Raw genomic sequence first — 72089 nt, forward strand, 5'->3', positions numbered from 1 at the left:
GGAACTTTAAGTGCTGCAGCATCTTCAGGACGAAGGAGTTTACACTTATTTGTGGTTTCTCAGTAACAAGACAAAAATTTTGTCTTATTAAATTGATGAGAGAGAATAAACGAGGCTGGTGAAGGAACAAGGGTTTATCTGCTGTAATGTGTTTCAGCTCCAAAGTTTAGAAACCGAGAACATTCAGAACATTATAGTGAAACTCAGGAGATAAACACCACTGAAGAGTTAATGAAGGTGATTAATGGTGTTAAAAAATGGAATGTTTACATTTGTTTTTCCTTCTTTTCCCAACCAAAGAAACACCTGAAGAGACTTTACAGCACAGCTATCTATCTGCCAGAAGTGAGTGATTTTATTTCAGTACATTTTATTTAGAAAGATTAAACCAAAGATTTTGTTCTGCTCTCTGCAGTAATGTTCAGTTTCTTCCTCACACACTACTAGAATAGGTTTAAAGTGTTAAGTGTGGAGCATCATTAGATCTATGACAGTGTTTAACGTTCGTTTTCTTTTCCTCTTAAGAAACACCTGAGGAAGATTTAAATGCATGGATGACTGGTGAGTGCTGAGTTTAGAAAACTACAGAAACCTCTCAAATATTCCAGTGAAAATACACAATAATGGACAATAATCACTTTTCTGTTTTTCCTTTTCTCTCTAGATGATGCAGGAGTGACTCGTCCTGGACCTCAGATCATCCTCCTTTCTCTTCTTGCATGTTCATGTGTCCTTCACTTCTGAGTAGAAGCATCAAAGGAGCAGCGAAAATTACAGACACCTGGACATTAGAATATTCATTAATAGTTCAAATCTAATATTATATAAACTAATATAATTTATCATTTTTATTATTACATTATACAAATTTCAGCTTACGTTGCTGCTTACTGATGATTAACAGAGCGTAACCTGTGATAATGCACTGGCACTGGAGACTCCTTCCACATACATGAATGTAAAATGTAATGAACTGTTACTATAGAAACAATATTTATAAGAAGGAGCACTTTAATGATATCTGTGATACAAATTTATATAGTTTTTAAATATTATCCAAATTTGGAGCTTCTGTAATTTAGGTTAATGGAAAAAAATGTTAAATGTGATCACACACTACAACAACTACCTCATAAGCTTCCTTTTAAACAGTTGTTTAAAGTAAAAGAAAAAAAAGTAAAAAAAAAAAAAAAAGAAAAGCAAAACACCAGTTTCAAAGCTATAGTATAAGAAATTCAAATTCCAAGTCAAGAAGCTTTTATTGTCATTTGAACTCTGTTGCATTAGACAGTGAAATGCGACAACGTTCTACAGTATAATGGAGTCAAATAGAACAAAGACAGAGTTAAGGACTTAATTTAGTCCTAGAAACAAAGTGTACAGTATCTGAGCAACGTGGTGTAAACAATGAGACAAAAACATATTAGAAATGAAATGAATAATGTGTTTAATTTTATTTGTATTAAAAAACTTTTTCTATCTACTTTTATATTTTTGTTAATAATATAATCATATTTATTTTACTTTTCATCTTCTGATAGAATTTATGTTAATAATTCATCTTCACACTTCACATAACCAACACCATGAGACTCATATCATATGATTTCTAAACAAATTCCCATGAATTAAGAAGTCAGTGATTTTTCATTGTATTTTATAGATATCACTTAATATACAACTGTATATAAAATAAAAAAAATGAGTATATACACATTAAATAAGTAGAACTGTACCTTGGTGTATACAGTCATGGCCAAATTTGTTGGCACCCCTGAAATTTTTCCTGAAAATGTAGTATTTTCGGTGAACCAGTCACCATAATTACACACAGTTATTACTGTTTAACTGCAATAATAAACAGTAACAAAGAATTTTAAACAACGTGCAATAAAATTTTTAAAAACGTGCTATATTACCTGTGTGCAATATGTCTGTTAGCGTAACTACTGTACTTACTCATGCTCTCTTTTTTCTTCTTTGTATTTATACATTGTGTTGTGTTTATACTGTATATTATATTATGTCTCTATTATTTTATATTTGCATTTCTTTCTCTTTGCTGCTTATCTTTATCTTATTTCTCACAGAAAAGTATTGTGATTAAACATGTTTTGCTATACACATGTATCTTTCCTTTGTGTGTATTGAAACAACACAAAAAAATAGAGGAAAAAGCAAATTTGACATAATTTCACACAAAACTACAAAAATGGGCCAGACAAAATTATTGGCACAATTTCAAAATTGTGGATAAATAAGTTTGATTCAAGCATATGATGCTCCTTTAAACTCACCTGGGGCAAGTAACAGGTGTGGGCAATATAAAAATCACACCTGAAAGCAGATAAAAAGGAGAGAAGTTGGCAAGAAGAACAGAAAAAGGAGAAGAGAACTGTCTGAGGACTTGAGAACAAAAATTGTGTAAAGATCTTAAGGTTAAAAGTCCATCTCCAGAGATCTAGATGTTCCTTTGTCCACAGTGCGCAACATGATCAAGAAGTTTGCAACCCGTGGCCCTGTCGCTAATCTCCCTGGACGTGGACGAAAGAGAAAAATTGATGAAAGGTTGTGATGCAGGATAGTCCGGATGGTGGATAAGCAGCCCCAAACAAGTTCCAAAGAAATTCAAGCTGTCCTGCAGGCTCAGGGTGCATCGGAGTCAGCAGAAACTATCCGTCAACATTTGAATAAAATGAAACGCTACTGTATGCCAGGAGACCCAGCAGGACCCCACTGCTGACACAGAGACATAAAAACGTACGTGAGTAAGCCAAAATCCTTCTGGGAAAATGTCTTGTGGACAGATGAGACCAAGATAGAGCTTTTTGGTAAAGCACATCATTCCACTGTTTACCGAAAATGGAATGAAAAGAACAAAGTACCTACAGTCAAATATGATGGAGGTTCAAAGATGTTTTGGGGTTGTTTAGGTGCCGCTGGCCCTGGGTTCCTTGACTGTGTGCAAGGAATCAAGAAATCTGAGGATTAGCAAAGGATTTTTGGTCACAATGTAGTGCCCAGTGACAGAACGCTGTGTTTGCGTCTGAGACAATGGGTCTTCCAGCAGGACAATGAACCTAAACATGCTTCAAAAAGCACCAAGAAATGGATGGCAACAAAGCGCTGGAGAGTTCTGAGGTGGCCAGCAATGAGTCCAAATCTAAATCCCATTGAAAACCTGTGGAGAGATCTTACAATTGCTGTTGGGAAAAGGCGCCCTTTCAATATGAGAGACCTGGAGCTGTTAGCAAAGTAAGAGTGGTCCAAAATTCCGGGTGAGCGATGTAAGAAGCTTATTGATAGTTATAGGAAGCGATTGCTTTCAGTTATTTTTTCCAAAGGGTGTGCAACCAAATATTAAGAGTGCTATTTTTGGAGTTTTGTGTGAAATCCCTCACACAAAACTCCATAATTGCAATACTTTTCTGTGAGAAATGCTTCATTTTCTGGAAAATTTCAGGGGTGCCAACAATTTTAGCACCCCATATACCTTTAATATAATGTCACAGAATGAAGTGAAGATCACTGGTGATCAGACCAGTATAGAGCACAGAGAGGAGAGAAGGAGTTTTTTTCACATCTAAATCACAGCACAGTAAAATAAATAAATAAATAAATTTGACATATCCTAGAAAAATACTGAAAAATAGAGAAAAATATCATGAACAACATCAGACATCAGTTAAGAGGAGCGACTCAATCGTCAGGCTGAGAGGAGAGTTGATTCCTGAATCATAATTTTATAACCTCATTAAACACACTGCTTAGTATTCAGAAGCATGTAGATATTAATTAGTTAAAGTGAAATGTGAACCTGTTTCTATCTCCTGTAGGTGGATTTGACTTTTTTTTTTTCAACTAAATGTTAAAATGCACATTCAAGTGTTTTTATAAAAAAGAGAAAATGTGTGAAATGTGATTTAACAACAACATTAAATAACATATTTTTAACAAATAAGAATTTGCATTGCTTTCTGCTCCCAGGGGCCACATCATAACTAACCCTGCGCTCTGACCCCAACATCCTAACACACTTGGATGAAAAGAATTTTACTGTACTGTAATGAACATCATTACATTTATTAAATATTAGAAATAGAATGCTAAAGATATAAGAAGGTAAAGATATAAACTCATGGTACATGCATTTACCTCAAATTAGTTTATCATTTATAAATTTGTTGAACAAAATCTAGCTGTATTTCTGAATATGATTTCCGTAAATACTGTAATGGTGGTGATGGAATTTTAAACACATTAAAATTATTCTACCTCTCGTGTCCCTCCAGGTTTGTGTCCTTCAGAAGAAGCATCAGAGAAGTTTATTTCATTTTATTACATAATAATAATAATAATAATAATAATAATAATAATAATAATAATAATAATAATAATAATCTGTTAGTCTCATACTTATTTCCTAAGGCACATGAATTTCTGCAGGAACCTGAATTAATGCCTTAAATCAGTGGTCTTCACTATTTTTTTCATGTGAGCCACACTGATAGGACAAAGTCAATATGAGAGTCACTTTCACCGCAAAGTATGCCAAGTTATTCAGTCTTAAATATCTTATCTGCTTAAATCCAATGTACAATACTGCAATACAATAATTACTCGAGTTGTGGATGACGCAATGCTCCCCATCAGTTACCTCTTTTGTCACTGTCACATTGCTTTGTTGCTGTTCATTTTGTCTGATAAGAAATCGATCTATTTTTTAGTCCGTGTGTGTTCAGTAAACACAAGTTGTTAACTAGCATGAAACACAAACTAGCTTCTGGCCGCCAAAAACTGGCTATTGTGCAGAAAGCAGTGAGTCAGTGACGAGTCAAATAATATATATAAATATATATTATTATTTGTAATAGAGCACATTCGTTTTTCTGTGCTTCCCTGATTGTTTTTAATGTTATTTAAATGAAAAATAAATTTTAACCACATGATCATGTCATCGTATTATTTACTGCCATGCGAGCCACATATTAAAGCTTGGCGAGCCGCAGGAGGCTCACGAGCCGCGCAATGAGTAACACTGCATTAAATGATTATTTTTAAGCCACTTTGAATCACTGCTTCATCAATACTGACTTTCATTAACATTTTGTGTTAAAAATACAGTTTCAGAAACAAATACATTCTGGAGCTTTTAAGTGGACACTTCAAGATTTAGGTTGAAAATGGAGAAGAAACATCAGTCTCACTGAATTGTAAGGAAGCAAAAAAACACTTAACACAAATCCACTACATCAGGTGTAGCACTCATGTGTTCACTCATGTCTCTGCAATAATATACTACACAAAGGTGATGTCATTTATGGCTATGAATTGTATTAATTTACCAAACATGAGCATAAATCAAGCATTCATGTGTAATGGACTGTAACGAGGAGGAGGAAGGAGCATGAGGATAATAAAAGAATGCTTTTACCTCCAACAAGGGAACGTTTTAGTAAAACATGCCGATGTATAAATACGTTAAATAAGTTAGAATTATTATAAATCTTTCTGGATAATTGAAAAACTGCAGTTTCACCAGACGCAAGATGACAATTTTAAATCCATGAATTCATAATGAATTTTCTTTTAATAGATTTTATCAATAAATCAAAACTGGAAGGTTACATTTGCAGCATTGAGTGAACGGTAGAGAAACGTGTGCTATAGCAGGCTGATATTAGCAGCGTATTTGTAGAAAATGAATACCGCATTTATACACAAATAAAAAGTCAAACACTTCTGAGAATAAAATCCCTCAGACAAATAAAGAAAATAACATTTATTCTTTATTACAGCTTTCAAACAAAAATGTACAATTCTGTAGCAGCTCTCATACAGAAATAATGCTGGTGGGTATCAATATATTCTGAAAAATATAAAAAACATCATGAGCATAGAAAAAAAAACAACAATCAAAACCAGCTTTCAGATAAAAAGGATGTCAGGCAGTAAATCTGCAGAGAGAAGAGTCAAAATGGACCTTTTGTAAATGGACTGCAGTTATCCACTCTGTGAGGGCAGTAAGTCTCTGTGTTTAACTGCAGAACTGTTCAACTGTTTCCAGCATAATGATGTTACAGATAAAAGATCCATAAGCAGCTCTCATACAAAACATAAGAAACAGACCACAAATGTCATACTGATGTACTGATGCCTGGCAGTGCAAATGTGCTTACTGTAGCTAGCAAGTGCTTATGTATAAAATATTACATTCATATCCACATTGTAATGCATATAATAAACAGTTCTAATAATCTAATAAACAGTTCTAATAATCTAATAAACAGTTCTAATAATCTAATAAACAGTTCTAATAATCTAATAAACAGTTCTAATAATCTAATAAACAGTTCCCAACAACGTTACCATTTTTCTGTCTAAGCTAAATTGCATAAGCGCAAGAGAATTATTGATCAAAAGTTTGGATAAAAATAAAAACCTTTTGAATTCTCAAAATCTATATAATAGAATATTGTTTCCATAGAAACCATTCATTCACTCTTCACAGTCACATGTATGGAAGGAGACACCAGTGCCTAGTGATGTGTGGTGAAGTTGGCGGCTGGTGAGAGACTCAATCACTCTGGGCCTTTTTACACCCGGTCACTTCACGTGTTGTCTCTGATCCGATATCTATCTGATTTGTTAAAACTGTTCCATTTACATTAGGCCACATAAATGCGTCTCAGCGAATCGGATATCGATCCGATCTTTCTACTCCCGCCCAAAATGCTAATATATTTTACCTCATTTCCAGGATAATTGAAATGGAACACGCTTTGGTGTATGAGGTTTTCAGAAAGCGATCAAAAAGAAGACGGAAAAACTTGTTACAGCGGTTATGTTACAAAAAACCAACCCTGCGTGTCGTCCATGCTATCAGCATGAAAAAAAATTTCAGCATAAAAAAATTAAGTTTGTTATATGTACTTATATTGGTGAGTTGATAACTCATTTTAATAAGTCTTTCAAAATTAAAATAAAGAATACATTTAACTTTAACTGTCTTTAACTTAATTATATATCGATTTTGAATAAATACTTTTACCTTCACGTAACAAAAGAAAAATATTAAGTTGGTGAAACTTGTATATCTAGTGAGCATCCTTTAAAAGCTGAGTAAAGGCTGAATTTGCCTGGACTTGTTTTGCTGCCGGAGCGGGACAACTAGGAGCAGGAGAAACAGGAAAATCGAGGCTATATAGGTAAGTTAATATTATTGCTTTGTTTTAATATCAGGAGCTACCAACTGTATACACAAAAAATCGGATTGGAGTTTCCCGAGTCAATAACTCCTGAGCTAAACGCTGTTACTACACAAATAACACCTCTTTTATCGTAGTAATGTAGAGACGCAGCTACAACCGCGTTTTCCCTCAAAATCAGCTTTCTACCACGGTGGACAAAATACATATGAACCTAAATATGAAAGAAAATGAATATGCGGCCAACTTTACATAAGTAAATCGTGGTTGTCACACACTAAACTGAAAAGACAGTTTGACCTAAGCTAAATCATCGATTCTAAAGTTAATAGATGTTTAGCTAGCTAGTGTGTTCAAAATAGACTTTATGTTTTGTTTTACAGTGGCAGCTGAATGATGTTAATTGACATCGAACATGTTTAGTGTCGTATGAATTTAAAGTTTACACTGGGTTGATTAAGACTTACACATACATACATACATACACATACATCAATACATACATACTGTACATAAACCTGTAACAAGTTAAATAGTTAAATAATAAGCAAGTTAATTTAAGCACACTACCTAACAATGTGTTTGCGCACCCTTTTCATCTGCTGTGCTGATGCTTACGTTTTCACATTTGATCCATCTTTATCCTTGTAAACCTTTAGCTTTTTGTAAATTTCCTATTACACCATTTGAGTTTTTTTTTTCTTTCATATACAATCTGCTGCATTATGTTTGTTAGTTAGGCAGCTGACATTTCTTTACGTTTGCAATTTTTCATGTTTAGTCAGTAGGCCAACTTAAACACAATTTGAAAAGATTCATTAGTCAGCAACACTTAAGACTACATTTTTTTTAAATACAACGTATAATTCGTTTATAATATTCTTTATAAGGTTTTACTGTCAAATCATAAGTTTAAAAGATCTGAATTTTTCTTGCAGTATATCCTAAGATTTAACTCCTGTGTCCATTAATGTCCTGTTTCTTTTTACAGGATGCTTCTGTGGAAAGGAGGATAGAGACTGCTATACATTCCTTAATAGTATATCTTGGAGAAAAGGAGGAAGATCTCTTTAAAGAGCACTTGGTATGTAAATCAGACACTTACACTCAAATACATTGTACTTTGTATTACTCATTTTTAAATATGACTTAAAACACTGACCTACTTAGGATGATGTGGATAATGATGTAATGAAGATTGGCATAGCTAGAGGTGCCACAGATTTTGACCCAGCAAGCACCAGTATTATTATTGAAGGAATGGAAGTTCTGCAAGACCTGGATGTATCCAGAGCCTGTGCCCTGCTAATGGGGCTGATATATGCTCTCAACCTCAGCTACACAAAGGACCTAAAAAATACTTTTGAGGTGTTTCAGAAAATAATTATTGAGCTGGATGGTGTGAAAGCTAGCCGAAGGTAATGTCTTTAAAAAATAAACCGTTGTCTTTCTGAAATGATTCATGTAAAAGTTTTGTTGTGCATACACATACAGTAATTCTGACAATTTTTTACATTAAGGTTAGTGTTGTATTTGTTTGAGATTTTATGGGGGCTGTAGTTTATGTGATGAAGGTAAAATTTAATACTTTGCAATAATATAAAAAAGGAAGAAAACCTTTAGTTTCAGATAGGTGGACCCAATAATCTGGCAATTGTGTCTGTTGTTGGAATTCATTTTTCACGTTCCCTGTGATTTATTATTATTATTTTAGCTTATTTTTTTTCTGAAACGTACCTAAAAGGTTACCAAGAAAAAATACTTGATTCTTTACTTGACATTACTTGAAAAATACTTTAGTCCTGGATAATTATCTTTTTGTATTGTAAAAAACTTTTTGGACATAAGTTGACATTGATTTTCTAATAAACCAGTTTCATCATAAAACTGGAACTGCTGTTATTTCTCCTGACTGAAGTGAAATAAGTTACTTATACTCAAAAAAATGAAGGTAACAATTTGCATGGTCATATCTAAGTAGAATGGAATCAAAATAAAGAAGTTAGAATAGCTTAAATTATGTAATTTGACCACTTAATATCACCAAAACTTTAAAATTAAAATTAAGTTGTTTCAACTTAATTAAGCTCTTAGAGGTGAAGTCAAATCATGTTGGTTGTACTAAACAAATTGTGTTAGTCTAACTATAAAAGGTTCATGATATCTACTTAATAATGACGAAGTTAACATTACTTAAAAAGATGCATGCAAATTGTTACCTTAATTTTTTTAAGTTGAGCCATTGTGTTATTTTTTAGAGTGTGATAAAGAGGACTTGTATGGCAGATGCTTCGCAAACAGATAAAAAACCTCTTGCAAAACCTTTTTAACAGAAATCATATCAACAAAGTGTTAATTTAGTGGTTCTTAAATATTATTTTTAGCTCAGTCAGCTCCTGTTGTGTGATCTAGTCAGAAGAGCTGGATGAGTAAAGAGATGAAGGACAAGACCGTGACCAGTAGATGAGGACACTTCATTCCTGGATCAGCTGGAGAGAGAAACACACACACACACACACACACACACACGTGTACAATTTCATTGATTTGTGGATTTAATGCTAAGATCTTTTGGTAGTTTATGGGTCAGGGGATCAAACCCCAGCACTGTGAAGCTGCCTCTGCTTGGATCACTGTATCACAGCTGACTCTGCACTCAAAGGTGGGTAGTAACGAGTTACATTTACTTGAGTAATTTTTTAAAAAAAATTATACTTCTAGGAGTAGTTTGAAATCACTAAACTTTTTACTTTTACTTGTGTAGATTTGTGAAGAAGAAACTGTACTCTTACTCCGTACATTAGGCTACAATGAGCTCGTTACTTTTCTTTTTACCTCTTTGGTATTCTACATCAATTTTAATGGTTTATTTTGACAGATAGAGAAACTTCCGCTAAGGCTCTACCACGTGACTGTGTTTCACCAATCAAACGTAGTTGTGCAGTCTCGTCACGTGACCATACTCAATCTCAGCGGCGGGACGTGTTAGTTAGCAACACAGTAGTTTTGTCGAGTTTTTTTATGTGCTCAACTTTACTCAGCGCCGCAAGAGCCGACAAACAGATGACGTCAGACGTGTCGTTTCTTGCAGCGCCGAACACACATATTTAAAGGGATAGTTCACTCAAAATGAAAATTCTGTCATCATTTACTCACTCTCATGTTGTTACAAACCTGTGTAAATCTCTTTGTTCTGATGAACATGAAGGAAGATATTTTGAGAAACAAAAACAGCTTTACAACCAGAAGCTTTAGCTTCCCTGAAACTAAGGAAAGTTCTAGAGGCTTCCTGAAATTAATTAAAGGAGTAGAGATGTATTTCATTATTATTGCCCTTTCATCAAGGCATCAAATGTGCAACAATCACAACACAAAAGAAATTAAATGTGTGTGTGTGTGTGTGTGTGTGTGTGTGTGTGTGTGTGTGTTTCCTTCTGTTGTTCTGTCAATGGAGACACACACACAGTTTATGAGAATTTATGGGCTGCCTCGTTATAGTTCTGCCTGGTAAAAAAAAAGTATAAAGGTTTGGAAATTTGTGTTACTTGTGCATATTTATTTTTTATTTATTAAGTACTTGAATTTACCTGAATTATTTTAATTTAAACTATTTTGTAATAAATTAATTTTCATTTATTTTATTGATTGGATGAGCCATAATTTGCCTAAAGATTATTTTGTATTTTTGTCTGTCTGATTGTTGCCGTGTTAAAAAATAAATCAGACGTTACTCAACAGTTACTCAGTACTTGAGTAGTTTTTTCACCAAGTACTTTTTTACTCTTATTCAAGTAATTATTTGGATGTCTACTTTTTCTTGAGGTCATATTATTCTGAAGTAACAGTACTTTTACTTGAGTACAATTTTTGGCTACTCTACAGTACACACCTCTCTGTCTGCACTTTTATATACACTCTGGATGAAGGCCTGTGCCAGATGTCATAAAAATAACAGTGATACTCAAACCTCATTCTAAATAACACAATTTATTATTAGGGAAGAAAATAAAACTGATTTACAGCTAAGGGACACACAATGCTGACAGTGACTCACCTGAAGGAGTTGGAGTAATATTTCTGTTTTTTTCTGTAGGAGGGGGCTCTAAAAGAAATAAACATTATTAATATCTCGGCACATTTATAAATCCTCTGTATGAGCACTTCTTACTTCACTGATTTACGGCGTGTGTTATGTGTAAGTCAAAGTCTCTGATATAATTCCCAGTTTTAACTTTAACAGACTTTATTAACTTACAGATACATCACCATTCTGTCAGATCTTTGCAATGGTGCATGTTAATAAATGCTATAACTTAAATTTTGACCATATATGGGATAATTAAAAATAACCAAGTGAATATGGTGTTTAATTAAAAGCACTGAAATTGTATTAAAAGGTAAATAAACTGTACAAACGAGCAAGAAAATCATTTCAGTTCCTGCAGCTGAGGGGAGAAATGTTTGTGTAATGAAAATGCTTGTGATTTAAAGTTGTTAGATGGAGTCTACATGTGTGTGGAGAAACAGAGGTAGAGAAATGATCAGGTGTTTTGTGTTCTGCTGCCTGCATCTAACATGAAGAGCTTTAGATGTGTAGTGCAGAAGTCACTAGGACTGGAAAACATGCATACTGTCAAATTCATCCTTATTTTTTGTTAAACAGTGAGATTTTCCAGTCATTCCTTTGTTTTCTGATGTGTGTAATGATCAGTGTGTGTTCTACTGACAATAACTCACTCACCATCGACTGAGAGATGAACTTTGCTGATCAGGTTTAGTTTATGTTTTTCAGATCTCTTTACCCTGTTTGATCCCCTGGTGCCTCTCACTATATTGTAGCTCATGTAGTCAGCTGTATCGGTAAGTTTCAGGTGTTTTAACACCAAGGAACAGTTCCCTTTCCTCAGCTCTTCCTCAGGAACGTCCACACGGTCCTCATATCCCTCACCCTGATATGCGTCCTCACCCCGTCGCTCAAACACAGTCTCAGTATCAATGATCCATCTAATATACGGTGTTACAGTGTCTACACTCTGCAGTTCACACGGCAGGACAGCTGTAGAACCCACATGACCAGACACAAGGATCTCAGCTGCTGACAGGAGACCTGAGATGGGAAATTTAAAGTTTAGATAAATCTGGACAGGAAACATTAATAACATTATGTTTCATCTGTTTTATGAAAATAAGTTACTTACTCAAAAAAGTAGTGATGCACAGAATAACCAGTGGAGAAAAGCAGGTCATGATGCCCTCAATGTGTGCAGATGTTCTACAACAAACAAGTGTCAGGTGTCAAAATAATATATCTAAATATCTACAGTTAATAGACTTCTTTAAATCTGTGAATAATTTCAGTTCCATTTTAAATGTTATCATACAGTATAATGTTATATTTTAACAACACAAAAGTCATGACACTGTAAATCACCATCAGCTTCAGCAGCATGAAATAACCAGTCATGAGGAGAATCATGTCACAGAAACACATTCAGCTTCAACACCTTCAGCTTCAACACATTCTAGACAGATGTCTCACATGATGCTCTGAACCTAAACCACAATAAGACACACAACAGCTGAGGTTCATGTTACCCTAAAACTATAAATAAACCTTCACACACTATACAGTAGACATTTTATCAAAGCAAGCTTCATAAAGGACTATGACTTATTCACAAGCTGTATGTGGGTATAATCCAGGACATTCTGAACTGTTGTCATAAAATCATCTTGTAAAATATTCAAGGACCAAGAACAGAGTGACCAAAGACTGACTTCAGCTGGGTTAAAGCCAATAACAGACAATAACAGAGGAATCCATTCACTCAGATCTGTTAACCTTGGGGTGTAATTGCACCAGGACACTATTTAATCATATCATTTAAACATTTCAAATTGGAAGATGATCAAAACCTACTCAATTCAGATCAAAGTAGGGCTGGGCGATATGGCCGAAAACTGTATCACGATATCAGTGTTTCATATCGGTCGATATCGATAATTATTGAACTTTTTTATGGCCCATTTAAAATAAGGACCAGGAGAAAAATATTACATTTAAACATTTTTATTTTAAGCTAAACCTTCCTCTGATCATAATCCCCTCAGTTATTAAGACACAAATGTCAACAACCAGGAAAACTCTAATAATTATAATGTAAACATAAGTCTAAAGTCACAATGAACACTTAACTGTTATCTCTTAACATTTAAGGTGCAAAATGAAAGAAAATGTAAGAAATGTTTACTACAGTGTAATAAAATAGTGCAAAGTGTTAAATATAAACAGAGAGAAACCTGACAATTTAGTGCAAGTTTAGTGCGAGGAAGTTCACTAGCTGTTCACCTTCTGGTGAATAAAGTGTGTAAAATATGTGCAGTGTTTTGTAAACGTAAATAAAACTGAGGTAGACTGAGATACGTCTGTAATATAAAACACAAACCTAATGCACTACAGTAACATTGAAATATAAAACCTGCAGAAATATGAAGTAACTCAAGTTATTCTTACTCTAATCATACTTGAAGTTGTTGGGCTGTAGCTAGCGAATATTTTAGTAATCGAGTATTCTTCCAAAAATTTCATCGATTAATCGAGTAATCTGATAAGATGTATTTTTGCTTAATTAAAGAGCAATATTAAATAAACAAGAGAAAATAAGACGGGTCTCTTAAAATGAATAACTAATTGGTTTCCTTTTTTAGAAAAATGAACTTTTATTTTTTAAATGTTTAGTATGCAATGCATACAACAATATTTTCTATCAAAAATAAACATTTAGATATTACCCATTGTTTCTCTGTCTGTACTTGTACTGTGAACAATGACAAAGTTTTGTTCAAAAGGGGATGTGGTAGCTCAGTGGTTAAGGTGTTGGGCTACTGATCGGAAGATCATGAGTTCGAACCCCAGGTCCAAGAAGCTGCAACTGCTGGGCCCCTGAGCAAGGCCCTTAACCCTCAGTTGCTCAGTTGTAAGTCACTCTGGATAAGGGCGTCTGCTAAATGCCGTAAATGTAAATGTAAATGTAAAGCTGACTGAGAAGAATTAAGTACATTTAAGTGCCAAACATTCTGGGCTTTAAATGAACCCTTTTCTGAGATGCAAAAACAAAAAAATAAATTATTTTCAAATTACTTTTTTAAAGTATCAAAACTAAGGCATACATTAAAATAAACAGTAATAATAACACAATACTGTTACAGCACGATACTGTTACATGATTGGCTGTTAGAGTGTCACTCCCCAAGTTGCTAGGTTACCAGAGAGTGAGCGCCTTTGTTAATGCAACCAAACTTGCTTCGCAACTTCTGTTTTCTTCCGACGAAGAATAACAAATATCGAACATCTTATCGAGCACATTTTTTTATCGCTATCAATCACGTGTCTATCGCGATACATATCGTTATCGTTTTATCGCCCATCCCATTATGTTAAAGTTTAACATAATTGTTCTTGAAAGTCCAGGGATCTGGCAATAGCTTTGTACCAGGAGATATTTGGGTGCATTTAAGAAAACAAAAAACTTTTGGCATAATAATTTTCTCTCTCTAAAATGTTGCAACTTTTTAAATGGAAATGTTATCATGGGTTAAAGCAATAATACATTCTGAAAATGATTTTTTTTTTGAGCATTGGGAAATAAATACAAAATAGAAAATACACAAATACAGTTACACAAAACTACAGTTCTATGCTATTAACAACAAAAACAACAAGAACATTACAGTGCTCCAAGAACTGTTAAGCTGAGCTTAGTGATCTATTTCTTCTTTGATCGGGTTTCAGAACTCATCTTTAACACAGAGGCAGTTGAGGACGCTGGTGCAGAAGAAACTCTGGGAAAAAAATCTCCTTCTCAATATCATAATATACATCAGAGCAGAAATCTTCAACTTCTGAGCTGAATGGACTCATGAGGGCCCTGAAAGCATCGGACACCATATGGACATCTGGTCCCAACATCATCATCCGCCTCATCATCAACATCATCAAAAAAGTGAACAAGGACATTGAGAATTTTGTCCCTGCTCTTTGTTAGAGGTTTCATCAATACTCAGTGAAGCAGGCATTGAACATGCACACGTGTATGCACTGGGTGTGCCATTTATTTTTAATCCCTTTTCAGTTTAGAGGATAAACTTTTTTTAGATGAAAACAACTTTAAGTCAGATTTTCAGAACTGTCATTGACAAGACACACCCCTTTTTGCTCATTGGCTACACGTTTGTTTTTGCTTATTGGCCCGACTCAGTTTTCTGAAGCATTTTGAAACATCGTGCATCCCACCTGGCTTGTATGTTTGGTGTGAAATGGGTGTGGTAGGGGCCCAGTCTTGTTTTCTTTCATAGGGGCCAAACTTGCTAGTGGCGCCCCTGGTGGATATAAAAGATATACAGGTTGGGTGATATAGACATGAAATACACAGTGTTATATATTATATAGACAAATATACAGGTGCTATTGACATAATATACAGGTTTGGGTGGTCACTGGGTGTAAGTAAGGTGACAGCTGTAGGCAAAAAGCTGTTCGTCAGTCTACTGTGTATTAAACTTGTGTTTTAAGTCCAAAATACTGGGGCTAAGAAGACTGTTAAAATATAACAAAAACAAAACCCCGACGTAGTGAGGTACTGTGACAGTGTTAAATTTAAACTGTTTGTGTGTGTTACTGTAGTTGTGTGTTATTGTTTGAGTTGTGTGTGTTACTGTAGTTGTGTGTTATTGTTTGAGTTGTGTGTGTTACTGTAGTTGTGTGTTATTGTTTGAGTTGTGTGTGTTACTGTAGTTGTGTGTTATTGTTTGAGTTGTGTGTGTTACTGTAGTTGTGTGTTATTGTTTGAGTTGTGTGTGTTACTGTAGTTGTGTGTTATTGTTTGAGTTGTGTGTGTTACTGTAGTTGTGTGTTATTGTTTGAGTTGTGTGTGTTACTGTAGTTGTGTGTTATTGTTTGAGTTGTGTGTTATTGTTTGAGTTGTGTGTGTTACTGTAGTTGTGTGTTATTGTTTGAGTTGTGTGTGTTACTGTAGTTGTGTGTTATTGTTTGAGTTGTGTGTGTTACTGTAGTTGTGTGTTATTGTTTGAGTTGTGTGTGTTACTGTAGTTGTGTGTTATTGTTTGAGTTGTGTGTGTTACTGTAGTTGTGTGTTATTGTTTGAGTTGTGTGTTACTGTAGTTAACTCGAGGCCAGACGGAGTGTGTCTGTGTCCGAAGCAGTGAGACTTCTGAGTTCAAAATCCTGACGTATTGTGTGTGTTTTGTTCTGAAGTCCCTGAAGATTTAAGTCTGCAGTTGGAGCTCATGTGAATGTGTGTAAACTTTATAGTACTCACCGAATCCAATGGAACAGTGAAACTCCAGAACGAAGCACCCACATGAAAAACACGATAATCCGATCAGCCGATACGATTTTCCCTGATGTTTAACCATGAACACACACTGTGCGAATCCTCCATCTGACGATGTAAACACAGTAACTGAAGTCACCACGCAGCCTCTCCGTCTCTCCTGCAGAATCACACAGCCTTCAGTTTCTCCGTCTCTCACTCACTGTATAAGATTATTGGCGTTGCAAACCGTTCTACAACGTTTGTACACTCAATAATCTTTATAATAGTTCATTTTCTGTAACTTTATAAACTCTTACATCACGTAAAGTTCACGTAGTACTGAGATTAAAAGAACTGCGTCATCTTCGGTCCTTCATGTGAACACACGCACACTGAGTGAAGTCACTTTAACGCGCAAAACCCGAATTTTCGCGCACGTTTCCGGCCTCCGCCTGTCGTCCTCATTCCGCCCTGTCGTCGTCCTCACTCCGCCCTGTCGTCGTCCTCACTCCGCCCTGTCGTCGTCCTCACTCCGCCCTGTCGTCGTCCTCACTCCGCCCTGTCGTCGTCCTCACTCCGCCCTGTCGTCGTCCTCATTCCGCCCTGTCGTCGTCCTCACTCCGCCCTGTCGTCGTCCTCACTCCGCCCTGTCGTCGTCCTCACTCCGCCCTGTCGTCGTCCTCATTCCGCCCACTAACCTTCAGAGTTCAGTGAGAAACAACCAATGAGGTGAACTGCCGTAGCCAACTCATCTAAAAGCATAGATATATACACTAGATGTCGCCTTGGCTACGGCAGTTCACTGGAACGAATGCGTCAATAGCGCCGCCATCTTGGAACAGGAGACCCCCTCTTCTTTAATGCGTCAGCGTCAATGTAGGCAAAGGTCTAACGCAGGGGTCGCCAACCATAAACACTCTCAGAGCCATTAGGACCTGTTTCCCACAGGAAAAAAAAAAAACACAGGGAGCCACAAAACCCCTTTGACATCTAAAATGAAGATAACACTGAATATATCGTTTTTTACCTTTATGGAAAGTGTAGAAAAAACTATAGTGTGTTCATTTATGAAATCAATGACCTGCTACTGAATAAACGAAATTTTATTTCTGCAAGAAAACAAAAATATTTTGAACAGTTTGAACTAACCTTAACAAAAAAGTTTACTGGGTTGAAGTTTACTTTCGAATAAAATGTTTAATATCTAAACGTCTTTATTTCTCGCATCTCCATCTGGATAATTTCAGCAAAGGCAATGTGTTTATTGTAGAAATGCTTAGCAACATTTCACTTTTTGTTGTTCACAAATTTTTCACCACATATTAGGCATACTGGGAAGCCACTCTCGTCAGCAGTAAAATCAAACGAATCTGTCCACATCTCATTAAATGTTCTGTTTTATTCAGAAACTTTTCTTTTCTTGCATTTATCCATGTTTGCCTACCTGGGGTTGAAAAGCTTGATCTGAATTGAATGGAATTTTCAATTTCAAGCTGGTTCAGTTATGACGCATATTTTGAGCGACAAAAAAATTAAACACGGTTTATTTTAATGTTAAGAGCAACAAAACTTTAGAATTTAGAATTACATTTAAAAAAAACTAACTAAAATAAATTTAGATTAAATATTTATTTTCCAAATCTACACGGAGCCACAGCAGAGGGATGAAAGAGCCAATTGACCCCTGGTCTAGTTAAAGCCTTATCATGTAGCATTATTTATTAAAATATATTTTTACAACAATGTATTTTAAATGTTGAAATTATGAGATTGACAAATACAATTTTCCTGTAGCTTATATAAAAATAAATAAAATAAAAGACTGAACAGTCTTTAGCTTTAGACTAAAACTAAGGGCCACAGTCAATAAAGTGCACAACAAAAATAATCAAATAGATAAAAAATTACAAATAGCTTCTATCTCCATGACAGTATCTGTCCATATCAGTCTACATCTCTACAATTCACTTCTCAGTGCAGGCCTAACAAGCAAGTGCAAGTTCACATCTCTTTTGGATGTCAAGAAGAAAGGCAGGAAACACTGACAGAACCACAACTGCACTATCGTGATGGTTTCTGTATCATGACGACCCCTAGCCCTGGGCGCTGGGCGGTGCGGGTGGGCAGTATGGAAATCTGCCAGCAGGCCCGGGTCCAGCACGTCCTGTCGTGCTACCCAAGACTGATCCTCCGCGCCGTACCCTACCCAGTCTACCAGGTATTCGAGGCGACCCCCACGCCTCCTGGAGTCAAGGACCTCCCTCACTGCGTAGACGCCCGGCTGAGCTACGACCTCCGGCTGGACGGGCTCCACGGGGCCACCTGGAGGGCGAGAAATGGGCGAGACACACGGCTTCAGCAGGGACACGTGAAAGGTTGGGTGTATGCGGTACCCCGGTGGCAGCTCCAGCCGGTAGGACACGTCACTAATCCTCCTGGCGATCCTGAACGGCCCAATGAACCGGGGGCTGAGCTTGCGGCACGGCAGTTTCATCTTCAGGTCTTTTGTTGAGAGCCACACTCGATCCCCGGGGCGGTAGCCTGGAGACTCCAGACGTCTCGCGTCGGCGTGCCGGCGGGTGGTGCGGAGGGCCCGACACAACTGGGTGTGTGCCGACTCCCAGACCCGGTTGCTCTCCCGGAACCAGGCGTCCACCGAAGGCACGTCGCTGGGCTGATCCGACCAGGGGAACAAGGGCGGCTGGAACCCCAGCACGCATTGGAAAGGGGTGAGGCCCGTGGAGTCCTGGCGAAGCGAGTTCTGAGCATACTCCGCCCAGGGTAAGAACCGTGCCCAATCTCCCTGATCTTGGCTGCAGTACGTTCTCAAGTACCTGTTCAGCTCCTGTATCTTGCGTTCCGCCTGGCCGTTGGATTGAGGGTGGTAACCCGACGTCAGGTTTACTGACACCCCCAAGAGCCGGAAGAAGGCACGCCAAACCCGAGAGGAGAATTGGGGCCCACGGTCCGAAACTATCTCCTCCGGGAGGCCAAAGTTCCGGAATACGTGCTGAAATAAGGCCTCGGCCGTCTCGAGGGCCGTGGGCAACCCCTTTAGAGGCACAAGTCGGCAGGCCTTAGAGAAGCGATCCACCGCTACCAGGATACACGTGTTTCCCCCCGACCGTGGCAAGTCGGTCACAAAGTCGATGCCGAGGTGTGACCAGGGGCGCTGAGGGACGGGGAGCGGCATCAACTTGCCGACGGGCAGGTGGCGAGGTACCTTGGCCATGGCACAGGTGGAGCACTCCTGGACATAGCGGGTAACCTCTTCTGCCATCCTTGGCCACCAGTAGCGAGCCTGAAGGAGCTGGACCGTCCTCCTCTCCCCTGGGTGACCCGTGCCCGGTCCCTCATGGACCGACTGGACTAGCTCCCCGCGGCAGGATGTGGGAACAAAAACCCTTCCCTCAGGGCACCCTCTGGGGGCGGGCTCCCGGACGGAGGCCGCACGGATCTCGCTGTCCATGTCCCAGACAATAGGCCCCACGACGATCGAAGGGGGGAGAATGGGGTCCGGATGTCTGGGTGCCTCAGGCCCGAATATCCGGGACAGGGCGTCGGCCTTTCCGTTCAGCGCCCCAGCTCGGTAGGTGACTCGAAACTGGAACCGAGTGAAGAAGAGGGCCCAACGAGCCTGCCGGGCATTGAGTCTCCGGGCCTCCCGCAGGTACTGCAGATTTTTGTGGTCTGTGATCACAGTGAATGGGTGCTCTGCTCCCTCCAGCCAGTGCCTCCACTCGTCCAGGGCGAGCTTGATAGCTAGGAGCTCCCGGTTGCCGATGTCGTAGTTTTGCTCGGCGGCCGAGAGCTTGTGGGAGAAGAAAGCGCACGGGTGGAGCTGTGGTGGGGTGCCTGAGTGCTGAGAGAGAGCAGCCCCCACCCCCGTCGAGGAGGCGTCCACCTCCACTACGAAGGGCTTCCGGGGGTCTGGATGACGCAACACGGGAGCGGAGCAAAAGCGCTGGCGGAGCTCCTCAAACGCCCCTTGGGCCTCCTTGGTCCACCTCAGGGTCCTCGCCTTGCCCCTGAGGAGAGAAGTGAGGGGAGCGGTGATCAGGCTGTACCCCTGAATGAACCGACGGTACCAATAATAAATTCTGAAGTAATTACTTTTTTTTCCGGTGAAGCTCAGTCAGATTTTGTGAGTCACAGAAGTGTGAAGATGAATTATTAACTTAAATTCTAACAGAAGATGAAAAGTAAAATAAATATGATTATTAACAAAAATAAAAAGGAGGAAGAGAAAAAGTGATGAGAATTTTTTTAAATAAAATACAGTTTATGAACAAAAGGTGTGTAAAAATAAATACAAATACACTTTTCATACACAGACGTGTGAATTGTTAGATGCATTGATCAGCTACATGTTGTGTCTAGGACTAACTTAAGTTCTTAACTCTGTCTTTGTTCAATTTAACAAATTGTCTAGTGTAACAGAGTTGAAATGACAATAAAATCTTCTTGACTTGAAATTTTATTCTTATACTGTAGCTTTGAAACTGGTCTTTTGCTTTTCTTCTTTTTTTTGTTTTTCCTTTTAAACAACACTGTTTAGGAGGCAGCATATGAGGTATTTGTTGTAGTGTGTAATTTTTTTTTCCATCAACTGAAATTACAGAAGCTCCAAATTTGGATATTTAAAAACTATATAAATTTTTATCACAGATATCATTAAAGTGCTCCTTCTTATAAATAGTGTTTCTATTCCAACAGTTCATTACATTTTATGTTCATGTGTGTGGAAGGAGTCTCCAGTGCCAGTGCATTATCACAGTCAGGAGTTTACTCTCGTGGATCATCAGTAAGCAGCAAAGTAAGCTGAAATGATAAATTATATTAGTTTATATAAAATTAGATTTTAACTATTAATGAATATTCTAATGTCCAGTTGTCTGTAATGTTACGCTGCTCCTTTGATGCTTCTACTCAGAAGTGAAGGACACAAACATGCAAGAAGAGAAAGGAGGATGATCTGAGGTCCACTCCTGCATCATCTAGAGAGAAAAGGAAAAAAGAAGAAGGAAAGTAATTATTGTCCTTTATTGTGTATTTCGACTGGAATATCTCTTCCTGTAGATTTCTAAACTCAGCACTCACCAGTCATCCATACATTAAAATCTTCCTCAGGTGTTTCTTAGGAAGAAAAGAAAATGAATGTTAAACAGTTTTGTGTTCTCCTGTTGCACCTAACACTAGATCTACTCTAGAGCTTTTGATGTGTAGTGCAAAAGTCCAGTAGTACTGGAAAACATGCATAATGTTAATAAATTCATTCTTCCTATCGTAAGTCTTTAGTACCTGGACTTTATCTGTCTGTGAACTGCTGTGGTAAGTTTTGTTTTCTGATGTGTGTAATGATCAGTGTGTGTTCTACTGACAATAACTCACTCACCTTTGACTGAGAGATGAACTTTGCTGATCAGGTTTAGTTCTGGTGTTTCAGATCTCTTTACCCTGTTTAATCTCCTGGTGCCTCTCACTACTTCGTAGCTCATGTAGTCAGCTGTATCAGTAAGTTTCAGGTGTTTAAACACCAAGGAACAGTTCCCTTTCCTCAGCTCTTCCTCAGGAACGTCCACACGGTCCTCATATCCCTCATCCTGATATGTCTCCTTACCCCGTCGCTCAAACACAGTCTCAGTATCAATGTTCCACCTAATATACAGTATTTCAGTGTCTACACTCTGCAGTTCACACGGCAGGACAGCTGTAGAACCCACATGACCAGACACAGTGATCTGAGCTGCAGAGATGAGACCTGAGATGGGAAATTTAAAGTCTAGATGAATCTGGACAGGAAACTTATTTTAATAACATTATGTTTTGTCTGTTTTATGAAAATAAAAGTTACTTACCCACAAAGATGGTGATGCACAGAATAACTAGTGGAGAAAAGCAGGTCATGATGCCCTCAATGTGTGAAGATGTTCTACAACAAACAAGTGTCAGGTGTCAAAATAATATATCTAGATATCTACAGTTAATAGACTTCTTTAAATGTGTGAATAATTTCAGTTTCATTGTAAATGTTATCATACAGTATAATGTTATATTTTAACAACACAAAAGTCATGACACTGTAAATCACCATCAGCTTCAGCAGCATGAAATAACCAGTCATGAGGAGAATCATGTCACAGAAACACCTTCAGCTTCAACACGTTCAGCTTCAACACGTTCAGCTTCAACACATTCAGCTTCATCACATTCTAGACAGAAAACTATAAATAAACCTTCACACACTATACAGTAGACATTTTATCAAAGCAAGCTTCATAAAGGACTATGACTAATTCACAAGCTGTATGTGGGTATAATCCAGGACATTCTGAACTGTTTTCACAAAATCATCCTGTAAAATATTCAAGGACCAAGAACACAGTGACCAAAGACTGACTTCATCTGGGTTAAAGCCAATAACAGACAATAACAGAGGAATCCATTCACTCAGATCTGTTCCCTGATTTAAACAGTAGGACAGAAGCACAGACTTTTGGCATAATAATTTACTGTCTCTAAATGATGAGACTTTTTAAATGTTAATGTTAGTGTTGCAGGCCCCACCTCCGGAGACCCGTCAGACAGATTACTGTAAAAACAGAATAAAATGAACAGAATGGTAGAGTCACGTCTGTTCTTTCACAGCTCATCTGTTGGTATGTTTATTTAGTGCACAATCAACTTCAGAAATTAACTTCAGGTCAATACAGTTGTTTTTAAAACTTTGCTTCACATTCTGTTGTCTTTCTTTCTTTTCCATCACTTTAATGTCACTGTTATCACAATAAATCATATTTTACCATTTATCATGCCTCATGTCTTCAGTTTGCTCTTTTCTTAAGACCTCAATACTCCACAGACATTTTGTACACATCAATACTAATATTTATAATAATAATATAAAGACCATATGATTTAGAATTAGATTTACTAATATATATATATAGTGTAAACATATATATTTCAAACCGCTGTCTTCTTAAAATATTGTATATTGTAAATAATAACACAATTGACTACTTTTTCCCTCACAGGTGAGTATTTAGAACAGGAGATTGTGCTTTTTTCACCTTCCCTCAGTGCCCGATTTTCTCTGAGAAGCTCATTCTGTTATAGGATCGGTTATGACCGATCACGTGACCACCAAAAGCGCGCGAAACGCTATAACAGAATGAGCTTCTCTAAGACATTTAACCACTAGCGGTTAATGTGGCCTTGTGGCCCCCTAAATGTGGAGTGTAAAATAATTTTCATAAAACTGTTTTTTGCAATCGTTGTTTTTTACATCCGTTATTAGACAGTGGCAATGCGGAACAGAAATGTAACCCACACATTTTTTAGAGGGACTGCTTAAAGCGGAACACAACAGCATCATAGAACATTCATCTGTAGATTTTTTTACTCAGAAGTTGGTGAAAGTTTTGCGCGAATATTATAGCTGAAGACTTCAAACAAAGAAGGAAATATAGAGATGAGTAAAGTTGTTAATATGTTGTATTTGTATTAAATGCATTACAGAAGTAATGCATATGTAAATGCATAACATTAGATCAGCTAATCTCACTTAAGTAAAGTTGTGAGTCAACTTTACTTTTTAAACTTTCTGGCCATTTGTTAGTTTGTGGCAGTTTGAAAAGGGATAAAATATATGATCAACAAACTCATGGTTCTGAGTTAGTTACCTAGCAAGTCAGTTATTTTCAGTAAATTAATTCAGAAGCTTCTTGGTCCCCATTGCAGCTTGTATACAGCTCTATATTTCTCACCAAAATGAAGAGATAGAAGGACAAAGAAAAGATAAGGTAGACAGTGAGACAGAGCCAGATGGTTCAGGTAATAGTAATAGCAACAAAATAAATTTGTATATAATTGTAGTAATAACAACAAAAAGACATGACAAAGAGTAAAAATTAGGGTGGTAATATATATATATATATATATATATATATATATATATATATATATATATATATATATATATATATATATATATAACTGAAAAATACTAAGATAGACAGATGAAGTAATAAGTGCATTTCTCAATATTTATGTAAATGAAGAACCACCTGTGCAGCCAATGATGAATATATACCCAAGAACTGTGATGTGGGACCAGATGACAGATTGAGCAATTTAGGTGTTCTAAGTATTGAGTCAAGGAGGGCAAAGGCCTTAAATCTAGATGAATTTGCTGATGTTTTTGCAAAAAAAAAAAAAACACAAAAATTGTAGAAAACAGTTACTGTGACTGATACTGAATATATAATGCAAATGTAAAAAATAAAGTTGAAATGCAAATACATTGTTAAATGATCATAAACATGGTATTTTGCCTGTTAATGCCTGCAGTGCAATGCAGAAAGTGATATGACAACAATAAGGTCTAAATGTAACTGGCCCCTCTAACAATACAACTGGCCCCAGCTTGGCCCCCCCAGTTGAAATGGTCTAGAACCGCCACTGCATTTAACTCTCTATTTTAACGCATTAACTTGAAAGAGTAAATATTTTATAACCCAAACACACTTAATAAGTCTATATAGTTAGATATAATGATCACTGGAACATATTTACATCATTTTCCTCATATTAAAGAGACAACATACAAAAAGTCATAATACACCATAGTCACACTAATACACCATACAGCAGTCACTGTTCTATATTTAACGGGTTCTCTTATTATTTACGTGTGTTTACATGTAAATGAACAGAATGGGAGAGTCACAGCTCACATGTGAACACGCAGTCACTCCTGGGACAGAATATCAAAATAAGAGTCCCCCCATAAACCAATATACATTTTTAATTTGCACACTGCATAAGAAATGATGTAATCATTGAACTTATAACAATATACAGATTCCAGAGAAACAAAACACAATTGTATGCATACTTTATGTGTATCACATTATCATGGGTTAAAGCAATAATAAATTCTGAGAATTAACTTTTTTGTGAGGTGGGAAATAAATACAAAATAGAAAATACAGTTACACAAATCTACAGTTCTGTTCTATTGACAACAAAAAAACAACAAGAACATTACAATGCTCCAAGAACTGTTAAGCTGAGCTTAGTGATCTATTTCTTTTCTTCTTTAATTGGGTTTTAAGTCGTCAGAACTCGTCTTTAACACAGAGGCAGTTGAGGACGCTGGTGCAGAAGAAACTCTGGAAAAAATCTTCTTCTCAATCATCATAATAAATTAGTTTCATTTAGTTTAACTAGAGCAAACACACTCACACACACACACACAGTCACACACACACAGTCACACACACCTCACTATAGTTCCAGTTTTTGGATTCATTGCCAGGAAAATATTGTTGTATCTCATGATGGCCCAAAATCTTAATAATGGTTCTTTTTTCTTTCTTCAGCAACTGCCGAGCTGCCACTGTGGGCCCTTGAGTAAGGCCCTTAACCCTCTCTGCTCCAGGGGACTGTATTATGACTAACCCTGTAAATAAGGGTTAGTCATGATACAGAACATGTAAATAAGAGTCTATTGTTTTGTGAACTTTGAGTGAAACCCTTTATTTAACACAACATGCCTTATGTTACAAATGGGCCTGTAGTCTTTCTCCAAGCTTTAAGTTTTAAATAAGAATAAAATGTGAACTTGTCATAGTTGTTAAACTGTGTACGATGGTCTGGTTCATTAAGATGATGGGATCAGCTGTGATACAGAGACTAAGAGCTGCTGGCAGGTTAGAGTTAAAAACTCACCAAACACAAACTCTAGCAGGTAAAACAGAGACTGCACTTCTCTTTCAGGACCTTGCTGGATGTGGGATTGGAGGCCTGAGATCCTTAAGTGAATAAAGTTAAATGTGTTGATCAAAGCAGATTTTTAAAAAACTTATTGACTTAAACTTAATGAATTTATAATATCATTAATAGCCTTCTTTATTGATCCATTGTGTAATACATCCACATTTACACAACATATGAAAGACTAAAAACCATAAAGCACATAAAAAATAGAGTAGAAAAGTGATTAATTTATTACAAGAAACAATGAAAAAGTTGCTGGATCCTGGTTGGACATAACTGCAGTTAACCTTATGACCACTAGAGGTCAGTGTGCACCAGGTTGTGCTGCGTGAAAACAAGTTCAGGGAAAAGTTTCAAAGCTTCATAAAGCTTTATTTCACCCAAACCTGAAGTTTGTGTTAAGAGTTAATACTGATATTCATACTACAAATACTGTAAATAACAAAAGCACAGTAAATATCATCAAGTCTTACTTTGGAAGAAGAGAACGTGGTGTGTTTGAGGAGCAACTGAAAGAACAACACTGTGTGTAAAGTAAATGTCCATGTTGCTGGATAAATGGTCTGTAAATAGACACATGCTTTGAAGTAGAATGTATTAAAGTAACTCAGATAATCATCCCAGTGACACAACACATGAAACATTAAGGTGAATGAGCTACAACAGAAGATCAGAAGATCATGTCAAGTTCCTCTCCTGGTACCACAGACTTACACACACTGGACACATCATGTGTTTAATTCTCCTAAAATATGAAGAGCACCAAGAGGCTTTTCAAAATTAGCTCCACAAGCTAGCAGATAGTGACAGCTAGATATTTAGACCAAATAATCAAACGTAACTTTATATTTACAATTTATTTACATCTCACTTCTATGATTGTGATTTATGAGTCATGTCTCTCACACACACACACACACACACAGACACACACACACACACACCCACACACACACACACACACACAAACACACACACAGACAGCAGTATTTAAGTTTTTAATCAAGTAATTTATTTATGATTTTTTCCCAGTTAAATACAACAGACACTCCTCCTTATATAGACTTGTAGACAAAAGTTACAACTAACTCCATTAACTTCACATTATGGAAGATTCTGCTCAATATATAACGTCATGCTCATGAAGCCTGTATTTCCTCACAGGAACCTGTTCTGAACGACACAGTGAAGGTCTGATGGTTTTTCTTTTTGTTTCCTTTTGCAAAGTATAAAGTTCTAAATGCTCAAAGTTAAAAAAAAAAAAAAAAAAAAAACTACAAAAACATCTAGTATTTCTTTGAAAGCTACATTGGTAAAAAAAAAAAATCAGCAACATTTCCCTTCAGTGCTGGAAACTGAGACAGAGTTACACATCTGGCCAGAGGACAGTGTGTAGAGCTGCAGAGTTACACATCTGGCCAGAGAACAGTACAGTGATGATTTTTCACATGTGGTTTTATATCTATTAGATTTGGCACAAAACAACTTTTAATCTTTTTTATAATGTTACTGAAACCTTGAGGAGCAGCAAAGTTCCTGTACTGTTTGTTTTTTGTTTGTTTGGTTTGTTTTTCATGAAAAGTTACTAAGCTATAAAATATTTCTTAAATACTGGAACCAATAAAAATCTAGAAACATGACACCAGTAATTAGTATAAACTTTACACATAATAAAGCCAAAAGAATCTATCCAATATGAATAAACTAAAGAAACAGATGTAAACATTAACAGCATCTAAAAATCTAATTCCAAATTCAAACTTTTCTATTTGTTTCAGGATCAGAATTAATTCACTGATTTTTTCCTCTAATATCTAAAGCAGCTGTTTTTCCTGCTATCTGTCTGATCCTGATCCTGATCCTGATGGATTGTTAGATCATGACACGATGGTTCAACACTGCAGACGTTTAACAGAAAGGTGAATTTTCCTCCAGGTGAAAAGTTTACAGTGTTTTTTACAGTGTATATCTGAGTCTTCACTACACAGGAGGCTGTGATGACTTTAACTCCTTGCTACAGGAGTGAAAGAGTAAAAAGGTGAGCAGTGATGTGATGATGACCAGCGGATGAGGAGAGTTCACTACTGCGTCACCTGGAAGGAGACAAATTCATGGTTGGAATTCAAAAGCAGAAGTTTGAAGAAATTATTTTCCAACACTGTAAACACAGGACCCCAAAAAGTTTTCACTCCAAACTGATTATTTATTTATTTGTTTAGATTAGATTTTATTTTATTTCTGCGTATTTTAAAGATAAAATTCTGATGTGCTGTGATTTAATTTCTATACAGTAAAAAGAGAAATACTTCATGTTGTCATTCTGTATACATGCAGAACAATATTCTACATATACTGTTATACATACAAGGAATTCTTTTAATACGCCATACATAAAGAAATTAAAAATAAAAATAAAATCAACTGAATAAAAGTAAAACAAAATAACCTTCAAAATAAATGTTAAATTACTGTAAATGGAGAATTTTAAAGAATGTTGGTTTATAAGAATCTACTGAGCTCACGGTGTTGGTTTAAACTCAAAGCTGCTTTATGTTAAATGTTCTGCAGCGTTTCAGTTTTCAGAGTTTTATCTCCTCTTCTCACCTGAGACAGATGGCTTTTCTGGGGTTTCTTTGTGCGCAGAGAACATAGAAGAAAGAAAAAGAAAAAAAAAAAGAAAATAAAAATCTACAGGCCAAGATAACTTCAGCCATCTGTGAAGTCGGTTCTAATCTAATCTAATCTAATCTAAACCTTTAAACCACAGTACTGATGAGTTCTGGACACTGATTGGACAGAAGGTGTTGATTAATTCTCTCTAACGGCAGCCCTGACTGTATGGCAGGTTTATATTAATACACTCACTCTAATACATTATTGTTTCTATAGCAACAGCTTACAGATTTTTTTTATATAATTGATATGGTGTTTTCTGTGTGGAGAAATGTGTGTGTGTGTGTGTGTGTGTGTGTGTGTGTGTGTGTGTGTGTGTGTGTGTGGAAGCAGTTCTTCATTCAGTTTGTCAGTAACATCACAAGCTGTGTGTTTTTTGGCTTATAGACGTCTCATGACAAGCTGCTATAATGTAAGTGAGAAGAAGATCTTGTCTTCTGGACATTAAAATGACGAATGGATAAAAAGTACAATGTGACTTTCTTGGATGTATAAAAAGTTGGAAAAATAATATCAAAAATTAATCATATGTAAAAAAAAAAGTAATAAATTAATAATAAAAATTAATAACATAAATAATAAGTAGAAATAAATTGTGAAAGAAATAAAATGAGTTTTTTAACCGTTCCTTATTTGTGACGTCTGTCTGGAGGCTTACCATCGACTGAGAGTTCTACACTCTGAGTGAACGTCTTCAGGTGGCTCCTGTAGATTCCTGCATCAGTAACACTGATGTTCTTCATCACCAGAGAGCAGTTCCCTTTACGCAGCTCTTCCTCAGGAACGTCCACACGACCCTCGTATCCTTCACCCTGATACGAGTCGTTATCCAGACGTATAAACACCACCTTTTGATCCGTGCGCCACTTGACATACAGTCTCTGGAGAGACATGACCTTAAATTTACACGGCAGGACAACAGTGAATCCCTCTCGAGCAGATATATTCTGAGGAACTGCAGACAGAGGAAGATGAAAAAACGAGTATTTAGCAACATTTCAGGAATGTTCTCTTATTTCTCATAATGTTTTATTGAAGTTTGTTACCTGCACAGTTAGCAAACCAAGACGTGAGTAGAAAGGAAAGAAGTTTTGAAGAACAGTCTCTGAAGTTCTGGGTGCACATTTTCTACATCAAAACAAAGTTAAATGTTAATAAACCTGTCATTTATACATTTATACTACAGGGTTAGAGGAATAAGGCCACATTATCACACTAATAAGTGCTTTATGTGGACATTAAAATGGATTTACTGTCTTTTGCTGTGGGGGTTTTGTGTGAACTCATTCAGCTACAAGAGCATCAGTGAGATCAGACTCTGATGTTGAGATGTTAAGGAGACTCCAGTTCCAGTCAGGGCTCAGTGCAGGACACTCGAGTTCTTCACTCCAACCTTCACCTCAACATATTATATATTACAGTGTTCAGTGGTAGCTCGTGGACCTGGGATTTGAACTCACAACCATCTTAACCACTGAGCTACTACATCTCACACAATGTCTTCATGGAGCTGCTTTGTGCACACGGGTATCGCTTTGCTGGAACAGGAAATGGTTCTTCCCTAAACATCTGCACATGATAGAATCACATGACTATCTAAACCATTATCCCTCCTCCAGCACACTTTACTGTTGGTCCTGAGTTCTCCTGACATCCTCCAAACCCTAGTAGTAGTTCAACACATCTATAAATGATATGTTGTAAAGCTGGTGTCCTGTGTGTCACAGTTATAGTCACTGAGCTCTTCAGCATGATCGTATACTGGACTTCATTCAGCTGTTTTAAATGAGTGATGATTAAATAGATGAACCTGATGATTAGACAGAGTTTGTCCACATACCCAGAGTGTCCAGGAAAATACACACGAACATCTACACATACAGCTGCTGCTTCTTTAACACACTTAGAACAAAAGCTTCTCACACTTTGTCTCACACGAGTGAAGACACTTTATTTACTTCCTTTTTTCCTAAAAGTGTAGGAGACGGATATTTTTACAATTGCACAATGAAGTTCATGCTCCTTTGACTTGATAAGACTCTTATGACACTCTGTGATGTCTGTGTTCCTACTGACTTTATAAAGACTGAGGAAAAAGGTCCCTGTGTCTGTCCTTATAGCTGGGAAACAACACAAACAACAACACGGAGTTACGGGAAAATTGTCTATAGTGTTGATAACAGCAACCTCTTTAATAAAGTGTTTATCTTTTCAGTTTCATTTATTTCACCAAACTTAATGAACAATTTGATATTTTCTTAATTATTTAATTCATAATTATGTCGATCAAAACATCTGAGTTATCTATATTGAGGTAAAACTCTAAAGGTAATGCCATTGATTTCACTTTATACATTCTTTGAATTATAGAACAGTTTCAATATAAAAGATTTATTTTTCTCTAAGGGTTCAATATAGATCCCCTTTTGTGTTTCAAAAAAGATTTAACTGGCCAAGTTCAGAACCTCAGGGTTCTATATCGAACCCAATAGAAGCTCTTTATTAAGAGTGAACCTTTAACATCGTTCACTTGGAAATGCAGAATAAAGTAGTGTTAGAATGAGTTAAGACACATAATTAGACCATAAGTAATTAAACTTTGTGCATCTCAACAGGTAATGTTACAAAAATAAAATCTAATCACTGTACAGTTGATGCTACAGTCACAACAACAAGGAAAATAAACGTCTTAATCTCTAATAAAATAATTATAGACCACCAGTGTTTTATTTTACTTTTATATATATAATAAATAGGAGATTTTAAACTCATTCATGGTGATAATTAAACTTTAAAACATAATTAAGGCAAATAAGAAAAGACAAAACAGACAGAAACATTTATTTAGTCTTTAGTCTAAACTGTATATTAATTATATACAAATATTTTGATTATTTAAATTATATTAAACTAATCAAAATTCAGAAGTTTATTAACTGTTGGGTTTGAGTTTTGTCCACTGTCCAGGTGCATTAACACAATATATCAGTTACTTAACACACAATTTATTAACACATGTCCTGATAAACTCCAGACCAGCTGAATTCCCTTTTGCCCTGGATAACAGTTACAGTAAATCCTACTTACCCCAACAGCTGTGAAACATTCTGCTTTGTCAGTGAACGTGTCTTGGACAGATCAGATCTCCTCACACCAGTCTCTCTGTTTCTCCTGTAAACATCTGAACACCTCAGTTAGGTAATGGACCTGCTGTGACTCACAGTATCACTGCATTCACTTTTACTTTATCTGTTATTTGATGCTTTCTGTTGATTATGACAGGAACATTACTGCCCCCTACTGGACACCCGCTTAAACCTCACATGACATCTGCGTGATCGCTCTGAAAGAACAGCTGACCTTCAGGGATCACATGCACTGTGGTCATCTGAATATGACAGTGGGTCAGCTGACAGACAGACAGACAGACTGATAGATAAATAGATAAGTTGACACACACACACCTGCACATGCACTTATTTTTACCTGTTTGCTCACACACGTGACCTGTTCCCATGGTTAAAGTTCATTAACATTAAAGTTATAGTAGCTTTAACTCTCCTTTCTCTCTAAACAGAGTCACCAGATTTAAAGGACTGAACATTTCAGAGTCATCACTTCTACATACAGCATAAAACACATCATATGTAATTGTGTGTTTCCAGCTTTAAAGGCACAGTTTGAGGAACAAACACATTTTAGTGTCAGGGGTAATTATGGACTGAGGACATGGGTGTAAATTTCATTTAACAGTAGGGGGAGACAATAAATATAATTTTTTTAAGGGGGACACAAATAATAGTCTAATTGTACTTATAAAGACACGTCCCCACAGTGAAAAACTTTCCTTTTATCATTATTATTGTAGCATGGAGACGCGTCATTATGGTTATTTTCAAAGTTTTTCTCAGGTTCAATGACAAAGCAGATTTTTCTTCAAAACTATTTATTGCATTGTTTGTGTTGTTTACAGTTAAGCCATCAATATACAATAAAATCTAAACACGACTGTTATTGTGAAACATATAAAATAAGTAATGTCTTGTAACAAAATCAATTATTAAAGAATTAATTTACAGTAACTGCTCTATGTATAAAAACAACAAAACGGCTTTGGTGTGTTAGTTACAGTGCACTATACAACAAGCTCTTGTAAACAAGCTAACGTTAACTAGGTAAGATTTTAATCACTAATATAGCAGATTCATGGAAAATTACATCGGTAATCAGCATTTTTGCCGCAACTAATTTATGAATGAGTCTTTATCAACTACATTAAAGAGAATCGCTTTATTTAAAGTGAATAAAATCCCCTACTTAATGGAGTTTAACATTAACTGAGCCGCAGTCACACACCTGACTCGTGTGTGTAGAGTAGGTGAGATGAACTGGGAAAGAAGGCAGTGGGTCAAACCACTGTGAGGAAGGGGAGGGGAGGGGAGGGGAGGGGGAACTCAACTGTTTCTAAATGCTCAACTATTTAGGTATACATAAATATATTTTTCATAATAGAGAGTGTGATATTTTTTAAATAATTTTTTTTGGGAGGACAATCCTCTGATTTGGTCCCCTCCGTCCCCCTCCGGTATTTACGCCCATGGCTGAGGATGATAACATATGAAACAGATGATAAATATCATGAAATTCTGACTGGCTTTAAATAAGAAGACAATTGAACATCGTCCACACTGCATTACTTTCTTTTCCTCATCTTGTAGGATCTTCTCTCTTTCTGTGATGCCAGATCTCATTAAAATCCCTGAGAAGTTAAACTGAAATGTTCTCCTGCTCCTCACAGTTGTACACTTGTTCACAGTGTAGATGAAACACACTGAAATCTTCCCTCTTTCTTTTTATTGACTCTATAAGCCGAGCCCATGGTGCTATTCTCAGTCCCTGTGTAGTGACTGACATACAGAGACAGACACTAGGCACAGTGGAGCTCTGCCCTGTCTGGTAATGACAGAATCTAAAGATTTAATACACAGTTAGTCATTAAAACACACAAGTCTCTGCTAAAGGCAATATAATGTACATAATACATGTGTATATACAGTATACAGACAAGCTAACACTGTTTGGCCCCTGAGTAAGGCCCTTAACCCTCTCTGCTCCAGGGGTTCTGTATCATGACTGACATTGAGCTCTGATCTTAACTTATAAAGTTGTGATATATGAAGAAATAATCTCATTGTGCTGTAATGTAGATGTGACAAAAATAAAGGCTTCATCTTATCAATCTGTTAGCTACTAGCACATATCTGCTATGCAGCACACACACACAGACAGACACACACACACACAGACACACATACACAGACACACACACACAGACACACATACACAGGCACACACACAGACACACATACACAGGCACACACACAGACACACATACACAGGCACACACACAGACACACATTATGATAATTTATATTACTGAGAGGAGCTGAACTCAGATTCCTTCTCAACTATAAAGTTCCTACACATGACTTCAGCCATTGTACATACTGTGTTTACTGCTGCAATGTAGATGTGACACTCACAAAATAAGTTTTGTTGAGATAAGTATTTTTGTTCCTTTCCTTCTATTGCAATTGTATTTGGTTTTATTATTTATATAATGGAATACTAATGAGAGATTATGGGATAAAAACACTGACGTACTTCATCAATTGGACACAGGTTGGCAGTAACCACGAACAGTGTTATACTGGGACAATTAGAGGTGCAGAGCAAGATGAGCTCATAATCCATGTTACTGGAGAATGAGCAACAGTTGTCCTGCGTCGCTGATTTCTCAGGAAGATTTCTGATATTTTCAGGTTAGTTACACACCTTTTATGTGACTACAGATGTTTATCAGCTAATATGAATCTCCAGTGATGTGTATTCTGTAAGCTAAAAGTATGTCATGTGTAAACAGTTAAAGTTTAACAGTACGCAGTGGCGAAAATGGCGTCCGACGTCCACATATTGTTTATCTTAGTTATTCCTTATGGTTTTGGGGCATTTGTGGATTATTTCAGTGTGTGTGGAAAACAGCTATGTGTGTAGTACAATGTTAAAAGTGTAAAAAGGTAAATGTGAATGCACAACAGAAGACCAGTTACGACTGCGGCCTTGTTTATGGGCGCGCGCATGTTAATGTGATAATGATACAGATTCAGTTAATAGAACTGAGCGCCAAGTTATGCGACAGATGTGTGTATTATTGAAGTTTGGGTTCTAATACAGTAAATGTAATACAGTTTAACTGCAAATGGAATTTATTCTGTTGTATAAAGTGAACACTTATAAAATGTAATTATTACAAAAATACTCTTTTGGATAAAAGAACAAAGATGTAAGGTGTTTGAAGGGAAAATGCTTGTTTTTGGTTTCATACAAATGTTTGAGTTGTAAAATATGTGAGGATGCATTTATGTGAAAACAGACCTTATGAAGAATTATATTCTTAATTGTTACCCAAATGTGGATATAACCTGAGCTTCAATACAAAGCAGACAAAAATAACAGAAAATGATTCATGATTGCAGGTGCAAAGTTAAAATGAAGTTGAAAATAAATATAATCCGTGTTACTGGAGAATGAGCAACAGTTGTCCTGCGTCGCTGATTTCTCAGGAAGATTTCTGATATTTTCAGTTTCAGGATTATATATATATCTGCCAGTGGGGACCTAGCCAGGACCCGCTACATAAACACAACAAACTACATCAAAATAAAACAACAAATAAAAATATAAATGTAAAAATTACTGCTGTTCACAGTTCATTATTTAGTGTAACATCACATGACCAAGACCAAGTCAGGTTAGATAGAAGAGTAACTGATGGTCCATGATGTGTGATCTGAGAGTTCTGCAGTAAATCAGAAGATCCTGACATGGTGATGAAGCTCCAGAGATGAACATCAGCTCAGTGGTGCAGGGATGAAGTTTAAGATGATCTGAAATCCATGATGAGATCAGAGCAGACCATCTGAGAGAGGAAAGGAGAGGAGAAGGTGGTGAAAATAACAACTTTATACCATGTAAAAAATGCCAAAGTTCATCTCTAAAGAAAAGAAATAAATAATTGGTGCCACCTTGTGTTGGTCATTAACTCTGTGGTTGTGTGTTGACTGTTGTGGACGTCACACTGTCGGACGTTGCGTCGAAATGAATAGTGTCCAACGGTCTGTTTCCATCCTGTAGAGAGATTCAGATTCAGATGATGAAGAAACACTGAAGAGTTTTTTTCTGTTTATTGTCTAAACTTTGACATTAACTGCACTGTTCTGTTTACTGAATTCTGTTCACTTACATTTATTAGAATATTTCACACTTTTCTTGTCACATTTCTAATTTAATCCCCTTAAACACTTGGCTTATTATTGTGGCTTCATATTAGATTAATAACTGATAATAAATCCTATAAATAAATAATATTAGTGTAAGAGTCAGAACACTTCAGACTGAGTGTGTGATGGTGACTGAAAAAAACAGGACAATGTTTTTACTTTAATGTAAAAGTCCAGTTTTTTCTCTTTGTTCCTAACACATAGAACCTGGAACATAGTGAATAAATAATACTGATGTAAGTCATGACCTCAACACGAGTGTATTATGTGACTGAAACAGGTTTGTTTGTGTTTGAATCTCGTCTCAGTCATTTATAGAAATCCCACGGAGCCCCTTCCCTCCATCTCAGTCTGAACTTTCACCTGCACATCAAGATCATTCTCTGTGCTCAAAAAAACTGCTCCATGAAAAGGAAATAAAAATAACACAGAAAATAAAGTACCACAGAAAGACCAGAAGTATAAAGTATAAATAAAAAACTTTGAGGCTTCTTCTGACCAAAGATTCTGATCTTGTCTAATGTACCTTTAAAATGACAGTGACCCAAAGTAGGCAGGGAGGGTTGCCATGTTTCTATAAACTCCCCACCTGAACTACAACCAAACTCTAACGATGTTTTTTGTTTAACAACAAAAAAGTGGTTAAAATTTTATTTATTATTATTATTATTATTATTATTATTATTATTATTATTATTATTATTATTTTATTTTGTACCTGTTCAGTGGAGTTGGCGGCACGTCTGCAAGCTGATAGGTGATGATTTTCCGTTTTCAGAAACATAAGATAAATTATTTTAAAATTATAATATTAGACAATAATTTTAGACACGTTAAACACAATTAAAACAAAAATTCTCTCTGATTCTTTCAGACATTAAACCTACAATTTTAACCAGTTTTACCTATCACCCTGTAGTACACAGACACACAGATGATGATGATGATGATGATGATGATGAAGATTACGCTCACAACATCTAAAATAATCCAGTTCTTGTCGAATAAAGATCCTCTCTCATTAACACTGTCCTCTAAAACACACATTAAACCACACAGAGATATCAGTACAGCGCTGAGGAAAACGTGTCCTCAAAGAAAATCTATCAAACATCAGACTACATTTACTGATATTGTTCAGTGTTTTTCAGCCATACATGCAGATGATGTCATCACTGATCCTTAAATAATAATCAGTGTTGTGCTGCTATAATAATATGAAGTGTTTTATTAAAGTTTATCCAGGAACAATAAGAGATGTTTAGAACTGGAGCTCACACCAGATTAAGAAAAGCCCTGTACTTTAGACACACCCCCTTGTCATGTCATTAAAATCTAACCAGGTTCCTTTTTCCATCCTAATGTACTGCTTTTTCCATGAAACCCTGTTCAGAGTGAAAGGATCACAAACACTGGATCACTTTCATTTATTCTACATTTATAATGTTTTAATCAACTGGAAATGGAAAGTGAAGATATTTTATCAATGTCAGATCAGAGTTATTGGTTAAGAACCATTTCAGTACTTTATCAGATCACAAGGCTCTTAGATGAGGATTGAGTGTTGATTATTGAGAGGAAGTGACTGAGTGTGTGCTGAAACAGTAGTGAAATACAGGACAGGAGGTGTGTGTTCTCCTCACTCAGTCTAACACAGCCATGAAAAGCTTTAGAATGATCTGTGGGAACATTAAACTGTGTAGTTCTCTCTCAACCAGGACTGAAAAACACTGACATCTACAGGAAACATGCTGCTCAAGTCACTCAGTAACTTTCCAGACATTTTAAACTTTGTGTACTGATATGTGTTGTACTCAGTATCGTCTGAGATTAATCCACTTACCAACAACTGACAGTTTAACCTTCTGGACCAAGACAGATTTCTGTGTGTCTTTCATTAACATGTAGCTTCTGTAGATTCTTGTATCATTAACACTGATGTTCTTCATCACCAGGGAACAGTTTCCTTTAAGCAGCTCGTCCTCAGGAACGTCCACATGACCCTCATATCCTTCACCCTGATTTACATCTTTACCCTTTCGATCAAACACAGTCTCAGTATTGATAAACCACTGAACGTCAGGTGTCTTGATGGACAGATGACTCCAATCACACGGCAGGACAGCTGTGGAACCCACTGGAGCTGATATCTGAAGAGCTTCAGAGACACAGAAAAACCTTTTAGGAAATGATCTGATGTTAGGAACTTTATATTTTTATTTCTTTTATAGAAACTGATTGTTTTTGTTGTCCTGTGAGCTTCATATCTGATCACTTGTTCTTGTCCACATGGAAGTAAAAGTTTTTTAATTGTTGCTGCAGGATCTCAGTCCTGATGAACATCTCTAATCTCACCCAGATGACCTCTGAACCTTTCTGACAAACTTTCTACAAATAAAATATTGTCTGTGTCTTTGTCAGGACTCAGCCCAGACTTTTGGCCATGTGCCTTTGTTTACGTTCCTTATCACGTGTCTGCCCCGCCTTCGTCTGCTCCTCCCTGTCTCCACACCTGTTCTTAATTGTGTCTCATTGTCTTTAGCAGAGGTGGGTAGTAACGAGTTACATTTACTCCGTTACATTTACTTGAGTAAGTTTTTGAAAAAATTATACTTCTAGGAGTAGTTTTAAATCACTATACTTTTTACTTTTACTTGTGTAGATTTGTGAAGAAGAAACTGTACTCTTACTCCGCTACATTAGGCTACAATGAGCTCGTTACTTTTCTTTTTACCTCTTTGGTATTCTACGCATCAATTTTAATGTTTAATTTTGACAGATAGAGAAACTTCCGCTAAGGCTCTACCACGTGACTGTGTTTCACCAATCAAACGTAGTTGTGCAGTCTCGTCACGTTACCATACTCAATCTCAGCGGCGGGACGCGTTAGTTAGTGTAACTGATCGGGTTCACCTAAACTGAAATGCCACTAAAAAAATAAGAAGCGGAGGCTCATTGTTTGATCATCAACTCTTTTTTTATTATTATTCTCCAACGTGGTGCTTCACACCAAACTTCCCGAGAACACTGCCCTCTTCTGCGCATGCCCACACGCCATCTACGGCGAGCCCAGAGAGGAAAATGTATTACACTCACAAATCACAATGCTCAGCATAACATCAACATGCACTCCAACTCACAGATTACTGTAGGTCTGTTACATACGTCCCCCCCTGACAAAATAAACGTCCCCGTTTACACCACTGAACAATAAACCCCATAAACATATGAGCATCATACATAAATAAAACACCGCTGTATTAAAGTGCATAAGGAGCATATTGTAAGGCACAGTTCCATACTTTAACTTTGCATCACTTTCAAACACTCTTTAAACAGTACAGCGCATTGAACAAACTCCCAAACAATTGCAAACCAGGAGCATAGATAGCACCACTATACCACTATAACAGTACTAACAGTGATATTAATACAGAACAAAATGCTTGAAATGACCCGGAGGTTTCAAAACCCTCCCTGTTCTGCTCACATTTGGTTCTGGCTGTCTTTCCACACAGTGCTCTTCAGGCAGAGCACTCAGGTCACTCTGAGGGAGAACACACTCCTGTCTACCCGGCATATCCACCTCCGAGGAGGATGATGTGGGGAAGGAATTAAATGCATTAGGCAATGTCTGGTTCCGTGTCAGAGAGGGAATAGGCAATGTATAAGGCCGTATCCTGTCGTAATGCACAACCTGCGCCCTCTCATCAGAGTCCAGAGGATCGACAATTCGATAAGTCAAGCCCAGTTCACCGCATGAGCCCATGACCTGAACAACTTTATAAGCTCCCTTCCAATGGGGCGCCAGCATCATGCGACTCTCAACAGGATTGTTAAGCCACACCAAAGCACCCACAGTGTAAGGTTGGTGACGGACTCCTTGATCATGATACATTTTCTGACGTTCATGAGCAGCCTCGCTATGCATGCGCGCACTGCTGAAGGCAGAGTCCAGTTTTTTACGCAATGAATGAACAAAATCAGTATGGGATCCTGTCATGTTGGGGGCAAGTGCCCGAGTTGGAAACAGCACCTCAGCAGGCACCCGTGCCTCCCGGCCATGGGTCAAAAAGTACGGTGTAAAATGAGTGCTGGAGTGAGGTGACGTGTTGTAAGCGAAAGCAACATGTTTCACATACTCATCCCATTCTCCTCCATGGGTTAGCAGTGTCTTAGCCAACTGGTCAGTCAGTGTCCTGTTAAAGCGTTCAACCATACCATCTGACTTTGGGTGGTAGGGAGTGGTGCGTGTCTTTTTAATGTTTAGCCACTGGCAGAGGCTCTGGCTAACACATACCAATTGCCTTTAGTGGTCACCGGCAGCTCTAGAATGTCCATAGCCACTCTCTCAAAAGGACGGGCAGTCTGGGAACCTCCCATAGGTGCTCGGTGGGACGGAACAGGACCTCGACGCGTCTGACATGCTCTGCACTGCTCACACCATGCTCTGATGTCCCTGTACATGGAAGGCCAGTAACAGAATTTTCTTGCCTGTTCCCACACACGCTCAGAAGAGAAGTGGGCGGAGGCTGGGGCCCCATGCAGCTGTAAAAGAGCATCAGGAATCATAGCGGCGGGTACAACAATTTGTAATATAGGATCACCGGTGAGTGAACAGATGACAGAGCGGCACAAGAGTCCATCAATAATTGAGAGGCGATTGAACTCAGTCCAAAGTTTTTTCAAGCACTGAGAGGCACCTTGTAACTGTCTCCTAGCAGGCTTCTGTGACTGCTCCGCCCAATCCAAAACAATTCTGATGTCAGGATCGGCCTGTTGCCCTAATGTCCCATGTATTGAAAGATAGAGCGTTCATGGAAATTGTATTTAAATCAGGAATGTCAGATAGGTGCGCAGCAGTACCTTCCTTTGCAGAATTAACAACTTTTAAGGGACATAAATTGTCACTACTTGGTCGACCTGAACTCACCACATTGACTTCTGACATCCCATTATTATTGGACTCTGCGCCAACCTGGTCGGGTGTTACCGGGCGACAAGATAGAGCGTCTGCATTCTTGTGACGGTTCCCTTCCTTGTGAATGATGATCCAATTCAGTGGATTGAGTTCCATAATCCATCGTCCCCTCCTTCCTGTTGGGTCGTTTTCAATAGACATACGTAGCAGAGCTAACAGCGGCCGATGGTCTGTGATAATGGTAAATGAAGACAGTCCAATGTAATGCCTGAATTCTCTTACCACCCACACAATGGCCCACAGCTCCCGGTCAAAAGTGGACCACCGCCTCTGTGTGGAGTTCAACGCCCGGCTGGCATAGGCGACAACATGCTCCAAGCCGTCTCTATCCTGGGCGAGCACAGCACCGACCACCAGATTGGATGCATCTGTGTGAATTTTAAACGGCACGTTGAAGTCAGGCAGAATCACTATAGGCTCAGATGACAACACATTTTTTAGGAAATTAAAAGATTCGTCACATTCAGTAGACCACACAAAGGGCACATTCTTACCAACAAGCTGGTTCAGTGGAGCAGCATATTTCGAAAAGTCTCTGACAAAGCGCCTGTAATATGAACAAAGTCCCACAAACGCTCTGACCTCAGATGGGGATTGGGGAACTGGCCAGTCCCGAACCTTTACCGTGTTCCTAGGATCAGGCTGGAGTCCTTTCTGAGAAATAACATGACCCAGAAAAATCACATGATCCCTCGCAAGGTGGCACTTTTTCGGATTTAATTTCAGTCCGGCAGACTGAATTCTTGAAAACACTTCCTGTAAGCCCGACAAGTGTTCGTCAAAAGTTTTGTTGTAAATCAGAATATCATCCAAATATACCATGCAGACGTGCCATGGGAGCCCCCTGAGGACTAATTCGATCAAACGTTGGAATGTAGCAGGAGAGTTTGAGAGGCCCATTGGCATGGATCGCCACTGATAGAGTCCCTGTCCCGTCGTAAATGCTGTTTTTTCTCTGTCCTCCTCAGCAACCTCTACCTGCCAGTACCCATTAGAAAAGTCCAAAGTACTGAACCACAACGCGCCTGCCAACCATCCAGTTTATCATCTACATGAGGTAGTGGGTGAGAGTCTTTCACAGTCATGCTATTTAAGCGTCTGTAGTCAATACAGAAACGCCAGGCACCACATTTCTTTTTAACTAACACCACTGGTGATGCCCAGGGGCTGCAGCTCTCCTCAATGACACCATCTGCCAGCAGACCCGCCACTTGTCTCTCTATTTCCATACGTTTCTCAGGGGACACACGATATGGGCGCTGTTTGATAGGAGCCTGCTCCCCCGTTCTAATGTGATGTTTGATCAGTTTGCATTTACCTGAATTTTTCCCGGAGGAGCTAAAGATGTCATTGGACTGCGCATGCCCACACGCCATCTACGGCGAGCCGCGAGGGGAAAATGTATTACACACACAAATCACAATGCTCAGCATAACATCAACATGCACTCCAACTCACAGATTAGGTCTGTGACATTAGCAACACAAACATGTCAGAATCAACCGTCGGCAATGCAGACACAAATGAGGAGGAAAACCCGCACCCCTGGCCTCATATTGAAAGTTTACCTTAGTAAAAGTGTGAGAGAGCAGCTACATTATGAGGTGTCTTCTGTGTCTGCCAAAGCAGATAGGCGCATGTTTGTCTTTTAGGTTACATATGACAGAGCTCTCAAGTCTTCACCTTGAGACACGCATTTCAGTCAGTTCACACCTTGTATTTCTTACGCTGAGAAGTAAGGGAGAACTTTTTCTGCTATATACTATTGAATTAATGGACGAGGCGCAGACATACAGTACACACAGCAGTAATGTCGAGTTCAGCTGTTTCGAGTTTTTTTATGTGCTCAACTTTACTCAGCGCCGCAAGAGCCGACAAACAGATGACGTCAGACGTGTCGTTTCTTACAGCGCCGAACACACATATTTAAAGGGACAGTTCACTCCAAATGAAAATTCTGTCATCATTTACTCACTCTCATGTTGTTACAAACCTGTATAAATCTCTTTGTTCTGATGAACATGAAGGAAGATATTTTGAGAAACAAAAACAGCTTTACAACCAGAAGCTTTAGTTTACCTGAAACTAAGGAAAGTTCTAGAGGCTTCCTGAAATGAATTAAAGGAGTAGAGATGTATTTCATTATTATTGCCCTTTCATCAAGGCATCAAATGTGCAACAATCACAACACAAAAGAAATGAAATGTGTGTGTGTGTGTGTGTGTGTGTGTGTGTGTGTGTGTGTGTGTGTGTGTGTGTGTGTGTGTTTCCTTCTGTTGTTCTGTCACTGGAGACACACACACAGTTTATGAGAATTTATGGGCTGCCTCGTTCTAGTTCTGCCTGGTAAAAAAGTATAAAGGTTTGGAAATTTGTGTTACTTGTGCATATTTATTTTTTATTTATTATTATTTTATTTATTAAGTACTTGAATATACCTGAATTATTTTAATTTAAACTATTTTGTAATAAATTAATTTTAATTTATTTTATTGATTGGATGAGCCATAATTTGCATTATTTTGTATTTTTGTCTGTCTGATTGTTGTCTTGTGTTAAAAAATAAATCAGACGTTACTCAACAGTTACTCAGTACTTGAGTAGTTTTTTCACCAAGTACTTTTTTACTCTTATTCAAGTAATTATTTGGATGTCTACTTTTTACTTTTACTTGAGTCATATTATTCTGAAGTAACAGTACTTTTACTTGAGTAAAATTTTTGGCTACTCTACCCACCTCTGGTCTTTAGTATTTAAGTTAGTATTTAAGTATCTTTAGTTGCGTTAGTTAAATTAATCATTGTTAGTCCTTGTTAAGTGTCGTCATTTGTATTGTTTAGTTCTCGTCTTTTACTGTGTTGTCTTCATTATTTATTAAACCCCCTTCATTTGAAGCTATCCTGCGTACGGGTCTGTCTCCTTCCTTCCTGGTTGTGACAGAATGATTCCGCCTTAACTAAGACCCAGCAGGATAGCTTCTAGCTCGGACCGTTTTTTTTTCTTCTCCCCCTGGACTGTTCCGTCAGTCCTTCTGGCCCTTTTTTCTTTTTGTCGGTGACATCGCTCCACATTTTTTCGGTGAGGGACGCCTCTCCACTTCCGGTTCTTTCCGAGGAGGACGTCGCTTCACTTCTTCCGCGGGGGGTGTTGCAGGTCTGTGGCGAAGGATCTTTCTTGCCCTCCCACCCTCCTTCCTACTCTGGTCATCAAGACGTGGGTCTGGCCACGGTGCGTCGGGGGTTATGCACGGCCCTTCAGCTCGGCTGTGGACGTCGCTCGGCCCTTCAGCTCGGCTGTGGACGTCGCTCGGCCCTTCTGCTCGGCTGTGGACGTCGCTCGGCCCTTCTGCTCGGCTGTGGACGTCGCTCGGCCCTTCTGCTCGGCTGTGGACGTCGCTCGGCCCTCTCTGGCTGCGCCGCCGTGAGCCTTGCTCCCCCCATCTACCTTGCCGTGAGCCTTGCTCCCCTCACCGGCCTCACCGTGTGCCTTGCTCCCCCCATCTGCCTTCGCCGTGTTCCTTGCTCCCCCGATCTACCTCGCCGTGTGCCTCGCCCCCCCTCCTGGACCTTGTCGGGATTTGGTGCTTCGGGAGCCGCGCCTCAAGGGGCGTACTGTCTGTATTTGTGTATTTTTCTAACACATCATCTGTTAACTCTAAATAAAGTATTGATTCCTCTCTATAATAGATGTTGTTATTGTTCCTTATTTCCAGCTCTGTTATCTGAGACAATGTGACTTCTATAATTAGTCAATATTTTACACTAAACAGTTTACTCACCATAGACTGAGAGCTTAACATTGTTAATTTCAATCACTTCCTTAGTGTTATTGTCCACATGTACCATTGTAAAGATTTGATCATCAATAAAACTGACGTTCTTCAACACCAGGGAACAGTTTCCTTTACGCAGCTCGTCCACAGGAACATCCACACGTCCTTTATATCCTGAACCTGAATGTGTAACATCACTGTTTCTCTCAAACACAATGTCACTGTTGATCTTCCACCTAATAAGTGATGTTGGTTTAAACTCTTCAGTCAGTTTACATGGCAGGATGACTGTGGAACCCACTGGAGCTGATACAGTAACCAGAGATTCTGCACTGTCTGTGGGAGAAACATTACAATCTACAGGATTTGTAACATTTGACAAAACATTGTTGTGATATTTGATTCAATAGAAGGACACTTCTGTCTTGTTGGTGTTGTAGAACCTGGTCACTCACCCACACAGGCACAGACCCATAAGATGGAAATATAAAGGAGGGACATGATGTCTGGAAAACTCTTGTGGAGTGTTGGCAGATTTTCTGAAACAAACAAACAGAGACACGTTATAAATAAAAGTGACAGAACAGCTGACTGATGTCACACACAGATCTTAATAAAACTGATGAGGGAGAAAATTAAAAACTCAGATTTACCTCAGAGACAGAAGAACATTTCCTGTGATTCAGTGTGAATTAGATCAAGTTTATAAGGTTCTTTTGTCCACCATCATTAACAGTATAATCCTTACTTAAAGAGAAAGAGAAAAGAGAGATAAATATACTGTGGTGTTTATTGTGTAGTTTGTGACTTAACAGTCTTTACTAAAATAATGAGAAGGAGAATGCAAAAGATTTAAAGTTATAATAGATTAAATCTGTTCTTTTGTTTTTAAACTGTGATTAATCCAGATGTTATTTCCACTAACACGGTTCCTCCAAGGTTTCCCCTTTTTCTTGTGGCACATGCGGCGGCCAAGAGACTGTCTGGAGCCTGGAGATAAGGAAAAGGGGGGAGGAGTTTTGGATCGATTGGTATCCCACCCCGACCCCCTACTTCAACCAACTGTTTTGTCAGTCAACAAAAAAAATTCAATTCAAGCAACACACAAGAAATCTATATCACTGGAATAATTTGGTGATGATTAGATTATAGATTTTTAATGTCTTGAATAATAAAAAACATAAAATAAAGTTTTATTGTTTTCACATAATGTTCTTACAGTTTTTTTCAATCGCTAACAAGCGCTTACCTATACTTAAGATAATTTTTCTAAACTCTTAACACAGACTTACACCTACAAAACACAATTGGCCAAATTGATAATTTTCCTCTCAAAAACACATTTTGTTAAATATATACTAACTCTCCATTTCAAAACAGAACACATCTTTCTCTGCACACACTAACTTTACCGAAACACTGGAAATCTGACTCAAAATGAAATTATTCTGTCAAAGAATAACACTTGTTTTCACTTCACAAGGTATATGCAGTCAATCAAAGTACACCAGGTTTCAAAATACTGGCTATTGTTGACATTAGAAAAACTGCATAGACTTTTATGTTTCAGGTAACATGCAATCCACCTTTTACACAAAATGTCTTAGTTGGGAACTGTATGTCCACATGTACAGTAATGTTCACATTCAAACGCATTCCAGTAAAAAGCAAATCAGTTATTTTTTTCTTTACTGTTTACTAAAGGAGGTACAGTAGAAACACAATATAATAGAACAGAAAAAGTTTTACAGTATTGCTTACAGTGAACAAAATATCATATATAAGAGCATTCTGAAAAACAAAAAACAAAACAAAAAACAAAACAGCAAAAAGCCCAGATAAGAAGGGGGGAACTAAAAATAGCACAAAATTAATGTATCTAATCCCTGTTTTCGTCAACATCACATCTGATATCATCCAAGGCGATGCACCTGGGATAAAACCGCTTGGTATGTCGGATCCACCCTTGGCAATCTTGAACTGTGATGTCCCTGCAGCCAGCATCCATGGCTTCAAGGAGGGACATCTGGTCATGTGGCTGATGGTCATAAACCTTCCACCTCCATGCAGAAAAGATGAAGGTGAATAGGGTGGAAGGAAGAGACTTACCAGTCTTGGGTGGACTTCATACCATGCTGTTATTGCTTGCGAATGATGGAAAGCAACATTGTCCCAGGTAATTACAAAGGTCCTTATGCTTTCACCCTCCTGATCCTGCTCTGGTACCAGGCACTGGTGGAGATCATTGAGAAAGGCAAGGAGGCGCTCGGTATTATAGGGTCCAACCTGACATCTGTGAAGGAGTAATCCTGCATTTGCCATTGCTGCACACATGGTAATGTTTGCCCCTCTATGTCCTGGCACATCAACTGTGGCCCTTTTTCCAATTATATTTCGTCCACGTCGACACCTTTTGGATAGATTGAATCCTGCCTCATCTATGTAAATGAATTCATGAGGGGCCTGGTTGGCCTTCAATTCCATAACTCTCTGAAACAAAGTTTATGTACTGTATATCATGTCATTACTGTATACCATACTGTACTGTAACCTATTACTGTGTAGGTTACCTACTTGCAAAGTGCAAAGCTTATAGAACTGGACATTGAATTGAATATACACTATACCTGGACATATTGTCATCGTAGCTCCTTGACTCTCTCACTGTTCCTCTCAAAGGGAACAGTGTAGAACTGCTTCATCCGCACTCTGTGTTTGGACAATGTCCGTGTAATGGTTGTGAGGCTGATGCTTTCTATATTGCCAAATATCTCATGATCCTCCACAATTCTAGTTTTAATTTCATGCATTTTTATTGCATTATTTGCAACAACCATTTCTACAATGGCAAGCTCTTGATCATTATTGAGGAGCTTTCCTCTTCCCCTAGAGGGTGGAAGACATTGCATTCTTTAGAGGGGAAAAAAAATCAACATATGCATTACTGTATGACCTTATTGACATGTCAAGTGAGAATAGAAACAATCCATGTAAAATGCAATACTTACCTGTTGGTTTGTTGAAAGATGTGAATAATGGAGGCAACCGTCGACCGCCTCAAATTGGGTTGCACTCTTTCACCAGCCTCTCTTAGTGAGAGACCGTGGTTGATTACATAGTCAATGATAGTGGCACGAATTTCATCACTGACTACTGTTCTTGCAGCCCTTGGAATGGCACCACCACGCATTCTTACACCTCTACCTTGGGCCTGCTCCTCTTCCTGCACCTGCACCTCTCACTGCACCTGCACCTCCTACTGCACCTCTCACTGCACCTCTCCCTGGCCCTGCATCTCTCACTGGAGCTGGTCTTCTCCCTGGGCCCCTTGCTCTTCCTCTTCCACGTCCAGACATTACAATGTTTGTCTTTTTCTGTTTCTGTTTCCAAAAACATCACTCCTCAAAGTCCTCATTTTATAGTAATAGAAAAAAATAACCCCTGCCACTGAGTCTAAGCCAGACTGGAATCAGCTGTGGTTGGCCCAATTCACCCAACATAAATCAGCTGTGTGTCAATTATTCAATTGTTTGTTTATTATTTACTGAGATATATTGTTTTTGAACTGATATCATTGCAGAAGCAGAGGTTTTTATACTGTATCTAAGGTTTGGAATATTGTTTTTGCTATTGTGTGATGTTGTGTGTTAACATTTGTGAATACTACAAAAACAATCCATAATTTTGTTGGGAGGTATAGCTTGTCTGTTAAGAAAATGTAAGCATTGTGGAAATGTGTTCACTGATTGCATATTGTGTGAAAGCGACATGAAATGTGTGAATGGTATGGCCACAAAAGACTGATGCTGTGCTAATTGTGTTTAGAGTTTTGAAAATGTGACAACTGTTTGGACAAACGCTTGTTAGCGACTGAAAAAAACTGTAATGTATCTAATCCCTGCGATCTTCAGGGTTAGGCCACATGTTTTCGTCAACATCACATCTGATATCATCCAAGGCGATGCACCTGGGATAAAACCGCTTGGTATGTCGGATCCACCCTTGGCAATCTTGAACTGTGATGTCCCTGCAGCCAGCATCCATGGCTTCAAGGAGGGACATCTGGTCATGTGGCTGATGGTCATAAACCTTCCACCTCCATGCAGAAAAGAACTCCTCTATGGGGTTGAGGAAAGGTGAATAGGGTGGAAGGAAGAGACTTACCAGTCTTGGGTGGACTTCAAACCATGCTGTTATTGCTTGCGAATGATGGAAAGCAACATTGTCCCAGGTAATTACAAAGGTCCTCATGCTTTCACCCTCCTGATCCTGCTCTGGTACCAGGCGCAGGTGGAGATCATTGAGAAAGGCAAGGAGGCGCTCGGTATTATAGGGTCCAACCTGACATCTGTGAAGGAGTAATCCTGCATTTGCCATTGCTGCACACATGGTAATGTTTGCCCCTCTCTGTCCTGGCACATCAACTGTGGCCCTTTTTCCAATTATATTTCGTCCACGTCGACGCCTTTTGGATAGATTGAATCCTGCCTCATCTATGTAAATGAATTCATGAAGGGCCTGGTTGGCCTTCAATTCCATAACTCTCTGAAACAAAGTTTATGTATATCATGTCATTACTGTATACCGTACTGTACTGTAACCTATTACTGTGTAGGTTACCTACTTGCAAAGTGCAAAGCTTATAGAACTGGACATTGAATTGAATATACACTATACCTGGACATATTGTCGTCGTAGCTCCTTGACTCTCTCACTGTTCCTCTCAAAGGGAACAGTGTAGAGCTGCTTCATCCGCACTCTGTGTTTGGACAGTGTCCGTGTAATGGTTGTGAGGCTGATGCTTTCTATATTGCCAAATATCTCATGGTCCTCCACAATTCTAGTTTTAATTTCATGCAGTTTTATTGCATTATTTGCAACAACCATTTCTACAATGGCAAGCTCTTGATCATTATTGAGGAGCTTTCCTCTTCCCCCAGAGGGTGGAAGATGTTGCATTCTTTAGAGGGGAAAAAAATCAACATATGCATTACTGTATGACCTTATTGACATGTCAAGTGAGAATAGAAACAATCCATGTAAAATGCAATACTTACCTGTTGGTTTGTTGAAAGATGCGAATAATGGAGGCAACCGTTGACCGCCTCAAATTGGGTTGGACTCTTTCACCAGCCTCTCTTAGTGAGAGACCATGGTTGATTACATGGTCAATGATAGTGGCACGAATTTCATCACTGACTACTGTTCTTGCAGCCCTTGGAATGCCACCACCACGCATTCTTACACCTCTACCTTGCCCTCTCCTTGGGTCTGCTCCTCTTCCTGCACCTGCACCTCCTACTGCACCTCTCACTGCACCTCTCACTGCACCTCTTACTGCACCTGCACCTCCTACTGCACCTCTCACTGCACCTCTCACTGCACCTGCACCTCCTACTGCACCTCTCACTGCACCTCTTACTGCACCTGCACCTCCTACTGCACCTCTCACTGCACCTCTTACTGCACCTGCACCTCCTACTGCACCTCTCACTGCACCTCTCACTGCACCTCTCCCTGGTCCTGCACCTCTCACTGCACCTCTCACTGCACCTCTCCCTGGCCCTGCATCTCTCACTGGAGCTGGTCTTCTCCCTGGGCCCCTTGCTCGTCCTCTTCCACGTCCAGACATTACAGTGTTTGTCTTTTTCTGTTTCTGTTTCCAAAAACATCACTCCTCAAAGTCCTCATTTTATAGTAATAGAAAAAAAAAAACCCTGCCACTGAGTCTAAGCCAGAATGGAATCAGCTGTGGTTGGCCCAATTCACCCAACATAAATCAGCTGTGTGTCAATTATTCAATTGTTTGTTTATTATCAGCTGAGATATATTGTTTTTGAACTGATATCATTGCAGAAGCAGAGGTTTTTATACTGTATCTAAGGTTTGGAATATTGTTTTTGCTATTGTGGGATGTTGTGTGTTAACATTTGTGAATACTACAAAAACAATCCATAATTTTGTTGGGAGGTATAACTTGTCTGTTAAGAAAATGTAAGCATTGTGGAAATGTGTTCACTGATTGCATATTGTGTGAAAACGACATGAAATGTGTGAATGGTATGGCCACAAAAGACCGATGCTGTGCTAATTGTGTTTAGAGTTTTGAAAATGTGACAACTGTTTGGACAAACGCTTGTTAGCGACTGAAAAAAACTGTAATAAATGAACCACAATTTTACAGTTCAGATGCTAAACAGAAACAGAGAGATTTGTCCATATGAAAGAAGAAAGTTATTCAGAAAGACTTTTAAAAATATAATAATTTGTTGGTAATGAATGTTTCTTCTTTACCACAGTTTCAGTATTGAATCTACTGTGAATAACAAAGGATTTTATTCATTTCATTATTTTCATGTTACAGTGTATTTTTAATAGTAAACTTAACCACATAACACTGATCTCATTATAACTAAACTAGATTAGTGAAGGACATGGAGAAGAGTCTGTGACGTCACAGTAAGAATGAGGAATTTCTTTAAGCACACAGGTTCATTTATGTTTCATGGTGTCATTCACGTGAAACAGGTTAGATCCAGATGCTGGTTTATAGGGCGATATCCAAAACAGGCAAGGGTCAAAACATCAGGCAAACAACAACATCAAAGGAAATCCAAAAACTGTAGTTGATAATCCAGGCGTAGGTCAAGGCAGGTAGCAAACATTCATAAACATGAAAAACAGGCAGGGTCAAAACAAGGCAAAAGACTGAACCAAATATACACTCAGAATGCAGACTATCAGAGAGTTCTGAGTGAGCTGAAATAGACCAGGTGATTACAAACAGGAAACAGGTGTGCTGAGTTGGTGGTGCAATGGATTGTGGGAATTAGACTCCTGATGATAAAGTGCAGCAAATCCTCTGCAGGCCAGCAGAGGGAGCCTTCATGGCTCTCATAACACATGGTAATGTAGACAGTTCTGTACTACATCAACTCTACAGGAATAGAACTTTAAAGGATTTATAAAATATATCAGTCTGCAGTTACTAACTCCACAAATAAATAATAATAAAGCAGGTCATGTTATATAACTGTAAAGGTTTTATGTGTTTGTAACATATTATATTTTATTCTGTCTTTAATATTAAATTCCATTATTTTTGTGTTTTTTTATTTATATTTTACTTATAAATTCCACTATTGTTTTTATCTAATTACACTGTCATTTAATGTGAATATGCATTTTATTTACTGCCGTATTTCTACAAATAAATAAATATTTGTCACATTTTTTGTCCTTTTCTTCGTATTTGAAATTATTACCCAGTACTTAGGAATTAATTCTAAACACTTACCTAATGTAATGATGGGTCGTAAAGCAGAGGATCCATATGCAAGCTTCATTAACTTCAATCATGACACCTAGAAATTGATTTAAATACTAAATATTTTACTGTGATAATGTCACAGAATCACCAGGTCCTTCCATCACTCACCACCAATCACATTCACCTGAGTACTAATCATCACCAGCTGTTCCTCATTCACCAATCAACACACACTACTGTATATAAGTGACTCTCAGTCACTCACTCATTGTCTGGTCTTGTATGTACTAACGTGATTTTCTCTGCAGTCATTCAAGCTCCAGATTCCCGTTTGTCTTATAGCAATCAGTTACCCTTCCTTCGTCCTCGCTTTCGGGGTGACAGCATTTACTCCTATATCTACTTCAAGTTAAAGGTGAGGTGCATGATGTTTGAAAGCCAATGTTGACATTTGAAATCACCAAAACAAACACGCCCCTAACCCAAATGGGTGTCACCCCTGTTTTGATAGCTCCACCCCACACATACATACGTAACCCAGGCAACTATTATGGCGGAACCTGTTGGGGCGGCTGGCCGAGGGGATATTTTTATCAATAAATAAACTCAATGAGTAATACTGTGGTAATACAAATGTGTTTTTGTAGTTCTGTGTGTTGTACCGTGAAAGGTTTAGCTCCGTTTCACGTGGAAGACGTTCAGTTCTCTCCAGCGCTGGAAAGCTGATCCTATATTAACACGTCCTACTTCTTACCTTATCGTAAGCCTTTTTTCGCTTTTCATTTTTATCCGCTATGTCAATGTTTCAATCGTTTTCTGCAAATGTCAGACGTGCGCACTGAACACTCTCTCCGCCGCATATTGACAAGACACGCCCCTTTATGCTAATGTCAGACATGCGCACTGAACACTCTCTCCGCCGCATATTGACAAGACACGCCCCTTTATGCTAATGTCAGACATGCGCACTGAACACTCTCTCTGCCACATATTGGCAAGAGACGCCCCTTTATGCTAATGTCAGACATGCGCACTGAACACTCTCTCTGCCGCATATTGCCAAACATGCCCCTTTATGCTAATGTCAGACATGCGCACTGAACACTCTCTCCGCCGCATATTGACAAGACACGCCCCTTTATGCTAATGTCAGACATGCGCACTGAACACTCTCTCTGCCGCATATTGACAAGACACGCCCCTTTATGCTAATGTCACACATGCGCATAAACACTCTCTCTGCCCATATTGATAAGACACGCCCCTTTATGCTCATTGGCTACACGTTTGTTTTGTTTGTCGGCCCGACTCTGTTTTCTGAAGCATTTATCAAACAACGTGCATCACCTCACCTTTAAGGAATCATTGACTCGGATTCCTGTGATATCCCCTGCGTGTGTGTTTGTGTGTGCTGCAACGTTGTGGTGCTTCGTACTGTTCATTTCAGATATATATGTTCACAGACTTAAATAAACCTTATTCTGTTTTGCTTACCTTGGTAAGTTGCGTGTATCATTACACAGTGATTTAATTATGGATGATAATTCTGGGATGGTGACATCACAAAATGCATATTTTATGTCTAAGACATATTTTAAATAAAATGAGACAATGGTCTCAGACAGCATCATGTGAGAGTGAGACTATATTTTCTATATTTAATCCAAATGTTAGAATGAGATCAATATCATACAATACTGTTGCTCCAGGCATTGTGGAATGGAGCCCTACACACTGATTAGGGCAGATGGGAGATGTTTCTGGAAAAAACTAAACAATTATAAATGAGATCATTTTAGATAGCAATATAAGAAAATAATTGTCTTTTTCCTATAGGGAGTCAAAAGGAAAAGGTACAAATATAGTCAGCAAAGAAAAAGTACTGTTTGAAAAAAGTAGGAAATAATAAAACAAGGAAAATTAAGGGAGAATCTACATTAAACTCAGATAAATCACAATTTTCAGGGGGGATAAAGATAGATGTTGCTGAACCTTAGTGCCCATATAGTACAATCAGCAAGCATTGTTTTACTCCTGGTACATTTTTACTCCACTGCACTGGTCCTATCCAGCAACAAGCAAGACCTACTTTGTTGTATTCAGTGAAACAGCTACATAAGTGTCACTGACTACGTCATGTACATATAGCCTTAAAAACACTGAAAGATACTCAGTAACAACAAAAAGGCCTAAACGATGATCACTACTGGTACAATATAATGTGAAATCCATTAACATTATGTATTAAAAACACTGGACAAATGGTACCAGTACTGCTAGTGTCGTGAACACGGAACAGAGCGGACCCAAACGCAGGATAGCATAAATGAACAGGGTTTAATGACAGAACACAAAACATCACGCAGACTGGAAACAGGACAAACCACAGTAGATGCCGCGCTGCACGAAGCAACGCGGCACAGTTAAATACAAAAAGACAATGACACAATAAGGATCAGGTGTGATGACAGGGAGGAGCAGACGAAGGCGGGGCAGACACGTGACGAGAAACGTAAACAAACGCACGTGGCCAGAGTCTGGGCTGAGTCCTTACAGCTAGATCCAACACCACACACAGGGGGATCGTAGCAGGTATATGGCAACCATGGATCTTCAGCTCAACTGGAAAGAAAAAACTGTTTCTCTGCTCAATAGAGGAGCCTCCAACCTCCTGTGAGACCATGCTGTCAGCCTCAGTAGGGAGCAGGTTTGGGCTTGTAGGCTGACACATCATAGGCTGTCCTGTCATAGTAGCTGGTGAATGTTCAAACCCACTCATGCAGCCTTATACTAGTAGAACTGAGAAGTGGACATGAAGCTCATTTATTCTTCCACAGTCTCTTAAAAGCTATAGTCAAGACCACATGTGTTTGTGTTTAATGGGGAAATGGGCTGTTGTTCCCCCTTTAAACCATCTAAACCTACAAGTTAGCAAAAATGTATTAAATGTGTTAAATGTGTTAAATTAATCATGTGAGAATGATTTTGGTCCAAAATGAAAGAGTCAAAAGTCTCCTGTTAGTGCCTTTGTCACATTTATTCAAAAAACTCTTCTAATGAAACATTTTTAATACTTTAAGATAAGAAGGAAAACATTAAAACAAGATTATCATGAAAATAAAAAATCCATAGATTATGTTCTGTTTATTCAAAGATTTTTAATTTCAAAACCATTTAATCCTGTATCCCACCTACTCCTCATTTACACCATAATATTTATCTTACTATTTCATTTAGGTTTTAATTTATACAGAGAAATGTGTTTACTGAAAATGTTACTAGGAATTTTTATTAGGTTATATAAAAAAGTAAGTCTGATCTAGTACATCAGTCCATGTGATCTGAGAGTTCTCCAGATTAATCTCAAGATCATGACATGAGGATGGATCTCCAGGGATTTACAACATCTCAGTCCTGCTGGGATGAGAGAGAGAGAGAGAGAGAGAGAGAGAGAGAGAGAGAGAGAGAGAGAATATTCTGTTTCTCATTAATATAATAATAATAATAATAATAATAATAATAATAATAATAATAATAATAATAATAATAATAATAGACACCCTGTAGGTCAGTGTCTCTGTGGCTGTGAGGTGAAGGTTACGTAAGTCACACAGTCCAAATCTGAAGCTTTGTTGATCTTAACAGATCCTGTGAACTTTCTGTCATACAGCGAACTGTCATGATGAATCTTTTCGTCCTGTAGAGAGATTCAGATGATGAAGCAGCACTAAACACTATTTTTACTGTTTATTGTGGAAACTTTGACATGAACTGCACTGTTCTGTTTACTGTATTGTGTTCCACATATATTTATTGTGTTCTTTCACACTGGTCACATTTCTCATTTTAACCCTTAAACACTTCTTATTTATTATAAACACTTATATAACATTATTATTGTGGCTTCATACAGGATTGATAACTGATAATGTTTCATACTAAATAAATAAGATTACAGCATTTGAACAGTAGGTGGAGGTTTAGTGTTTTCTTTCAGACTTGGTGTGTGTAAGGTGACCGTGTGTGTGTGTGTGTGTGTGTGTGTGTGTGTGTGTGTGTGTGTGTGTGTGTGTGTGTGTGTGTGACTGAATAAAGCAGCACAATGTTTTTACTTTAATGTCAAGTTTTAAAGAGTTTTTAGAGAGAGAGAAATTTAAATACAGGAAACATTAACAAGAAACATGAGGTAAAAAAAACAAGTTTAAATTCTTTATTAATTTACATTTAAATGACAATCACTCTAAATATATGGACAGGGTTGCCAGATTTCAGTAAAATTCCCAGCTGAACTCAACTAGAATCCGTTGCTGCTTTAAACCGTAGTTAGTTGCTTACTCAGTCACATCCAGCCTCAAGTGGATCTCATTTTATAGACTGTGTTGTGTTCTTGTGACTGTGAACAACATATTTACAGTGTAATTACAACACTAAGCTTAACCACATAACACTGATCAACAAGATAACTAAACTAAAGTCGTTTTGAAGCCAGAGTGAGAATAAAGACTTTCTTTAATTACACAGGTTCATTTATGTTTTATATCAGTCATGTGACATGTAGGCAGTTCTGCACTACATACAACTCTACAGTTATATGATAAGTCTATTATAATTACAATATTCACACAAAAATATTAAAATATTTATTTATTACTTTAAATATTTATACCAAACACCTGTATAATATATAGAAGTTTACAAGTTTAGTTTAGTCAAACACCAAACATTATTTTACTGTGAAACATGAAATAAAAATTGTTTCTGGGAGCGAAATAATCTTTTTTTTTGCTTCCTCAGTGTTTGACATTAATGTGAATATTTTTATACCTGTTCAGTGGAGCTGGTGTCGTGACTGCAGCATGATGATAATGATGATGATAATTTTCCTGAAAGAGAATTCTGTTTTCATTAATATAAATTAGACAATAAATTTAGACACAATAAATACATAATTACCACAAAACTTCTGTCTGATTCTTAATTGTTTAACCTACAAGTTAAAGCACTTTTACCTTCCACCCTGCTGCAGAACACACACATGCAGATGATGTTTATTAGGACAGAGATGGAGCACACACACATTATGATCATAAGTATAATCCAGATGTTCTCAGTTCCTCCAGTCTGCTGTGAATCTGAATCCTCTGATGAAGAACGAGTCTCATTTCTGCTGCCACCTAAAATACACACAGAACCACAGAGATATCAGTACAGTGTCCTCCAAGAAAATATCTTAAATAATAATCAGTATTGTGCAGCTATAATAATTATTATTGTTAAATCCAGGAAACGTCTGAAGTCTGATCAATAATAGATGTTTTGTTGAACTGTAATTCCACACATAAGACTAAAACGTGTAACTCTGAATTCACACGTGACTCTCTGGTTATTCAGACTATCATGTGTTTATAAAGTGCATTATGTGAACATCAGTGACTTCATTTCACATCTAAACTAATGCTTTAAACTATAAAAACAGAAGATTAGTGAAACAAAAAGAACAGACAATTAAACAAAAAGAACAAAGTCTAAACTGACCAGTGATCTCTGTTTGGACTTAACTGTAAAATTAATGGACCTGCAAACTTTTATAGATAAAGTGATGACTATGACACCATACAGGAGTCTGGAGCTAGACATGCGTCCCTGGTGAAAGAGCTTCTACACAATTATTAACACATTTAGTCTTCAACCTTTAAAATGACAAAAATGACCTACAAAAAAGAATAAAATTCTAGTTTAATCATTTTAAAATCACATTTTATATAAATCCATGTTCATGTTTACTGTCTGTTTTAATGTTGGAAAAATTCATGTTTAATGTCTCAATAATAATTTCAGTAAATTCTCAAAATAATTATATGTAATAGCATGAAATAAATCTTAAATAAGTCTATAAATAAATATAAAAAACAAAGTACAGTATTAATAACCAATGTAAATAAAGTGTTGTTACTGACCTGTAAAGTTCAGACTGATGACTTTCCCAAACTGAATGTGTTCCTTGTTTCGACCTCCACAGTAATAAAATCCCAGATCTGTGTCTCTAACTCCAATAATCACTAAACTGACTGAACTGCTGCTTTCTGATATAGTAAAGTGACTCTTATCCTCATTATAAACTATTTGAAATATTTTGTCCAGTTTCCTTTGTCTGGTCAATATAATCTGCCTCACGCCTGATGAGTTCATGTGATACCACGATATCTCTGAATAATTAGTGATGTTACAGAACAGAGTGATGTTTTCTCCAGGATCAACAGATAACAGATCAGCTGAAATGTTCTGAAGGAGACTCAGACTGATGACACCTGAAAGATCAACACCACATGAAGAGAGAAGATTCATCAGCACTCTGTAAACCTAACACACAGATCACACTACATTACATCCACGGAGCCGCACTTAACATATAGACAATACTGTTATATTTATATTTTAATATTTTATTTATTTAACTTCATTTCAGTTCAGTTTCCTGTTATAACTGAATGCATTAATCTCTCTGCAGATGTTCTGAACACGTCTCACAGCTCATGTGGATAGAAAACGTTATCAAGTCCAAAATGTAAAATAAATAAATAAAATAATTGATTTATGAACTCACCAATCGTCAGCTGTAAATTAAACCCACTCATGAACTCTGCCATGTCTAACACACATCCTCCACTGAACATGTGAACAGACACTTAGTGAAATAAAAAGTCTTCTGTTTCTGCTGTTTTCCGGTTTAACTTCTTCAGCCACGAGACTCTACATCCTGTCTCCTGTTCTGGTGTTCAATAAGCTTCTGAAATCTCATTTTATATTCTCACATTTATTCTTATAACTCATTAGTTTATTAGTTACTTTAATCTACTGTCCTGACTGTTAGAGCTAAAATGAATAGATAAAGGATGAATATAGAGAAGTTACCAGTCAGAACAGAGTTAAAACCAGGAACTCCATCATTGTGGAACTGTTTTCTCGGCTGTCATGAAACTCATTGTTCGGACTTACAGATCAAATCATACTCAGGTTTTACTTCATGTGTGTTTGTTGGTTCTATGTGAATGAATTTGTTTTCACGCAGCCAAACCCAGGACACTGCTGTTGTGAGACGGTGATGTTCCCCACTGTCCCTCTGTGCAACACATGAATTAGAGAATATTATTATTTACTACAGTAATTATTTCTTCCTGTTTGTATCAGTTTAACTTCCTTAAAGATGAGTTAATGTGTGATTTGTTATTTACATTATTAATAAAGATCACTGGTCTGTTTTATTAATTATACAGTCAGTACTGAGGCAGGATGGTGGAACAGTGCAGGATTCTACAGACACCTTCACACTAACATATTAGTTTAAACAGCAGTAATGAATAAAGTCTGGTGTTTAGGAGCATTTCAGCTTCATGGTAAGTTACGATGCTGATGATCAGTAAATGATGGACAGATTCAGCACATTACAGTGTAAACAACACACACATCTCTGCTGCATTCAGGCAGAATTTCATCTCTCATTTAGTCCAATAAATAAATCTGAAGTTTATAGCTGCAGATATGAGACTGTACTCGTTAGTGGAGACCACAGGATTTAATAACATGTCCAGTGTTACAGAGAGAGTAAGATTAAGAAAAGCTCTATGTTTATACACCATAAGTCCAGTAAAAGGGTCTGATGGAGCTTTAGGTAGACAGACCTGCATGAAACCACAAAGTCAAGCTCATTTTTCATTTTCTATTTCTGCTGCTGGAGGTTTAACCACACAACAGAGAAAACAGCACAATGTTGGATACAAAAACACACCCTGGGCAGTCTTTAACCTCAAAGTGTTAGTAGAAGCTTGTAGATTGAATCTCCTAAATAAATATACATTTTACATTCTTATTCAGCCTTATAAACATTAATTTATCTAACCCAGACCTGAACCTCACAATTATGTCTCTTCTCCTGTGTACCTGTGTGTATAACACTGTGTGTATATACTGTATAACAACTAACACACAAGCTCTGAAATAAAAGAGGAGAAGAGGCTTCTGTTGTGTTGTTGGTGGTAATAACCACAGATTGTGTAGAGAACAGAAACACACAAGTGTCTAAACTGTGAGATCTGCTCTTTACTCAAACTCTATTCAACTCTCACTGACTTCAGTGTGTAAAACTTTTACATTAAAATCCATTAAAATCTGATGATGTCATGTAAATAAAGTCTGATTTAAATTATTTAAATGTTAAACCTTATATCAGGTCTTGTTTTATATAACTGATCACAATCCCTTACATCATGTGTGTCTAAGTAACTGTTGGTAATGAATCATATACAGTCAGGGTCATAATTGGACAGTGAAACATACTCGTGATTCTGTAGATCAGTAAAATGAATGTTAAATAAAGCTTAAAGTTGTAAAGTGTAGATCAGCTTTAATTCAGGTGGTTTAACAAAAACATTAATCATTTATAAATTATAGCCATTTTTACAGTCCCTTCATTTTCACAGGTTAAAGGTAACTGGATGATTGACATTGATAAACAGTTTGATGGTCAGTTGTGGTCTGTTTCCTAATTAAGAGATAAAAGATCTGGAGATGATTCTGGATGTTATTGAGTTTGTATTTCAGTAACAGTTCAGGATGTGGAGGGTCACACAGTTACTTTTTATTTTACAGTAAGTCATTACTGCCCATGATATTTTTAAACATAATTATAATTCAAGACACAAAACATGGCTGCAAAATAATAACAGAATCAAAAGTTTTTCCTTTCATTGTAATTTAACTGCCTCTCTATATACAGTACACTTGTGTATCGTATTGTTGTAAGCTTCAGTGTTTAGATTTTATTTTGAAAATGTTTTAGCTAAACTAGATAAACTAGATAATTTCTGTATTTTTTCCAGGTGCTTCAGGAATAAAGTGTCTGCACCCACAGTTTATGGTCCTGTTTCTTCTATCAGTTACTCTTTCACTTCTTCTTGAAGAGACCTGACTATCATCTAGAGCTTTGGTGCACAAGATTGTGTATTTTCTCCTCTACCTTTAGTAGTGGAGGAGTTATATCTGTTTTTGTGTTGTTCTGTTGTTTACCTACTTGAACAACCACCTGTCTGTCCTGCAGTCTGTGTCACCTGTTACTACTTTCCCCTTCATAGACTGGGACCTTGACGTGGTGATGGGGCTTGTGTACTTCAGTGAACCTCAGGGCTATGTCATCAGGAACCAAATGTTCCTATTAGGGCCACCCATGTTGAACAGACCTGAGGGGAGGAGTCAGACAAAATTCAGTCCTAATAACTTCTTAAACAAAGTACAGGAAAGACAGAAAAGAAATGCCCTCTGACCACTTTAGAGGAACCAGCTTAGAAAGTGTTCTCATATAAACAACAGATCAATACAAAATGCTGATTTGCAGGTGATTTACTGTCCTGATCAAATACAATCAAGAATTTAATATGCTGTTTTTAAGTAGGCAACTTTTAGGGAGAATGATGGGGAGATGATGGGGAGAAAGATCGTGAAGGACTGAGGAGTGTGTTCACTTCTTCCAGGAATTCTCCTAGAGGCTTTAGAAACTTCATGGAATTGAGTAGAGATTAAAGGTTAAATGAGACAAGGTAAGACAGTAGACCTTTATCTACACCCCTCTAGTGGTGATTGAGAGAAAGTATAGACAGAGTATAGAGCAGCTAGTGTAGCAGTGTTCTGTGTGGATATCCAGCCTCAGTTACAGCCAGAAAATCAGAGGGAGGTTAAAACCAGCTTCCCTTATGGCTGACTGGCAATACCAGTCTGTCCTGTTCTGTTGTTTTCTTAAATCATATTTTAATATCTGGCAGACTGGAACAGTCCTTCACGATCACTCTCCCTATACTCACTAAAACCAACTTCCAGCATCTCCCCTTCAAACTCTTAATAACCCTTCTGTATGCAACTTAACCTGTAAAAAAAAAAAATAAATAAAATATAATAAAAAGAACACTGCTTTTAATGATCCTATGTCTGTGTGTGTGTGTGTGGGGGGGGGGGGTATTAATGTATAGTCTTATTGCCATTTATTACCTGAGAGTGTGTTTGTGTCACATAAGACACAATATGAAAGTTTAATGTTAGTGCAACCCGCAAGTTTGATATGTATGGCACTTTACAGTGTTGAATGTGGAGCTGAACGAACCTACCAATCAAGGTGGGGTATATGCTCTCATGTTGTGTGTGTGTATATATATAGACATGCCAATGGCACTTATAGAGTTAATATGAGGTCTCTCTCTCTCTGACAAAATAAATCAAAGTGATGTGTACACGGCACCACGACGTGTCTTATTTGCACAGAGAAAGTTACGGTGCACAAGGAATACAATTTGAAACGTCATTACACAACTAGACATGCTGAGGAGTGTGCAAAATACCAGGGAGATGAGAGAGCCAACCGGGTTGTCAATCGTAAAACATGTCTACTGATGCAACAAGATTTCTTCAAGAAAGCAACCGAAGAGAATAATGCAGCAGTCGAAGCTTAGCTACGGGGTTAGTGAGATGCATGGGCGAGGCTAGCCCCTAAAACTTGGAGTAAGAAATGTTTGTTATTCTAAAATTTTTGTTCGTCTCTTACAATGTTAAATAATGTCCAAAACATACTCCGTAGTTTGTGGTTCAAAATGTATGTGTTAAGGATGAAAATGAAAACATTTACGGACTATTTTATTCCAGCGGGTCGCCGCCGCTGTGGTGTAGCACAGGACGTGAGTGACTCGTCCATAGTCATAAACGGAGAGAAGTAGCGCCGGTTACAATGTTCTTCCGCAAGACGCATGCAGTTGTGTTTATTAACTACTAGAGCATGAAACAAAAACCGCAGCGCGACAAATAAACTGTGTACCTGTGGAGTGTGTACGTGTGTCTCTGTTGGTAAAGTTTATCGTTAATCTGATAGATGGTCATTTGTAAATAATTTACAGAAGATGAATTACATTTTGTTGTCCAAGTCCCTGTTACTTTGTTCAATGACAATAAAGTTGAATCTAATCTAACTAATCTGATGACTGTTGATACAAAAGGAGGCACATTGAGTTAACGGTCAGGAAAAGCAGCTGAGTGAAGAAGGTTTTGTGTTTGTTACAGGGGGCTGTGTGTCTGTGTGAACTCTCACAATTAAACTGGTGTTCTGAAAAGGTCTCAAAAAGAAAAATCTGGATTTTGGAGTTAGTTGAATCAATGTTAAAATGCTAAAGTTATATTCAATAGACATATTTTTTGTTTTTGTGTGAAAAGAGGGTGGGTGGTGGCAGTGGGGCTCATTGGGTGCTCAGCACCCCTAAAGCTCTGACCCTAGAATCGCCCCTGGTGAGATGATTGATAAAGCAGGAAAGCCATTCACAGAAGGTTAAAGAACTGTTAAGATAGACATTTGAATCTGAATACAGCAGATATAGAAGATAAATCTTATTATTATTATTATTATTATTATTATTATTATTATTATTATTATTATTATTATTATTTTCATTGTTATTATTATTTTATTTAAATAAAGAGATTTGAGAAGTTTTGAATTTTGTAACAAAGTTTTTCTTGTGGAAAACCTAATGTGGCCCAGCCTCACCCAGACTCTGCCTACAGCGGCCCCCAGGTAAATTGAGTTTGAGACCCTGATCAAGAATATTATTCCTGAAGAACTTTTAAGCTACACTTGTGTAAACAAATGACTACTTTTTATGACTGAAACAAATACAACTTTTAACATGTAGCTGTGTGTTCTCTGTGTTGCGTTGTGTTGTTTAATAGACTCACTACACCAAATTCCTTGCCATCATGTCCTCATTTATTGAATCTGGGCAACACATAAGCAGACATATTGTAGGACTTGTGCAGTAAATAAAGCAGCGTGCCTCAGCAATGCAAGAGGCTGAGAATGATAAGATTACATTCATTAAGCAAAAGAAGAAAAAATTATGCTTACATCACAGAGGGACTTATAATCACAATTATACAAGTATATATTGTGAACTCATCTGTTATGTTAAATGTAGGTCTAATTAAATTACCACAGAAACTTTCATGACCTACAGTTGTGAACTCAAATCAGCATGGTTGCCAGATGCACACATGAACAAGTGGAATCACAAAATACTGTTCTAAAAGCACACCTGCTACACAAACTCCTGAACAAACAAATAATAAAAAAACTTTTTATGACCTTAAAAAATGACCTTTAGGGGTAATAAAACTGTCAAAATGAATTTGACAATTTGTCCCTTGTATATTATATATATAATCGTCTTTGTGTGTTTTTTGTCACTCAGGAGGCTTTTCTTCCACGGTAATTGAGATACAACCAATTAGTTTTGACACCAATGTATTTATTTTCTGATTTTCTACCAGGGTGCATTTTTTCTCTCTAATGTTTTTTTCCTCTAAGTAGAGCTACAATATCTGTGGTGTAATAAAACATTGTCACCGAGTCGTCTGTGTTGTTCTATGTAGCACCATGTGCCTGGAGGAACGTTGTTTCTTTTCTCTATTTACCACATCAGCTCAGTGCCTTGTAAAAGTATTCACACCCACTGAACTTTTTCACATTTTGTGTGGTGTGTTTTTATCAAACTAGACCTACATAGTGCATATAACCCGATACACATCCAGGAAGTGGATGAATGGAAGAGTGCTTTAAAAATTTACCACTTTAACCAGTGCTGTTTCTGTGATTACTTAGTACATTTATTTATTTATATGTAATATATATAATTAATTTATTATTTATGTATTAAATTAATCATGTAAGAATCACGTTGGTCCAAAATGAAACAGTTAAAAGTCTCCTGTTAGTGCCTTTGTCACATTTATTCAAAAAACTCTTCTAATGAAACATTTTTAATACTTTAAGATAAGAAGGAAAACATTAAAACAAGATTATCATGAAAATAAAAAAAATGCATAGATTATGTTCTGTTTTATCAAAGATTTTTAATTTTTAAAACCATTTAATCCTGTATCCCACCTACTCCTCATTTACACCATAATAATTATCTTAATGTTTAATTTAGGTCTTAATTTATACAGACAAATATTGCATTTACTGCAAATGTTACCTAATATGGGTCACTTTATGGGGCAAAATTTTATTGTCAACATTTGTATATAATTATAAATAACCACAAACTGACAGAACACATTTTTATTAGGTTAGTTAGAAAAGTAAGTCTGATCTAGTACATCAGTCCATGTGATCTGAGAGTTCTCCAGATTAATCTCAAGATCATGACATGAGGATGGATCTCCAGGGATTTACAACATCTCAGTCCTGCTGGGATGAGAGAGAGAGAGAGAGAGAGAGAGAGAGAGAGAGAGAGAGAGAGAGAGAGAATATTCTGTTTCTCATTAATATAATAATAATAATAATAATAATAATAATAATAATAATAATAATAATAATAGACACCCTGTAGGTCAGTGTCTCTGTGGCTGTGAGGTGAAGGTTACGTAAGTCACACAGTCCAAATCTGAAGCTTTGTTGATCTTAACAGATCCTGTGAACTTTCTGTCATACAGCGAACTGTCATGATGAATCTTTTCGTCCTGTAGAGAGATTCAGATGATGAAGCAGCACTAAACACTATTTTTACTGTTTATTGTGGAAACTTTGACATGAACTGCACTGTTCTGTTTACTGTATTGTGTTCCACATATATTTATTGTGTTCTTTCACACTGGTCACATTTCTCATTTTAACCCTTAAACACTTCTTATTTATTATAAACACTTATATAACATTATTATTGTGGCTTCATACAGGATTGATAACTAAATAAATAAGATTACAGCATTTGAACAGTAGGTGGAGGTTTAGTGTTTTCTTTCAGACTAGGTGTGTGTGTGTGTGTGTGTGTGTGTGTGTGTGTGTGTGTGTGTGTGTGTGTGTGTGTGTGTGTGACTGAATAAAGCAGCACAATGTTTTTACTTTAATGTCAAGTTTTAAAGAGTTTTTAGAGATAGAGAAATTTAAATACAGGAAACATTAACAAGAAACATGAGGTAAAAAAACAAGTTTAAATTCTTGATTAATTTACATTTAAATGACAATCACTCTAAATATATGGACAGGGTTGCCAGGTTTCAGTAAAATTCCCAGCTGAACTTAACTAGAATCCGTTGCTGCTTTAAACCGTAGTTAGTTGCTTACTCAGTCACATCCAGCCTCAAGTGGATCTCATTTTATAGACTGTGTTGTGTTCTTGTGACTGTGAACAACATATTTACAGTGTAATTACAACACTAAGCTTAACCACATAACACTGATCAACAAGATAACTAAACTAAAGTAGTTTTGAAGCCAGAGTGAGAATAAAGACTTTCTTTAATCACAGAGGTTCATTTATGTTTTATGGTAGTCATGTTCTTCCTCAGTATTTGACATTAATGTGAATGTTTTTATACCTGTTCAGTGGAGCTGGTGTCGTGACTGCAGCATGATGATAATGATGATGATAATTTTCCTGAAAGAGAATTCTGTTTTCATTAATATAAATTAGACAATAAATTTAGACACAATAAATACATAATTACCACAAAACTTCTGTCTGATTCTTTAATGTTTAACCTACAAGTTAAAGCACTTTTACCTTCCACCCTGCTGCAGAACACACACATGCAGATGATGATTATTAGGACAGAGATGGAGCACACAAACATTATGATCATATGTATAATCCAGATGTTCTCAGTTCCTCCAGTCTGGTGTGAATCTGAATCCTCTGATGAAGAACGAGTCTCATTTCTGCTGCCACCTAAAATACACACAGAACCACAGAGATATCAGTACAGTGTCCTCCAAGAAAATATCTTAAATAATAATCAGTATTGTGCAGCTATAATAATTATTATTGTTAAATCCAGGAAACGTCTCAAGTCTGATCAATAATAGATGTTTTGTTGAACTGTAATTCCACACATAAGACTAAAACGTGTAACTCTGAATTCACACGTGACTCTCTGGTTATTCAGACTATCATGTGTTTATAAAGTGCATTATGTGAACATCAGTGACTTCATTTCACATCTAAACTAATGCTTTAAACTATAAAAACATAAGATTAGTGAAACAAAAAGAACAGACAATTAAACAAAAAGAACAAAGTCTAAACTGACCAGTGATCTCTGTTTGGACTTAACTGTAAAATTAATGGACCTGCAAACTTTTATAGATAAAGTGATGACTATGACACCATACAGGAGTCTGGAGCTAGACATGCGTCCCTGGTGAAAGAGCTTCTACACAATTATTAACACATTTAGTCTTGAACCTTTAAAATGACAAAAATGACCTACAAAAAGAATAAAATTCTAGTTTAATCATTTTAAAAACACATTTTATATAAATCCATGTTCATGTTTACTGTCTGTTTTAATGTGGGAAAAAAATCATATTTAATGTCTCAATAATAATTTCAGTAAATTCTCAAAATAATAATAATAATAATAATAATAATAATAATAATAACATTAAATAAATCTTAAAAAGTCTATAAATAAATATAAAAAAACAAAGTACAGTATTAATAAACAGTTTAAATAAAGTGTTGTTACTGACCTGTAAAGTTCAGACTGATGACTTTCCCAAACTGAATGTGTTCCTTGTTTCGACCTCCACAGTAATAAAATCCCAGATCTGTGTCTCTAACTCCAATAATCACTAAACTGACTGAACTGCTGCTTTCTGTTACAGTAAAGTGATTTTTATCCTCATTATAAACAATATAAAAGTGTTTGTTCACTTTCCCTTGTGTGGTCGATATAATCTGCCTCACATCTGCTGAGTTCATGTGATACCACGATATCTCTGAATAATTAGTGATGTTACAGAACAGAGTGACGTTTTCTCCAGGATCAACAGATAACAGATCAGCTGAAATGTTCTGAAGGAGACTCAGACTGATGACACCTGAAAGATCAACACCACATGAAGAGAGAAGATTCATCAGCACTCTGTAAACCTAACACACAGATCACACTACATTACATCCACGGAGCCGCACTTAACATACAGACAATACTGTAATATTTATATTTTAATATTTTATTTATTTAACTTCATTTCAGTTCAGTTTCCTTATAACTGAATGCATTAATCTCTCTGCAGATGTTCTGAACATTTCTCACAGCTCATATGGATATAAAACGTTATCAAGTCCAAAATGTAAAATAAATAAATAAATTAATTGATTAATGAACTCACCAATCATCAGCTGTAGATTAAACCCACTCATGAACTCTGCCATGTCTAACACACATCCTCCACTGAACATGTGAACAGACACTTAGTGAAATAAAAAGTCTTCTGTTTCTGCTGTTTTCCGGTTTAACTTCTTCAGCCACGAGACTCTACATCCTGTCTCCTGTTCTGTTCTGGTGTTCAATAAGCTTCTGAAATCTCATTTTATATTCTCACATTTATTCTTATAACTCATTAGTTTATTAGTTACTTTAATCTACTGTCCTGACTGTTAGAGCTGAAATGAATAGATGAAGGATGAATATAGAGAAGTTACCAGTCAGAACAGAGTTAAAACCAGGAACTCCATCATTGTGGAACTGTTTTCTCGGCTGTCAGGAGATTCTTGTGTTGGTCACACAGATTAAATCAGATTCTGCACACTGAAAAAACTTCACTGTATTTATTTACTTCAAACGTGTTTGTCGGGTCTCTAAGAATGTATTGTTTTATATTAACACAATTAGTTTTCACACAACCAACATGATTAGATCAGATCTGGAATAAAATCAAACACTGTACAGTTACCAGATCCCAGGATTAAACCCAGGACACTGCTGTTGTGAGACAGTGTGTAAATTATACATCTAATGTTCTCAGAAATCTGACAGACAGAATTTTCAGTGTAGTGTGTTAAAAAAAGAGTAAATGTGTGTGAAAGCTGTTGCAGGGCTGTCAAGTGTCACACATTGAGAGTGATAGTCACTCATTTCGGTCTTTTCTCACATTCTCCCGCCACACATCATATTTCTCTCGCAGAAAAACTTTTTGACTATTTATCATATATTTAATAAGCCGAAGCACCCAAAATGTATCAGTCCGCACCGCTGTCTCTATGGAACCGGGCAGAAATCAAGTGCGTTCTTATCAGTTCTTAGTCGAGCCTGACACTTATCAGCCAATCAGAAAATAGCACTGTTGTATATGGGTAAGATTTAACGCAACCAATGAAAAAAAAACATATTCATTAGAGAGGGTATATTCGATGGTCGGTTTGAACAAAACATCATACGAAACAGTTTGTCTCTGGACGGGACATTGTCCTCAATCATGACCCTAAAAATGTCTGGGCTTGAGCCAAGCTTGTTTTAAATGGGAGCAACATTACAAATGATAAAGGAAAAAAGGCAACAAATACTTACAATAAACATCACCAGTCATAATCTCTCTCTCTCTCTCTCTCTCTCTCTCTCTCTCTCTCACACACACACACACACACACACACACACACACACACACACACACACACACAAATTAATAAATGGAAATTAAACAAATACTTTGTATTGCAAAGTTTGCGCTTGCAGGGGGCTTGGAGATGTCACGCTTGGAGATGTCACGCTTGGAGATGTCACGCTTGGAGATGTCACGCTTGGAGATGTCACGCTTGGAGATGTCACGCTTGCCTGTCTTCCAAACTTGAGAGCCCTGTCTGTTGTTTACATTATAAATGAAGCTCACTGAACTGCTTTATTAATTATAGTCTGTAGTGGTGCAGCATTTTGTGTGTGTGTGTGTGTGTGTGTGTGTGTGTGTGTGTGTGTGTGTGTGTGTGTGTGAGTGAGTATGTTCGTGTTTGTGTGCATTTGTGTATGTGTGTGTGAGTATGTGTGTGTTTGTGTGCATTTGTGTGTGTGTGAGTGTGTCAATTCAATTCAAGTTTATTTGTATAGCGCTTTTTACAATTGACATTGTCTCAAAGCAGCTTTATAGAGCATAAACATAGAACAGAAGGTTAATATAATGAATAATATAAAGATTAATAAAATACAAAATTCAAGATTAATATTAGATATATTTAGTTCACAATGTGTTTGTATTTATCCCCAATGAACAAGTCTGAGGTGACTCAGGTGACTGTGGGGAGGAAAAACTCCCTTAGATGGTAAAGGAAGGAACCTTGAGAGGAACCAGACTCAAAGGGGAACCTCATCCTCATCTGGGTGACACTGAGGGTGTGATTATAAATATACAGTCTGATAAATGTTGTATTGATGTAAAAGTTCACATGGAGTTCACATCTCCTCTTTAGTGTCACAGAGTCTAACTGGAGCTGGTAGATCTCTGGATGTCTCAGGATTCTTACAGAGTCGCCCTCATCTCAGTGGAGGTCCAAAATCTTCATCGCACGGAAGATAATCGGAGCTGGTACAATGTCTGGTGCCTAGGTATGGGTTAGAAAGACAGAAGCAGTGGAGAGGGATTAACATATCTGCTGTTCATGAAATGTGCAAGTCAGATGTAATAGAGCACAATATTATGGGATGTATTATGTGTACGTCTGACTAAAGAGATGAGTTTGTAATCTACATTTAAACTGGGAAAGTGTGTCTGAGCCCCGAACACTATCAGGAAGACTATTCCAACGTTTGGGAGCTAAATAAGAAAACGCTCTACCACCTTTAGTGGACTTAGATATTCTGGGAACTACCAGAAGTCCTGAGTTTTGTGATCTCAGAGAGCGTGAAGGATTGTAACGTGTTAGAAGACTAGTTAGATACATGGGAGCTAAACCATTAAGATATTTATTAAAGATGCAGGACAACCACCTAGTAATGCATTACAATAGTCCAGTCTAGAGGTCATGAAAGCATGAACTAGCTTCTCAGCATCAGATACAGACAGGATGTTTCTCAGCTTGGCAATATTTCTAATGTGGAAGAAGGCTGTGTTTGTAATATGGTGATATGATTTTAAAGACAAGTTACTGTCTAATAAACACCAGGTCTTTCACTGTCGAGCTACTAGTAACAGAACATCCCTCTAAATGGAAGTTAAATTGTGAGAGTTTCTGTGTACAGGTTTTTGGACCTATAAGTAATATTTCTGTCTATTCAGAGTTTAACAACAGAAAATTACGGGTCATCCAGTCTTTTATCTCTCTAACAAGTTAATTTGGACACTTTACCTATTTCATCTGGTTTTGATGAGATATATAACTGTGTTTCATCAGCATAACAATGGAAACTAATCCCATGTCTTCTAATGATGTTCCCTAATGGAAGCATGTATATCGAGAAAAGCAGGGGTCCTAGAACTGATCCTTGAGGGACTCCATAATTAACTGGCAATAAACTGGAGGATTCACCATTTAATTCTACAAAATGGTATCGATCAGACAGGTAGGATCTAAACCAACTTAAAGCCTGTCCATGAATACCTGTGTAATTTTGTAAGTGATCTAGGAGGATGTTGTGATCTATAGTGTCGAATGCAGCACTAAGGTCAAGTAGGACTAATAGTGACATACAGTCTTGGTCCAAAGCTAAGAACAAGTCATTTGTGACTTTCACAAGTGCAGTTTCTGTGTTATGATGGGGCCTGAAACCTGACTGAAACTCTTCAAAGATGTGTGAAACACAAGTGTGTGTGTAAGTGTGTGTGTATGTGCATGTGTGTGTGTGTGTGTGCATGTGTATGTGTGTGTGCGTGTATGTGTGTGTGCGTGTGTGTGTGTGTGTGTGTGTGTGTGTGTGTGTATGTGCGT

General features: G+C 37.5%; 5 protein-coding genes and 3 long non-coding RNA genes across 10 annotated transcripts in view; 1 reads left to right on the forward strand and 7 right to left on the reverse strand.

Annotated features, from left to right (window-relative positions):
- The window catches only part of LOC132857256 (uncharacterized), a 3431-nt gene extending 1942 nt beyond the window's left edge, over positions 1–1489 (forward strand). The window contains exons 4-6 of the mRNA XM_060887271.1: positions 301–345; positions 526–561; positions 665–1489. Coding sequence (XP_060743254.1) covers positions 301–345; positions 526–561; positions 665–744 — 161 coding nt within the window. The 3' untranslated portion in view covers positions 745–1489. The remainder of the gene's footprint in view (positions 1–300; positions 346–525; positions 562–664) is intronic.
- A 7769-nt stretch (positions 1490–9258) lies between these two features.
- LOC132857292 (uncharacterized) lies at positions 9259–11942 on the reverse strand. The gene is made up of 2 exons (XR_009649529.1): positions 11263–11942; positions 9259–9697 (listed from the first exon to the last, which is right to left on the reverse strand). It is a non-coding gene; the product is annotated as an uncharacterized LOC132857292 (long non-coding RNA).
- A 15373-nt stretch (positions 11943–27315) lies between these two features.
- LOC132857416 (programmed cell death 1 ligand 1-like) lies at positions 27316–32440 on the reverse strand. 2 transcript variants are annotated; one of them, XM_060887369.1, is made up of 5 exons: positions 32087–32440; positions 30046–30127; positions 29658–29954; positions 28931–28957; positions 27316–28419 (listed from the first exon to the last, which is right to left on the reverse strand). In XM_060887369.1, exons 2-5 carry the CDS (start codon positions 30122–30124, stop codon positions 28307–28309), a joined length of 516 nt encoding a protein of 171 aa, XP_060743352.1. In that variant the 5' UTR covers positions 30125–30127; positions 32087–32440; the 3' UTR covers positions 27316–28306. The 2 variants fall into 2 exon arrangements, with proteins under 2 accessions (XP_060743352.1, XP_060743353.1); XM_060887370.1 differs by lacking the exon at positions 28931–28957.
- Positions 32441–35213: 2773 nt separating this feature from the next.
- Positions 35214–38141, reverse strand: LOC132857230 (uncharacterized). Its single transcript, XR_009649512.1, has 4 exons — positions 37245–38141; positions 37058–37089; positions 36085–36187; positions 35214–35978 (listed from the first exon to the last, which is right to left on the reverse strand). It is a non-coding gene; the product is annotated as an uncharacterized LOC132857230 (long non-coding RNA).
- A 7172-nt stretch (positions 38142–45313) lies between these two features.
- On the reverse strand, positions 45314–45829 carry LOC132857211 (uncharacterized). The gene is made up of 3 exons (XR_009649507.1): positions 45746–45829; positions 45548–45631; positions 45314–45428 (listed from the first exon to the last, which is right to left on the reverse strand). It is a non-coding gene; the product is annotated as an uncharacterized LOC132857211 (long non-coding RNA).
- A 1457-nt stretch (positions 45830–47286) lies between these two features.
- LOC132857425 (uncharacterized) lies at positions 47287–51251 on the reverse strand. The gene is made up of 5 exons (XM_060887376.1): positions 50634–51251; positions 50150–50399; positions 49770–50052; positions 47720–49637; positions 47287–47582 (listed from the first exon to the last, which is right to left on the reverse strand). Exons 1-4 carry the CDS (start codon positions 50722–50724, stop codon positions 48984–48986), a joined length of 1278 nt encoding a protein of 425 aa, XP_060743359.1. The 5' UTR covers positions 50725–51251; the 3' UTR covers positions 47287–47582; positions 47720–48983.
- Positions 51252–55930: 4679 nt separating this feature from the next.
- LOC132857419 (uncharacterized) lies at positions 55931–58737 on the reverse strand. Its single transcript, XM_060887373.1, has 4 exons — positions 58320–58737; positions 57372–57536; positions 57187–57245; positions 55931–56059 (listed from the first exon to the last, which is right to left on the reverse strand). The coding sequence occupies exons 1-4, from the start codon at positions 58705–58707 to the stop codon at positions 55931–55933; spliced, it is 741 nt and encodes a 246-aa protein (XP_060743356.1). The 5' UTR covers positions 58708–58737.
- A 6428-nt stretch (positions 58738–65165) lies between these two features.
- LOC132857418 (uncharacterized) lies at positions 65166–68943 on the reverse strand. 2 transcript variants are annotated; one of them, XM_060887372.1, is made up of 6 exons: positions 68567–68943; positions 67922–68272; positions 66954–67118; positions 66769–66827; positions 65774–65910; positions 65166–65638 (listed from the first exon to the last, which is right to left on the reverse strand). In XM_060887372.1, the coding sequence occupies exons 1-5, from the start codon at positions 68634–68636 to the stop codon at positions 65782–65784; spliced, it is 774 nt and encodes a 257-aa protein (XP_060743355.1). In that variant the 5' UTR covers positions 68637–68943; the 3' UTR covers positions 65166–65638; positions 65774–65781. The 2 variants fall into 2 exon arrangements, with proteins under 2 accessions (XP_060743355.1, XP_060743354.1); XM_060887371.1 differs by having other exon boundaries at positions 65166–65635; positions 68567–68941.
- Positions 68944–72089: the final 3146 nt, after the last annotated feature.

The sequence above is a fragment of the Tachysurus vachellii genome, chromosome 14 (assembly GCF_030014155.1).
Source record: "Tachysurus vachellii isolate PV-2020 chromosome 14, HZAU_Pvac_v1, whole genome shotgun sequence".
In the NCBI taxonomy this organism is placed as follows: domain Eukaryota; kingdom Metazoa; phylum Chordata; class Actinopteri; order Siluriformes; family Bagridae; genus Tachysurus; species Tachysurus vachellii.

Bases quoted from the DNA above. Each gene is read 5' to 3' on its own strand.
- LOC132857425 (XM_060887376.1), bottom strand. From the start codon at position 50,724: ATGTCTGGACGTGGAAGAGGACGAGCAAGGGGCCCAGGGAGAAGACCA. The intron at 50,400-50,633 runs GTGCAGTGAGAG...GTGCAGTGAGAG, and splicing joins AGGGAGAGGTGCAGTGAGAG to GTGCAGTAGGAGGTGCAGGT. The intron at 50,053-50,149 runs GTAAGTATTGCA...TCCCCTCTAAAG, and splicing joins ATCTTTCAACAAACCAACAG to AATGCAACATCTTCCACCCT.
- LOC132857418 (XM_060887372.1), bottom strand. From the start codon at position 68,636: ATGTTCAGTGGAGGATGTGTGTTAGACATGGCAGAGTTCATGAGTGGG. The intron at 68,273-68,566 runs GTGAGTTCATTA...TTGATCTTTCAG, and splicing joins TAATCTACAGCTGATGATTG to GTGTCATCAGTCTGAGTCTC. The intron at 67,119-67,921 runs GTCAGTAACAAC...TGTGTATTTTAG, and splicing joins CATCAGTCTGAACTTTACAG to GTGGCAGCAGAAATGAGACT.
- LOC132857419 (XM_060887373.1), bottom strand. From the start codon at position 58,707: ATGAATCTTCTCTCTTCATGTGGTGTTGATCTTTCAGGTGTCATCAGT. The intron at 57,537-58,319 runs GTCAGTAACAAC...TGTGTATTTTAG, and splicing joins CATCAGTCTGAACTTTACAG to GTGGCAGCAGAAATGAGACT. The intron at 56,060-57,186 runs GTATAAAAATAT...ATCTCTCTACAG, and splicing joins ACACCAGCTCCACTGAACAG to GACGAAAAGATTCATCATGA.
- LOC132857416 (XM_060887369.1), bottom strand. From the start codon at position 30,124: ATGTGCACCCAGAACTTCAGAGACTGTTCTTCAAAACTTCTTTCCTTT. The intron at 29,955-30,045 runs GTAACAAACTTC...CTCTGTCTGCAG, and splicing joins TTGGTTTGCTAACTGTGCAG to TTCCTCAGAATATATCTGCT. The intron at 28,420-28,930 runs GTGAGAAGAGGA...GTCTCCTTCCAG, and splicing joins AGAAAAGCCATCTGTCTCAG to GTGACGCAGTAGTGAACTCT.